This window comes from Crinia signifera, chromosome 9 (genome assembly GCF_055691185.1).
Source record: "Crinia signifera chromosome 9, ASM5569118v1, whole genome shotgun sequence".
NCBI classification, from domain to species: Eukaryota; Metazoa; Chordata; class Amphibia; order Anura; family Myobatrachidae; genus Crinia; species Crinia signifera.
The window spans coordinates 111,317,236-111,389,324 of NC_139225.1; the positions used below are offsets into that span (position 1 = coordinate 111,317,236).

General features: G+C 44.6%; 1 protein-coding gene and 1 non-coding gene across 2 annotated transcripts; both read left to right on the forward strand.

Annotated features, from left to right (window-relative positions):
- Positions 1–13,183: 13,183 nt before the first annotated feature.
- Positions 13,184–32,706, forward strand: LOC146035846 (P2R1A-PPP2R2A-interacting phosphatase regulator 1-like). The gene is made up of 10 exons (XM_083159522.1): positions 13,184–13,591; positions 15,781–15,859; positions 16,594–16,650; positions 19,592–19,635; positions 19,896–19,950; positions 21,539–21,640; positions 22,122–22,210; positions 25,368–25,432; positions 26,308–26,401; positions 31,411–32,706. The coding sequence occupies exons 1-10, from the start codon at positions 13,500–13,502 to the stop codon at positions 31,550–31,552; spliced, it is 819 nt and encodes a 272-aa protein (XP_083015648.1). The 5' UTR covers positions 13,184–13,499; the 3' UTR covers positions 31,553–32,706.
- On the forward strand, positions 25,474–25,614 carry LOC146040045 (small nucleolar RNA U109). The gene has a single exon (XR_014463216.1). It is a non-coding gene; the product is annotated as a small nucleolar RNA U109 (small nucleolar RNA).
- Positions 32,707–72,089: the final 39,383 nt, after the last annotated feature.

Here is a 72,089-nt window from a genome sequence, read left to right on the forward strand (position 1 = left end):
GCCAATGTGCACAAAACACACCCTGACACTGTAGCATGCCGGATATGCCTGTTATCACAGCTGCTGAATAAGTCCTGGGCTATGAGTCCACTGCGAGGACTGGTGGCAGTGGCGGAACTCCCGGAGGCAATGGAGTCATGTGCCGCCGGGCGCCAGCCTCAAAGGGGGCACTGGCTCCATTGCCTCCGAGTCCCAATGTTCCGCTGATCAGCCCTTGATTAGTGGTGCTGGTGGGGATGCCCCCCACCCCTTGCAGTCAGTGGCCGCGAAGCGCCCCCCTCCCCTGATCCACCCTGTCACCTGTGATGTCGCTGGCTGCTCACTGCTCCGTGGAAGGGCCTGACATCCGCCTGAGCTAGTGAGAGCCAGCGAAAGCGACGATGAGCCAGGAGGGAGGCAGGCCACAGCCAGCGCGGGTGAGCGAGCCACTGATGCAGGAGTAAGCCAGGACCTGGGAGACGGGTAAGAGACCCCCCCCCCCTCGCCGGGCGTCTTCATGTACTGCGCCCGGCTCTTGCCTGCTACCACCGACTTTCCCCTTCCCTTCTGCTGCACTGGATACTCTCGCAGGGCGTCCGCAGGCAAGATGAATGCTAGCGCCCCTCCAAGCCCCATACGTGTATGTATATGTATACAAATATGTTGGGAGTTTTGGGGGGGGGGGGGGGGGCACCGGCATTCATCTTGCCTCCGGGCCCCTGGGATGAACTTACGCCACTGACTGGTGGCCAGGGTAAAAATCATTTGATTGTGAATGGCTTCTGGATGTGCAGCCATACACTTCCATTCACACAATGAGCACATTCATTAGCAAGGTGGGATTTCATACTAGTGGGGTGGGGCCTAAACTGATCACTGGCCGTACAAATTCACACTGTTAGGTCTGAATCAGTACCTCCCCCAACACTTCGTAACTAAACACCAAAGTGGTTGAGCTGGTGCAATATTGATCTTCCCTAAAACGGGTTGTTCCCTGCAATCTGCTTCATTTGCCCATACAGTCAAACTTGTAATAGAGCATAAAGAGGCCAAAGGGTTTGCTGGTTTTGTTTTGTGAGAACAGTGTGCCCTGGGTATTGAAAAAATGAAGGTTAGCAGCACTTGGAATTCCATTCCACCAGTACTACTTATTCAATTAATATGTCAATAGAAGTGTTAAATGTGGTGGTAAGTGCAGCTAGAGGACTTGACCTCTTCAGGGACAAATTTATAATTTTAGAGATACATAATAAAAAAAAGTGTATATTTCATTAAACCGATAACAATAACTTCCATTTATTCCTCATATGCGTATCGAAAAGCCAGAAAATTGAACTAGCTACATACGTGTATGTTGGTCTTTGGCGGCCGTGGAGTATGTAATCATTTCATACATTCCATGCACACCGAACCTTTGCATTTTCCACAAATGTAGCAAGTGTGTCTGGTACAGTTTTTGTTGTGGCTTGGGGGGTGTTTTTAAGATCCTTTATTTATTTTAATTTTTTTTTGGGGGGGGGGCAGGGGAGATAATGTCCAACTTCATCCGATCTGGTACAACATTCCACCAACGTTTTGCTATTTTCAGTAGTGTTTCATATTAGAGTTAGGTGTTCCCTATTATGTAGGATTTTTGCCCATTTGAGTAAATGTTGCTGCAAGTCACCCTTTGAATCTTACTAAATTCATGTTCGCACCATGCACTCCTAGAGACACCATCTTGCAGTTCTATTCCTACATAGAGATCATACAGATGTGTCCTTTTATATCTTTGGCAACTGTGGCATGCTGCAGCATGTAAAAAAGGGTCCTACCAGTGGGTTGCGGGCACAGAAATGTGCATGCTGTGTGGCGCTGCCAGCAACAAAGTAAGTGGACACATCTGAATAAACAATATTATCTGATCATCGTAGAATAATCACATTGTCTGCTCATGTGGTCGCTGAAAATCTGTCTCGGTTCCTCCCCTGCTGCTAGGTTATACAAAAAAAAACAATCATTGCTAGGTTTGATTGACTTTGTCACTTTCTCATAGAGCCAATCAGAGCAAAGCCTTTAACTCTGCAGTAACAGCCAGTTATGGAACCATACACAGGGGCAGATGTATGCAGCAGTGATAAGGGGAGAGAAGTGGCCCATGGCAACCAATCAGCACTGAAGTAACATCTATTATTTGCATAGTGTAAAATTATACAGAGCAGCTAATTGTCTGCCATGGACCACTTCTCCTCCCTTATCACTGCTTTATACAGATGGAGCGCCTCCCAGCCAGCCTCTGGAATCACCAGATACCTTGAGCTGGTGGTCAGACGCTCTATCTGACAGGGCCATGCGAGCGTCCCATCAGCACGGCCGCTGGGAGCGGATGCTCTGCCTGTCTCTGCTTCAGGGAGACAGACAGGGCAAGTGGGACTATGGGGTAGCCGGCCCAGGCGGGCTCCGTCAGAACGGGGTGTGCGTGTGTCCTCTTCTGGCGGATGGCACACAGCGGCGATTCTATCACCAGGAGCAGCTCCGTTGAGAGCTGCTCCATCTGTACATCTGCCACACAGACCTCTTAAAAGTCTCACACAGTCAGCTGAGGGCATGGGCACTGGCACAAAAAATACAAATAGGATATGTATTCATCCAACTATCTGGAATACGTGTTTTTATTGCCCTCAATTTTAATTCCATTTTGTTAAAAAAAAAAAAATACACTACTGATGAAAAATGATGAATATTTGTGATGTGTCCCAGTCAAATATACAAAAATTATAAATGTAGCGGTTTGAGGGTTTTTTTGGAGGGACTCGGTCCTGCGCTCCTACTCCGGCTGCCTGCAGATTATCACTAAGGTCACCCTCAGACCTTAAGGTTCGACAGAAAAGTGTAAAGTTGGTGTGACAATCGAGATGGGTGCCAGAAGTTAAAAGTATAACCGGGTTTATTGGTACATAAACATATAAATATGTGTTCATAAAAACATATACAATAACATGTAAATGTGTGATCTTCTTACCCCTAAGGGTATTTGGAGCCAGCAAGGATGGGATATGGCAGGATGCAGTCCGGATAGTGCACCCTGCTTGAGGCTCCAAATACCTTAACACTGGGCTGGGTCCTAGTTCAGGTTGTGGATACCAGTCACTGCTGACGCGTTTCGAGCATCTGGGTGCTTTTCTTCCTGGGTGCAGGTCTTGGGATGCCATGAAGAAAAATTTTCCCTTTACTCTAGGGCGCCGTGATTCAGAACGTTTGGGAACCATTGGGCTAGGGATTGGTTTCTTCGGGCTGACTTGTTTTGGAACAACAAATCTTCATTGACTTTCACTCTGCGATATCTCTTTGCTGTTCCTCCATTTCTCGTCATGTTGAACCCTCAATAAAAATTTAATATTTAAAAGAGTTGACTTTACGCCTTTAGAATTGGAAGTGTCAGCGCTATAAGGAAACAACACAATTTGTAAAAACAAAAATTTCCCACTGACACTCACTAAATTGTCATAAAATCATAAATGCATAACAGGGTTGAGTAACCAGTCTTGTGTGACTACATTAATTCTCAAGGACAAAGACCTGCAATGATCTACATTATGCTAGTCATTGCCTAATCACTTTTTAGTAACAGCGGTTTTTGCAGTTTACCACGCTTTGCCAATGATATTTCTTACTAGCTTATTGAAGGAATTCAAAGTATTTTCACATCCTATTTTATAAAAGTTAATTTTGTTAAGTCAGCTTTTCATGAATCCCCTTAACGATGCAACTAGTTACTCTGTTACAACTCAATTACTCTTCTTGCTCGTCACTCTCGCAAATTAAATATCTATTAATTCAGTTAACATCAGTCATCAATAGCATTTACTCAATACATGACATTTTTGAATTCCATTTAACATGATCTGCAGAAGAAAAATTATAAATTTTTCCTTGATTTGAAAGAGTCAGCACAATTAACAAGAACACTGGTGCCAGGGTTTGTGAATATTTCTGTCATTTCCCATAATCCTTTCTAGGCAATTCTTTGGTTTTATACTAAGTTTATTTACAATATGAATACGGGCTGATAAATATATTAAGCTGGACATACACTTAAGCGATTTTTCCCGATTTCACTGAATTCTGACGCATTGGTCTGACAAATCGCGCAAACTCTGGCAAACTGCATGTGTTTTAGATCTGATCCGATGCGCGGTCCGGTGCAGGTGGAGCCAGGGAGCACCTCTGCCAGGGGCATCTCGGACACAGCAGCAGCCTCTGTGTGTGCTGTGCTGCCCGGGAGGGTGGGGGAGTAGGTGTGGCAGACCAGGGTCTCCACCTGGCCCCTCCAACAGTCCCAGGCCTGGGTAATTAGTACCTGCTTGATTGAATGGGCGCTATATTGATGTAACATCGGCCAGTGCGTGCGAGTGATATATCTGAACAGCATTGTTCACAGATATATAACCTTGGCTGTCCCCCACAGCTGATGCCCGATATATCTAAATATATATTAGCGCATCATGCTATGTGCACATGTGATCCAGCCATCTGCCCATACAGCCATGCCAGGAGCCGCCAGTGATTGATAGCTTAGTGGGTGGGCGCATGCAAATGCACCCGCCAATTTGTGATGGACGGGCACATTTCAGTCCCAAGGGATCCTTCTGTAGATATATCTACAGATCGATTGATCTGCATATATATCTATAAGTGTGTACCCAGCTTAAGCCATGGAGGCACTACGAACTAATTAATAGCGATCAATATAATTAAGGTATACAGTACTGAAAAAAGTGCTAAGACCTTGAGCGATAAAGTAACTACATGTTATACCAAATACCAATCTATGGACTTATGTTATAAATGTCTTTCATTTTTTTAATTAAATTATAATTTATTCTAATTGCAATTTTTAGCATTTACATTTTAGAGAATTTTTTTTATCTATTATTTTCTGGAGTTGCTTAAAGGAAAAAAAATCGATAAAAGTGCCTTATGTTTGGAGCTACGGGAAACTTTTGCAAATTAGGAAATTATGTGGAGTTTATGATCCTAAACCTACTGTCCATGGAAAGAGGTACAAATCAGGTAAGAACTATGTGCTCTTTAATACTATGTTTAAATACAAAAAGATGCATTATATATTTATTTATTTATTTACAGTTTGTTATATAGCGCAGCATATTCAGTTGTGCTTTACAATTGGAGACAACAGGGATTAAACAAACTGGGTAGAAACAAACCGACAGAGGTAGGAGGGCCCTGCTCGCAAGCTTACAATCTACAGTACATACATGTACTGCCCCTTTAAGTATTGCACTATATGCAAATGAACCAATCATGATCTATCAGCATGTTTGTGTTATGACCTAGGATACTGGATGCAAATTCAAACCATCGCAGTTGGATGTGTGGGATGGTCTAACTGTCCCCACAGCTTATCATAGCAGTGAATCTCAGCAAAAAGATAGAATTACTATCAGATATGGATTATTATAGAAACTTCAATGTTTTCAGGTATGTTATTTAACTTGGTTATAAGCTTTCAAGTTTGTTCATGTCCAATAATAATAATAGAACTGGTACCACTAAATTGTTTTAATAATCTGTTAAATATTTATTAATAGTACAAAATATTGGATAAAGGTGCTTAATGGACCCCTCTTTACAATGTTAGTGCAATTACATTGTATTGTATAAGTATTTTTGTTGCCTGCGGATACTGAGATTTAGTGATGGTTGTTAGTTGCTTCCTACCTACCAATAAATAACAGTTTTAAGAAAAATCTGTAACCTGTGCTCTCTGGGATTTTAGGAAACTCATATAGTATTACTGATTACCATTTTTCTATTTCTCTTCCGCTAGGATACCACAGGTCCCACGGCCTCGGTAAGTATAGATAAATGACTTATTTCTAAATGCTGGTAAATATTTTTTACCCTCTTGCAGGGCCGTCTTAACATTAGGAAGGGCCCCTGGGCAACCTAGTTCACTGGACCCCCCCCCCCCCCCCCCCCAAATTAGTTTGCCCAGGAGCCCACAGTCACCTCCCCAACCCTCACCTCTCTGGCTCCGTGCGGCAGCCAGTCAGCTTCCGGCGTAATGTCCCTTACACATAATTCCCCTCGTAGTGCCCCTTAAACATTGCCCATATTACTGCCCCTTACAGAATTCCCATACTGATTCCATATAAGAGGAGAGACCTCATTGCCATGTCCCTCTATCCCCACCACAAACACCCTTTCCCCCAACATACACCCCATAACCCTCTATCCCCACCACAAACACCCTGTTCCACCCACAGACCCCCTATAAAGCTTTACTCACATATACACCCTAGTCCCCCTGTTTGTGCCACATTCACTCCCTATTCCTCTACACCACTCCCAATTACACACCCTACTCTTTCACTGTCCCCAACATACCCATACCATCCAACACCAGGGTGGTGAGTCTGGACCTCTTTTAGGTTTGTTATACTGGAGCTCGAGCATGGTCCCCCTTCTGATGGCCACAACTTACCAGCACATTGGGAGCCGGGTGGGCGGGATGATGATGTTAGCTGCGGCGGCTGTGATGGCTGTCACGAGAGGGGAGCAGTGCCGCGGATCGCCCCTGCGCGCGACATCTGACAGTGGAGACCCCCCAGCTGTCCGCTGCCCAGGCGCTCCCAGTCCCCGCTGTAACAGTGCACTAGTGTGTGCTGCTGCGCCTGCTATTTAAGATTCACATATCCCGCTGGACCGCGCTAGCCAATAGGCGCTCGCGGTCCAGCAGACACCATTTGATTGGCTGCTGGACCGCAAGCGCCTATTGGCTGGCGGTCCAGAGGGAGACGTGAATTTTAAATAGCATCACGTCTCCCGCACACAGCGAGCCGCGGTGGGAGCTAGCGGGGGAGATGGAGCGGGCGAGCTGGCGGTGCTGGGACGGCTCCGGCGCCAGGATAGCTTCCATCGCCCGGAGCTGGTGCTCCACCGGCACCGCCCTCGCTACGCCTCTGCCGCCACCGCCCTGATCCCCCTGCCCGGATCCCCCAGCGAGGGTGAGCGGATTCCCGGACCCCGGCCACCATCTTTCCCATTGGGCTGGGCCGGGGGCCCCTAGGTCCTAGGGCCCCCGGGCAACTGCCCATCGTGCCCAATGGGAAAGACGGCACTGCCCTCTTGTAACCCTTTGCTTAAGTATTTAAGGGGAGATTAATGAAAGCCTGGTACGAGATTAAGTGGCAAGAGATAAAGGGGGAGATTCTCTAAGCTAAAAATGCGGTAAAAACCCCGTTATCTGGGTTTTTACCGCATTTTGGGATGCTGTAAGCATCCCTCGCCGGGTTACCGCGGCGGGGGGCATCGCCAGAAAAATCTGGCGATGCCCCATAGAAGCCAATGGGCTTCTACCGCAACCCTCCGCCGCCCCGCACGGACCTCCGCCGCCCCGCCCCCCTCACCTGTGTCTGGGCAGCACAGCGCAGTGCTGCCCGGACCTGTGACCTCCTCCCTGCACTGACACTCTTTCGGGTGCAGGGAGGAGGAGAGCCCGGCGCAGCAGCAGCAGCGCCGGGTGTGTGAGGGAGGGGGGAGCCGCCGGGACCTGCTGGGACCCGGCGACTCTCACCGCAAAGGACAGCTCTTAACGCAAGAGCTGTCCTTTGCTATAATTATCGCATATGTTACAACATATGCGAAAATTATAAATGCGATGGGCGGCGAAGGGGGCGGAGATTCTTAGAGAATCTCCCCCCAAGTACCAACCCACCAAATCCCAACTGCCATGTTACAGGCATGTTAGAAATGACAGGAGCGTCTTTATTAGTACTATCTCTCCACTTAATCACTCTCCAATGATAAATCTCCCCCTCAGTGTGCTTACCTCTGCATCCTCTACAGACAGTCGCATGGCTGAACCAACTGCCAACCCATGCAATGCTTCCGCATGACCCTTTGGCTTTGACCAATCCCAGACCGATCTCATGCCAAGGCTCAAGCCAACTTTCATATTCTGAGCATGCAGATATCAAACGCCACATGCTGGGGGCCATTCATGGTAACGGGTGCAATATTGAGTGTCTGTTGCTCAAATAAATCTTTCATTTGTACTAGTGAAGCTTGGGAAGTGAAAGCTCCTTCACGCATATTATAACCAAGTATAGAATAGAGAAAAGTGGGCACCTTGCTCCAATCTAAGCCAAATGTGGTAAAGTCAGGTCGCGGCACTTTAACCTTTGCCGGTACTTATGTAGTATCTGGGCTGCCGATTTTGTGATTGTATGCCTTACCTTAAGGCATACAATCAGATGCGATGCGATTCGATGCGATTTTGCATAGGATTCAATGTTAAGAAGGTCCTGTTCATTTCCCCACTATCCAAGTGGGCATAGAGTTGATTTTATATAGCGTGGCGAGCCACCGAGCCCGAAGCGTGGCGAGCGAACGCATATTTCTTAAAAAGTATTATGTGTCCCCTCGCGGGGCTCGCTACGCTCGCCACGCTTCGGGCTCGGTGGCTCGCTACGCTCGTCACAGGTTTATATCCAACTCCATGCCCACTTGGATAGTGGGGAAAGGAAAAGGACCCCTTTTTCCCATTGAATTCTATGTTAAAATGGACTCAGACCATTTTAACATTGAATCCTATGGAAAAATCTTGACCATCGCATCGCATACGATTTGGTCGCATGCGATGCGATGCGATCCGATTTCTAAATCGGACGCCCAGATACTACATAAGTACCCCTTTGCCATACCGTGTTTTGTTGCATAATATTACAAAGGCAAATCGGTACATTTATATGGAGGAGTAGCACGATAAGTAATGATTCAGGTGGTTGAAAGTCATTCTAATTACTAATGGCAGAGGAGCAATGGGGCAGTGTTCCTTACACAGGGCCTAATTGGGGACTTCCAAAATGTGTCTAGGTCCCCTGTTCTTGGGTTTTCAGTAAGCTTTGAGGTTTAACAAGGAAATCACTATTTTTTTTTTCACTGTACCCCAAGGTGGGTGCTGGTAGGATCATTCAATGTATTCTGAAACTAAAAACTAGGCCTCCACTGGATTGGTAAGTGGTATAACCAGAAATTACAATTGTTAAGTGCAACGGAATATGCTGTGCTATATATGAATCTGTAAACAAAATAAATAAAGATAAAACAGGAGATAGACACACTATACTCTAATGGTGTGCCTTCAGATACTATCCACGATCCGATCAGATAAGGTCGTGGATAGTATCTGAAGGCACATCCGATTTGCATACAAGTCTGACTATATAGTGCAGATCTGCACTATATAGTCAAGGCAGACAAGACTTTCTGCCTTGCGATACGTGAACGTGCATCGGAATCGGAATCTGAAGGGTTAAAACCCTTGCGATCTGCATCCGATTCCAATCCGATGTTGACTATATCGTCAACATCGGAAGGCAAAAAGTACCGTGTGTACACACCATAACAGACAATAAGTTTATCTATCCATCCATGTGCCATGAATAAAGGCATTTCCTGTGGTCATGGCTCAGCCACTAATAATAGTAAATGCAAACACCAACAAGCAGCAGCTTTCAAAACCCACCCTATATATATATTTTTTTATATAAAGCTGCCCATACATCTGCACTGGTAATCTTCCGGACCCCGCCCCGTCGCAGTTCTGCCGACCAGATGCGCTGATTGGCGGGCATTGATTATAGGCGATCCATCGGGGGATCCGACAAATTTAGCATGTTAAAGAGTCCTGATTCGGGGAATCTGGATTTTTAAGCATGTTTAATATCCCCGATCCCCACGGTGCGACAATCAGGGAATCGCCCCGATACACAGCAGGCACCCCGATACTCATAAGCTATTTGTCCTTTATCTTGCCTATGCCAGATACTCTTTCGGAGATAGAGAAAGTAGATGGAGATAAATGACCAGCCTGTAACATGGCAGTTAGGAGCTGATTGGCTGGTACTTTATCTCACACACGCATGCTGGGTAAACACTGGCCGATATATTGGCTGTTCAATTGAATGGTTGATATATTGCTGGTCCATCAACCAATGTGCACCAGCGGTGGCGTAACTTCGTCCAAGTTACCCAGAGGCGAGATAAATGTTGGTGCCATCACCCCATAGATCAGGGCTGGGCAATTGTGGCCCTCCAGATGTTGATGAACTACACATCCCAGCATGCCTTGCATCAGTTTCAGCATGGACACATAGCAAAACTAATGCAAAGCATCCTGGGATGTGTAGTTCATCAACATCTGGAGGGCCGCAATTGCCCAGCCCTGCCATAGATAGATAGATAGATAGATAGAGCAGTGGTGCAGCTCTTACAGCACTATTAATCATTTGGCTAGCTGGCTTTGGTGCAGAAGCTCCTTAGAGCCAGGCAGCTGAACTGATTTACCACGTCACCCCACATTTGTGAATTGGTGATGCCAGCGCCGCAAGTACTGCAAGGTTAGGCTGTAACGGTCTGTACATATGGATACAATAATTATGAGATTTTGACTATATAGTCAAAATCGCATGCAGATCGCACAGGTTTCTTGCAATCCCGATGCACGCTCCCGTGGCAGCACAAATCGAAATCCAGATAGCCAGGGCTGCAATGACTATATCGTCCAAATCGCTTGCATGTCGGGTGGCTTGCCGTGCGATTCGATCCCGATCGAGATTGAATACCAAGCCTAATCGACCGCGTGTAAACACCATAAGAGTGGAGGTCAGGGGACAGGTTAGAGTAAAGCTGCCGGAGGGAAGATTAGGGTAGAGGTTAGGGTAATGCTAGGTACACACCAGAACAATCATGATCGTGAGCAGATCGTGAGACGACCATACCATTGTCGCACGATCTGTTGGAGCACACGATTTGCTCCTGATCTGCATCTGATCCGATTCCGATCTGTACCCAGTTGAAGGGATCATTATTTAAATCCTGACTGCAGCAGGTAGGATCTGCAAAACGATCAAACAACCAGTGGGGACGTACATCAAATCGGAATCGGATCTAAAGCATGCCAAAACCTGCTCAATTTACATATAATCGGTCGAGATTGTACCGAAATTGGGGGAACTGGGAATTCTGGTGTGTACCCAGCATAAGGCTGCAGCAGAGAGGGTTATGGGGGATGTAAAGGTAAGGTAGCAGTAGGGAAATTTAGGGGAGAGGTTATGCTCAGGCAGTGGGAGAAGAGGATATGGGGATGTTAAGGTAAAACAGAGGGAGGGGAGGCTAGGGGGGAGTTAAGGCTGCAGGATGGGAGGTAAAGAATAGGGAAGGGGATAGGGTAAGGTTGCAGGATGGAAGGTTAGGGGAGAGAATAGGGTAAGGCTGTGGAAGAGTAGGCTAGGGATAGGGGAGAGGTTAAGGTAAGGCTGCAGTAGGGGAGAGATTAGGGGTAAGGCTGCAGGAGGGGAGACGTTAGGGGTAAGGCTGCAGGAGGTGAGAGGTTAGGGGTAAGGCTGCAGGAGGGGAGAGGTTAGGGGTAAGGCTGCAGGAGGGGAGAGGTTAGGGGTAAGGCTGCAGGAGGGGAGAGGTTAGGGGTAAGGCTGCAGGGGAGAGGTTAGGGGTAAGGCTGCAGGAGGTGAGAGGTTAGGGGTAAGGCTGCAGGAGGGGAGAGGTTAGGGGTAAGGCTGCAGCAGGGGAGAGGTTAGGGGTAAGGCTGCAGGAGGGGAGAGGTTAGGGGTAAGGCTGCAGGAGGTGAGAGGTTAGGGGTAAGGCTGCAGCAGGGGAGAGGTTAGGGGGTAAGGCTGCAGGAGGGGAGAGGTTAGGGGTAAGGCTGCAGCAGGGGAGAGGTTAGGGGTAAGGCTGCAGCAGGGGAGAGGTTAGAATACACGTGGGGAGGTGGAGGAACTCAGGGAGGCTGAGCTGACTGTGCACCCATGTGAACAGGGCCGCCAAGAGGTATCGCGGGCCCCGGTAAAATTGTGGGGGTGTGGCCTAATGGTGGGGGCGTGGCCATTAGGCCATGCCCCAAATGTTTAAGGGGCTGAAAAAGACTCTAAAGTTGAAGGGAGGGGGCGGGTTTGTTATTCCCCCCCCCCCCCTCAGAGGCAACAGCAGCAGCACACACCTACAGCATGTGCTGTGCTGACAGCAAGCTCAGTATGAACTATCATGCTGTCAGTGAGATGCTCATGCTAAGCCTGCTGTCAGCGCAGCACATGCTGTAGGTGTGTGCTGCTGCTGGGAGGGACGGAGGGGGAAGGGGCAGACCAGGGCCCCCGCCGGGTCCCCACAGCAAGCCCAGGTAATTAGTACCTGCTCCCCCAACTTCTCAGCAGCCCTGCATGTGAACAGCGGAGTCTGCAGTCCTGGTGGGGTGCGGCGGCACTCAGACATAATATACACGAAGTCAGCGTTGTCACCAACAGTTTCAAAGCTACCTGGCTCCTTTAGCAAGGTGTTTAAGAGAACAAGTTTCAAATACAAATGTGCTTACCTATACACCTCGCGATTCCGAGGCGTGAAGTTGATTTTATAACTTCACATGTATTCCGCTTCCGCTTGCCACGCTTCGGGCTCAGTGGCTCGCTGCGCTCGCCACACTATATAAAATCAACTCCACGCTGACGTGGATAGTGGGGGTATGAAAAGGTCGGAGGACGCGTACCGGCGCCCTTCGCGGGCTCGCTGCGCTCGCCACGATTCGGGTTGGCATTTATAGTGGCGGTGGCGTTAACAATGGGGGTGCATATAACATACTAATCACCCATCAGGGTGCATGTACAATTAAATCATCGTTTTGATCGCATCGATCGCATCACATTCCATTTTAATGGCATGCGATGCGATTTTAAAATTGTACAGTGTGGCTCCTAGGACCCGAAAATCGGGTCCCGTCGCATACCATCGCATACCACTAATTAAGGCATGCGATGGTATGCGATGAGCGCCGTGCTAGGAAACATGTACCCAATTGTTATCATATGAAATATTTATTAAAACAATCTAAAACAGTGCAGTGTCACAGCAATCCATAATGCAGTAAGTTCTTGATGAATATGAACTAGAAATAAATAAATACATTATTAGATTACAGAGCTGTTTTCTTAAAATAGTAGTAGTAATAATAATTAATTATTATAATAAAAATAATAATAATAATAATAATAATAATAATAAAGTGCAGGGTGTGTACTGTGTAATTTCCTCCTGTATGAGTCCCATGTTGTGTAGTTATATTGGGATGCTCATATGCCTGTGTGCTGTGCTGGGACTGGGAGGTGTCGCTGTGATCTGCAGGCATATCCCATACATTACCCTGAAGCTCACACAGACGGCACACACAGAGGCTCTACACCGCGCATGCGTACCGGCGGCTGGGTCTCTGCAGGGCTACTCTGTGTGTACTGGGCCTGAGCTGAGCCTGGGCCGCCGCGGCCTCACACAGAGCTGGGCTGCAGGGGGCGGGCACGGAGAGGACACATCTTCCCTCGTACAAGCCATGAAACCGATATGAGCGCAGAGCGGGGCGTCCGTCTGCTGTAGCCCGGCCTGGGGCAGGGATGAGCCATTGAGGGCTGCCGTGCCCGGCGCACATCTCCGGGGGCTCAGCGCTAGCAGCCACTATGGCTCAGGAGAAGATGGAGCTGGACGTGGAGGTCCCGGGGGATGGGAGCCTCAGGAGGTCCAACAGCGCCCCCCATATTAATGGGCTGAGGTGAGAGAGGGGGCCGCTGGAGATGCACTGTCGCTGGGGTGCAGAGTGGGAGTGGATCCCCGGGACAGAACATGGGGTGCTGCTGCGCTCATATGTGGGGACAGAGGTGTAACCTATACATCTGCTAATAGCTGCTGTAACTACTGCCAGGCTCTGGGTTTATTGTGGTAACTCTGCACCGTCCTGCTGTGTGCAATACTATCTCTGCTGCTAACAGGAGGGTGGATGGGGGATCTTGCTATTTGCCTTATAATCATTTATTTGCATGTGCATCTACTGTTTGCATTGTACAAAAGTGTACCATATGTATGGTTGTGTGTGTGTGTGTCTATATGTGTGATATATATATATATATATATATATATATATATATATTACACGCACACACTCTCGAAATAAAAAGGATCCAATCACAGTGGGTAAATGTGTTTGCCGATAGACGGCGTGGCATTTTACCCAGTTGTGCATGTGTAGTGAATGGCTTTGCCTCGGTTTCTTCATTTCAGGATAGTTGTTTTGCACGGTCGGGTGTATGATGGATTCCTCCAGATCAGTGCAAATTTCTTAGTTCAGAAGGTGAGCATGCTCCAGAAATTTATCACAGGATGAAGGTGGTGCACGTTGAGCAGTGTCTCGCATGGTGCACCACATTCCTGTGGTGTTGGCATTATGAGGCATGACACAGAAGTATCAAGGACTTGCCATGGCCCAGGCAGGTGCACATTCTCATCAACCCTGCCACGATGTCGGTTTTGGAGGATCTCATTTGTCAGAATTGTCGGATCGCCACATGTGAAATTGCTGCTGCTCTGTCAATAAGCAAGGGAACTGTGCATCACATAAGGGTGTCGTATAGGGTACCGACAGTCGGGATCCCGACAGTCATTAGCCCGACATCGAGATCCCGACTGCCCGGACTCAGACAGCTTGGTGAGAGCAACAAAGCTCTTTGCGGGCTCGCCACACTGCGGGCATGGTGGCACGCTACGCTCGCCACCTATTCTATTCTCTCTCTATGGGGGTCGTGGACCCCCACGAGGGAGAATAGCCAGTGGGCCTAGGGCAACCGTCTGACGGAGTTTTGACAGTCGGGATCCCGACGTCGGGTAAATGACTGTCGGGACCGCGTCCGGCACCCTCACATAATCCACTACAAGCTTGGTCATGGCAAAGTTTGTGCAGAGTGGGTGTCCAAGCATCTGTCAGAGAATCAGAAGTTGTCGAGAATGGGTGTTTACTTGACCCATCTGTATGCTCGCCTTTTGCGTGAAGAAATTGGACAACAGCTCTTTGCGCTGATCTGGAGGGATCCATCATTCATCTGACCGCGCAAAACATCTTTCCAAGAATGAAAAACTGTGGCAAAACTATTAGCTACACATGCGCAAATGGGGAAAAATGCCATGCCATCTATTGGCCAACACATGAACCCACTGGATTACATACAACGCTGCTTCAGCAAAAGTCTCCTTTTCATTTGGGCACACCTTTTGTATTAGTATCTAATCTAAATAGGTACATTCATTATGTGACAAAACCTCCGATATAAGAAGTAAAGATGCACCGTGTTGTATATGCTCTTACTAAATGGATAAATCTAGATCTGTTTTGAACAACTTGTAATTTTTGTAACTACAAGTTTCAGCATACCATGTTAACAGAGCATGCTGGGGTTTGTAGTCTCTAAATATCTGGAGAGCTACAGGTTGTCATTGACTAAATTCGATCCTACATACGGCTGCTAAAAGGGTGCTGTCTAAGGGTTTTTATTCCCTTTTATTTCATATATTGTTTTTTTTATGTCTTCTGCAATAGAATGGGGCCATTTTCCAGGCATATTGGTAATAGCACAAACTGTATGCTGCAAATGGTGTAAGTTTATAAAGCTATTATTCTACCTTATAAGACAAAGAGAACCACGATTTGTCCACGCAGCTTTGTTGTCGTGTAGTTCACACATTGAAATGGCTTCAGTTCTATTCCCAAGGACCTTTTATTACAACTTGTATGCAGGATTACAACTTGTATGCAGTATGTCTACCTATGAGCTGCGACCATGCGACTGTAGTGTAAATGGGCTTTCTGTAAAATCCTTAAACAAGAAAATGGTTGCTGCAGGGTACGAAGTAGTTTAATTAAGATATTAAAGTGTACTCTAATATAACCTGTTATAACGGTTTCTTTTCTAGTGATCATGCACAAGTGTTTCAATCATATGGAGGCCGAGCTCGCAGGAACAGTACTACTGTAGTTCAGCGCCAAAGTCTGGTAATATAACCTGAACAATGTACACAGTAGAAAAAGTTGGTATAACTCCTAGCAATCAGATGTTTGCATTCATAGCAAAATGTTTTTTTTTGTGAATTATCGCACCTTTGTTCAGTGCATCATCTCTCTATCATATTCCTTTGGTTTTAATTTTTTTTTGTTAATTTAGAAAGAAATTCATAATTTTTAAGACCCCCAAATAAACTCCCAATAACTACAGTTGCACACCATTACTAGTAAGACACCCATTATTTAGTGGGGATATTTATGCAGTTTGTATTTCATCCATTCACCGGTATATGAAAGTCTCTATATCCATGTTTCGCAAAAGCGGTCTTCATGGAACACTAACATGGCATGTTTTCAATATATCCTCAGAATTATTCGTATCACCTGTAGATCTATTTTTACTCAATTAAGACCTATGTGCTTGAGCTAGATTATCTGGGAAATATGCATTATTCAGTTTTAGACAAGCCCTAGAAACCTGATGATTTCAGCCATATATCAGCAGCTATTTTCACCACAACTGAGTGATCTGTATACTGTATGAGATCTTGATTTAGTTTTTCAGTATTGCACACTCGGTAATTTGTGGCAGTCTTAAATGCTACATGTATGGGTATTCTAAGCAATGGTTGTTCTCCCCAGATTGTTTTGTTAAGTGTGTGGGGTAAAGTAGTAGTGTTATTGTTGGATAATTACAAATGCTAATGACTATCTTCTGCCCACAGATACCTTCTTCTTCTCCTATAAGGATTCCAACCAGTAGACTGGTTCAACTGAAAAGGGTAGGAATTGGAATTTTAGAAATAATTAACATTTGTCTGAATCCTAAAAATGATTCTAGTACGGAAAACTAGTACTCATCGCGTGTGTGGTTCTGTAAATGTGTTTGAGTTTTTTTTTTTTTTTTTAAAGTCTTTGAAGAATACTTTATTAAGAGTTCCACAATGTGCAGTAGTTATATCTTTACTGTAACCAAATATGTAATTATAAAATGTTCTTCGATTACAGGGGGGGGGTGTCTTGGGGTGGACAGAATTGCAGGTGAAAGTGATAAGTTAACTGTGAAACCGTATTACTCATATCACTTGTTGATTTTACTTGTAAATCTGTAATCACTTATTGTACTATTCAATTATATGTGTTAAAGGCCCCCATCCACTGGTCCAATTTGAGCCAATTCTGATGGATGTGTTTGACATTCCATCGGGTCTGATGTGCTGTCCTTCTAGGCATTGGAGAACGGGGTCGCATGCGACACATCACATGTGAAAGGAATGTATGCGACCCTGAGCAGCTCAGGGGGGATCGGATAGCCATAAACTGCTGCGGGAAGTCACAGCAGTGTATGGCCACCTTAAGTGTTTAACCCAATAATTCTTGCTGGTTTTACCCCTTAAGTTAGGATGAAAGTGGAGGTCTGCCTGTACCCCAGGAAACAAAAATGTATTAGATAACAGCAGCGGCGGCTCCTACCTTATTGGGGGAGGGGGGCTGCCTCTGGCCACAGTGGGGGTGCCACGATTCAGGCACCCCCCTGTCGCCGCTGCTGCCTCCAGTCCCGGCGCCTGTGTGCTGGATGATTGACAGGCGCCGGGACTGGCGCATGCGCAGTACACACGTGTACCGCGCATGCGGCCAACTTCAGCAATCTTGGTCCCGGCGCCTGTACAATGTAAGTTACAGGGACCAGCGCATGCGCAGTACCTATATAGGTACTGCGCATGCGCATCTGCCGTTTTTGCATGGCAGCCCGCACAAAGGTGTCCTGGAGGGAGGGAACACCTCCCAATGGGACTGCCTTTGTGACTGGCAGGTCAGACTTCCAATTGGAAGTCACTGCCAGTCACAGTGAAGCCAGAGCAGTCTCACAGACTGCATCTGGCTTCACTACAGTGGCAGTTTTTCCCGGGGGGGGGGGGGCTGCTGCAGCCCATAGGTAAAAACCGCCACTGGATAACAGTATAGAAGTTTATTAGTGACCGTGATAAGTGTTTGGGGGTCTTTAAATGAGTGAAAGGGCTGTTATAATCCTTTTTCCAAGACCGTACAAAATTGCTAGAAAGCAAGTGGTTCCCTGCAAAATAAATGCTGTCCGTAAATTAGAGTACATAGAATTTCCCAGAGTGTAAATTTTGCTATTTAAAGCGGCTTTTAAATAATCTTCAAAAAAACAAAAACCTTAAGATTGCAGCGCCCACATATACCCTCCCACATACTGTAAATTAACCAATTTTCCTGCATTTTGCACGCTTTCACCCCAAAAATGATGCCAATTAAGATAATTAAAGAATTCTAAGTGGCTAGTTAAGCATTAGGCAGGGCTTTCCTGTAGTTCTAAACCAAGCCCCCACTTTTCACCTGCTCAGAAGGTGGTGAGAAAAAAAATTGTGTTAAATCCTATGGAGAACTATTGCCTGGTAACATCCGCTGCAATCTGAGTTATCACATGTTATTCAATCCCCCCCTTAATGCACAGAACTGCAAATATTCCATACACAAAGCGCACCTACTGTAAACGTGTCCATACACTATGGGCCTGATTCTGGTTGGCTCGGTAAGCTGCGAAGATGGCAGCTTACCGGGTCCCAGTGTGCCCGTCCCGGCATAAAAACACTATGAAAACACACCCCCTTGCATGTGCCCGCGGCAGGAAAAATTATTCGATGTTTGGCGACCATCGAATGATTTCTCCTGGGCTCGCAAATATAAGTCAGTGGAGACTTGTCACGCTTCGTCCCACCCGCATTTGCATGGGAAAGCCCAGCGTTTTCATGGGGACGCCCATAAAATGCTGGGCGTTCCCATGTCCCAGCCCCGCCACTGCCCCCATCCTCCCCCTTCCATGTAAATCGCCAAGGCTGCTCGCAGTCGGAGTTTGCACAAATGCGCATGCACAAAACCCAACCATCGGGGCAGGGGCCAATTTTGGTTCACTGTGAGTGAACCGGAATCGTCCCCTATGTACGATATGGCCCATTTTCTACATGATTTTGTGCATTGAGTCATTAAATCGTGTGAAAGTGTCAGTTCATATGTCATTTACATGATCAGATGCACAGTCCGGTACACATCGAAAAAGAGCCGCCGATTATCACTGCTGCATCAAGGATACATTGTATACCACGGCAGTGTATGTGGGGTTGCATGCGATACAGCATATGCTAGATGACCGCATACAATGTATCGTATGCGATCTATCCACCACCGAGCGTGTTGGCTCCCCAGCGGGGACTTGCCCAGGTATTGCAAGCATCATTTATGGGCATCTTAGTTCAATCTGTAATGTAACGTTAACCTATTATCATTGATTTGTGTTAAAACAAATTTCTAAAGTTTTTCCCAATGTTTTAGCCTCTCCGGCTGCATAGTCTTGTGGCATATTTATGCAATGAGGGAGTAATCCAACAAAAAACATTGCCCATGGCACTTTTAATTTTGGTTAACAATAGGAAAGGTAATTACAGGTGTTTTCTGTTTACTTTCCTGAGACTGCTCATTTCTTGGCATTTGATTTTATACAATGGGAGGAGAGAGAATATCTCATTGTGTGTGGTTGTATTTATCAGGGCAGTGTATGAGGGATGTTGTGTGCATATTAACATATCTAACCTGTATGTGATGTCAATATTTCTCTAAAGGGCTGAGTTTCAGCTGTGTTAGCCAGATACTGCTGCCTTACAGGACAATGCTTGAACGCCTTCATCCTTGTTTATATTTATACAGGAGGAAGGGGTTGACTTGATGGATCGTGAAACCGCTCGTGAGCGGTGAGTAAACAAAAATGTACTGTATTTATACATTTGAAACCTTTTGTGTTCTAAATATTATATTAAAAAAATTTAACTGAATTAAAGGTAGTTTTTAATCCTATGGGAGCTGTAGTAGGCTCAATGGGATGGAAAACTAATTCCGAGTTGCTAGTGCAAGTTATTGAAGGCTGGAATATAGTTTGTATATCTTGTTCAGTAAGGAGTCTATTAGTGTTTCTTTCTAATGATTTTTTACTTGCATTTTGTGATTTCTTTAGAGAGATCCAGGCTGCTATGCAGATGAGCCTCTCCTGGGAAGAGAACTTTAGCCTGGTACGATCCTAATCCTTTTGAATTAATAATAAAATAAATCGATACATTTATCAGATAGCTATTCGTAACTAGCTCTCTAAATAAGCCGCCTATATTAAACTATAGTTGCCCATACTTACTGGGTTTGGATGACCAGTTATAGTAACTTAACCCTTTGAGTGCTAACATATCTGTGAGAGAGATCAAAATACCTGCTAAAAATGCCAGCGCCGCTCACATTTATATAAAATCAAATGTTGGGGGGGGGGGGGGGGGAGATTGTATTTCCTATATAAATGTATTGACTGTAAATTGATATTCAGATGAGCACATATGCGTAGATATTTACTAATACCCCTTTCACACCAGCCAAAATTCCTGAATAATCGTTATGGTCAGAGAACATGCGGATCGTTGAATTCTGGGTACTTGTGTATTATCACGGCGCCCATCGCATACCACTAATTAAGGTATGCAATGGGACCCGATTTCAGGGTTTTAAGGGCTGACTGCACCATTTTAATGTCGCATCGCATGCCATTATAATGGCATGCGATTCGATCATAGCCGATTTTACATTGTACAGCCACCCTGATGGCTGATTCCTTTGTTAAATGCACCCCCCAGACCCAATTTTTAATTGTACAGCCACCCTGATGGGTGATTACTATGTTAAATGCCCCCCCATTTTTAACGCCACCCCACTATCAACGCCAACCCGAAGCGTGGCGAGGGGCGGCGGTACGCGTCCTCCAACCTTTTCATACCCCCACTATCCACGTCGGCGTGGAGTTGATATTATATAGTGTGGCGAGCGCAGCGAGACATCGAACCCGAAGTGTGGCTGCGCTCGCCACACTATATAAACTCCACTCCACACCAACGTGGATAGTGGGGGTATGAAAAGGTCGGAGGACGCGTACCGCCGCCCCTCGCCACGCTTCGGGTTGCGTTGATAGTGGGAGTGGCGTTAAAAATGGGGGTGCATTTAACATAGTAATCACCAATCAGGGTGGCTGTACAATTAAAAATTGGGTCTGGGGGTGCATTTAACATAGGAATCACCCATCAGGGTGCCTGTACAATTAAAAATCTGGTCGCATCGCATGCGATGCGACCCCATACAATTCCCTACGATAGAAATCGGGGGCGCCGTGATAATACACAAGTACCGAATTCTGTTCCGATTTACATGTAATAGTCGAAACTGCGACAGTTTTCCAGTGACCGTACCATAGTAGATTATGGTCTTCGTTATAAAATGTAACTTTTAAAAGTTCTCTCATGTTTCTCAGTTGGAGATTTGCAGAAACATTGTTCTTGTAGAGCAAAGTTTCTCTTTTAATGCCTTTTTTACAAGAAAATACACTATTTCGGGGATTGCTCAGGTCTGAGTGGTATGCAGTCGCAATGTGTGGCCACGTGTACGCTTCAGATTTCCGGTAGAACGACATCACTCACTTTCTGTGCTGCACATCACTAGCAATGCTGATTATTGGATCAGCCTGCATGCGTGATAGGAGTGGATTGTGTGATTGTTGTTCGACTAAAGCCGTGCTTTTTTCTTAATTTTATTTTCTGTTTTCCTTTTTTTTTTTTTTTTTTTTAGAGTGATAATGATTTTGACAAATCAGAGAAATCGTCTTCACCAAAACGTATTGATTTTGCCCCAGTGTCTCCAGCTCCTTCGCCTACCAGAGGAATAGGGAAGGTAAGCTATACAAGTTCTAGCCCTGTGATATAACTGATGTGGTATTTAGCATAATTAACCTTGACAGACCCCGTACCTTCCTAGGGCACCCCTCTTTTGTATATGGTAGATAATCACGAGATGGGTGTCATGGCTTCCAGACTTTAAAAGGGTCATTCAGATCCCAAATTATCTGCAATATCATGTGCAAAGTACCGATGCTCATTGCATGGGGATTTCTTGGCCACTGTGATGGGCAGCTTGCGTGTCACCATGTGTGTCACAAGCCTTCCGATAGTTAGTGATCCGATGTCTGCATCCTAGGACACCTTCTGTTGCAGTATTATACATCACTATCCCTGCTTCAGAACTACAAAGTACCAAGTCTGTTCCATAGGGCATCTGTAAGGAGATATTTGAGTAGATGGGAAATGTGACTGCCTTATATGGTAATGTGTATACAGCATAGATCTTCTCTCATGTCTCTCCTTGCCACCCACAGCAATGCTTTTCACCATCTCTACAGATGTTTGTCAGTAGTAATGGCTTGCCTCCGAGTCCTATCCCAAGCCCTACACGGCGCTTCACAACGTAAGTATAATATATGTGTTTGCCGGAACACTACAGGGTGATGTGACGTTCTCTTCCTTCTGAGGAGCAATAGCTTAGTGGGGGGGGGGGGGGGGGGGTGTTTAAAGGGCATCTCCGCAATCTCTTCCCTTTTCTGCAGAGGCACGTATTATAACCAAACACAGGCTGAGGTACTGGGCAGAAGGGCTTACAAGAGGTGTATTACATAATGTCAGCCTTCATTATGTTGACATAGTTGTAATGTCGACATTAACCATGTCAGCTTTGACGTGTCCAAAGTGTTTATTTTTTATTTTTTTTAATGATCTGACTAAAGCTGACTCTATTATGTCGCCCTCTCTGGTGTCGACATTCTGACTGCATACCTTCTCCGGCGGCTTGTGCCTTCAGACTTCTATTGCACATGCTGAATATTTCTGTATGAAAATCAGCAGTGCAGGTCCCCTGCCACAATCAGTGATGTCTGAGGGTCTGAATTCAGCCAGGGTTTGGGTTCCATGCCAGGTAAGGGTTTAGGGTTTTGTTTTTTAAAAATGTTTCTATTGCATAAATCTCTCTGTACAGAAGTTTATATATTAATTACTTTGTTATTTAACTAATTCTTTCCAATTCACACGACTACACTCTTTTTTTAACTGTAGCCTCCTGTTGTAGAGCCTTGTCTTTCTTTTTGTCTAGATATACCTTTTATGATTCGAGCCCCCTAAACGGCTTTTAGAAATCTTTATCACCCTCCATAAGACACTGTCATACCACTTTCAGACAGAATAGCCCCTAAATCCCGGCTTTTACTCGCCATTTGAGTGCCAGGTTGTTCTGCGGTTACCAGGTTAAACATTTCTACCCCTTAATTTACTGATTGACACAGGTTTTTCTTCTGTGGAAAAGCGTCACCCGGGTAGAAATTCCCAGTTCTTTGACCCTGGCAAATTTTTGGGTCGAAAACCTTTCGCACAAGAAAAGGACCCGTGTTGAACAGCAAACTACCGGGTAGAAATGTTTAACCCGGTAATTTTGCTTTTCTGTATAAAAGGGGTATAATCCATCCAACCTCTGGAGTTTACAAGCTAACTAGTTTTTAGTAGTGGTGTTAATTTCACTGAAATGTTTGTATTTCGTAGGATCCTGTAAGTTGTACAGCTTTCATATGACATAGAATTTGGGTGATTGGTTTATGTAGTTGGCACAGATTTGGCAGTAGTCATGGGAATGTAGTTTAGGTCCTCACATTATGCATATTTGTACTGATGCAAATCCTATGCTGTCGTCATTCCAAACTCTCTCAGTAATTGTAATAACTTGTCTTGAGAGTAACCTTTACTGACAGTGATTAGAATAAATTAATTTTATTGGTGGAAATAATGTTCTGGGGAATATAATTTCCACCAATAAAATTATACTAATCACTGCATCAGTAATTGATACTCTCAGGACAAGTTATTACAATTACTGTGTGAGTTTGGAATGATGACATCATATGATTTTCATTAGTACAAATATTTAAGTATCACTGGTATAGTGTTTATTCTAGCACCCCCCCACCTTTCAAAACACATGCAGTTCCTCCTCCCTGCCTGGGGTGTTGCTGTCTGTTTTTGGATTTTCTGGTACAGTCTGGTCTGTATTGAGATACAGGCAACAATGGGATAGACACTACAGCAGACAGCGACACCCCAGGCAGGGAAGAGGAACTGCATGGGTTTTAAAAGCTCTGGGGTGCTAGAATGAGTACTATGGTAAACCATCGATTATCATATCACTGTATTTTTTGCTCCGCTTTTTATGGTTGACAAAGGAACATTTTGTATCCTGTATTTTTCTCTTTGAAATATATGCCAAGGTGCTTGTATAACTTCTGCTGTCCTATGTTCTGAGCTGTAACCAGGACGTCAGCGTTAGTTCTGAATGAATCTGTGCGACGTATCCAATTTAATATCTTTGCTGTTGCTACTACACTATAGATTATTTACGCTACAATTCTACTATAAACATTTGGGTTCTTCTTTACTTTCAAGGCGCCAGCATGGCGCCGTGCTACTTCCGGCTTCTACGCTCGCCACAAACTATGTAAAATAAAGGAACTTAACGCCATGCCAACATGGGTAGTTCATACCTCCACTATCCATGTTGGCATGGAGTTGATTTTAAATAGCGTGGCGAGCGTAGCGAGCCACCGAGCCCGCAGCGTGGGCGAGCGAAGCGAGCCCCGCAAGGGGACTCAGACGCACGGCGTCATGCTGGCGCCGTGAAAGTAAAGAAGTACCAACATTTGTTGTAAGTAATTGCATAGGTTTCACCAGAGTACGTAATATGTTTAATGCGATTTAAATGAACATTGGTAATAAATAAACAAGTCAACAAAGAAATGTGCGCTTAAGCTGCCTAAGGGATACTTTGGTCAAATGACACACCACTTCATCAAAAGCATACAGTACCACAAATGAGGCCAGTGAGTCCCTAGGCGCTCTGTTACAGTAGATTTTGCTTCAGAGTTTTCATTCAAATGGAGATACTCGAAAAAGGAATGAAATACATACAATAGGGTGATACTGTTGTATACATATAGACTATACATACAGTATCTGTATGGGTTATATCATCCTCCTATTTTAAACGATAGAAATTTGTGTATACAACAGTATCGCACTATTGTATGTTTTTCTTTCCTTATCGAGTATCTCCATTTAAAGGAAAATCTACTGGAACAGAACGCCCAGGGACTCGTTGGTCTCATTGGGGAATGGTAACAAATAAGTTGGCACACATTCCTGTACAGACCTATAGAGTTACTCAATATGACACACAAGTAGGGCAGTTTCTTCTATTTGTGTCCGTATGTGTATAATTATCTGGAAATTGTTTTGTAGATTTTAATAGTCCTTTTTACCATTTAAGTTGTGCGTAAAGTCATAGGTGTCCGTGAATAAATGGATTTAATGACATATAGCATGGGTCCTCAAACTGCGGCCCTCCAGATGTTGTGAAACTACAAATCCCAGCATGCCTTGCCACAGTTTTAACACTCCCTTATAGCAAAACTGTGGCAAGGCATGCTGGGATTTGTAGTTTCACAACATCTGGAGGGCCGCAGTTTGAGGACCCATGACATATAGGAATAAAGTTTAATATAAATAAAAAGTGTATATCTCTCATTTAGCAGGAGGAGCCAAAGCCCTATCAACTGTATACGTCCAAGTGCATTTGGTCCCATAAAGCGAAAAGGTACAGTGCTAAATATTCCTCCATTGTAGATAGTTCTACTCGTGCATGGCAGATGTTACTGTTGTGCCCATCTCCATGGTGCATCAATGTGTCCAGGTCATGCTAGAGAAATCATATGAGGAGTTATCAGGGCTGCCAGTTATGAAGCACAGACTGAGCGGTAGTATATTACTCCTACACTATCCTGCCTCTGTGCCAGCACAGTTGTACAGGAGGGTTAGAACTTGCAGTTCATGTCTCACTTACCGAAGAATTAAAACAAAAATGAAATGATTATTTTTGCTAATACTAGAACGTTCAGCAGTACTGAAGCTGGGACTCGTAGAACTCTGAGAAGAAAGTGCTGACCTAGCACTATAGTGAATGCTGCAGCCCGTCCTTCTGTAATAATATGTATATGAGTCTATATGCTGCTTACTAAATGTTCTTCGTTGTATGACGTTTGGCGAGGTGAGGCTCTTCTGTTATACTCCAGTATAATCAGAGTTTAACTATACAAATTACCTGAAAAATACAAGAGAGATCCTAAATGTCTTCTTTGTACTATTCTAAGCATTTTTATAGTCTTAAGTCCTGGAGTGACAGGTGAGGCACTGCTTGTCCACACATATACTGCCACACTTTTGTGTAATGTCCACATGAGCCCTCTGGTACATATACAGCAGGGATGGGGAACCTTAGGCCCGCCAGCTGTTGTTGAACTACACATCCCAGCATGCCCTGCAACCGTTTTAATATGGATATATATATATATATATATGTGTGTGTGTGTGTGTGTGTTAATCTGGCTCTTATATGGTCTCCCAAGCCATTTATAACACTGCTTAGTTCTGAATATTTGTGTAAACCTATTTTTTTTTCCTTCATTTTTTCAGTTGAAATGGAAATAGAAAGTCCTCCAAAGAGATTGTTTCAAGGAACAACTAACATGCTTTCCCCGGACATCACGCACATGTCAGATTTCAGTTGGTGAGAAAACAAGATATAATTATTTTTTATTTATGTAATTGGACCGGTTTCGCTAAACCCAGCCCCCAGTTTGGTTTATGTGAAAACCAATATACACTACAGTAGCAGTTCCCAAACTGGGCGCCTCAGGGCTCTTGCATGGGTGCCTGGTGTTGGTGGTCCAGGACAAATTCTAATTATTTGTGGTCATTGTTATAGGCAAATTCCGCGCTTGCGGCTTCTAATCCTAGAATATGTGGACAAACAGAATTAACTCCTGTGATATTCATGTCTATCTGATAGACAATGTCTAGGTCGACCGTTTTAGATAGACATACATATTGTCTACATGATCAAAAGAATGACCCGAGCAAAATGTCTACATGGCTAAGGGTGATGCAATTTTTTTTTTTTTTTTTTTTATAGCCAAACAAGGCACCTGGCGTTACACTAATTTGGGGTCCACATGCTCAGGTGCAACATTGACACTAAAAAAACATAAACGCTTATTGACCCTTTTTCTAGGAATGTATTTCAATGTATTTTATTCCATATTTTCTTTTTTTGTGCTATCTCCATAAAAGATAAAAACTTGTGTCCTAAGTTTGCCGTGAAAACAAATCTGATACTTCTAAAGGCCCCCATACTAGTAAGATTTATCTGACCTGTAAATTGCATCTGATTTCCCTTGAACTTCCCCAGCAGCTTCCCAGGGGGCCTACATACAATTTGACACTTTATGTGCCATTTTATACATCCAATTTGCGTCAGATAAATCACATGTGATTTATCTGACGCAGTGTCATGTGATTTACAACACCACACGGCCTAGCAGCCCTGACCCCCTGAGCCATCTGTGGAGTCCCTGATCCTAGGCTGTCCCTATGAGCCCACGTCCCCTGTTTTTACCACAGGATTTTCTGGTAATCTGTCATAAATACATTGTGCTGGTAATCACATATACTACAATACACAGTAAATTTTATCCCATGTAAATCGCATTCAATTCTCAAAGTATAATAAATATTCCCATTAGTGCTGTCATCTTTAACAGATGTGTTTTCTTATATCTTTGCTTATAGCTTGTGATTCAAGACTCCCAGACATAGCATGGTATGCAGAATTTCATAGCATACTATATGCCATGAGAGGAACCATGGGTACTTGTGTATTATGACAGCGCCCGATTTTACTACGTACGCAAATGTGATAAAATCGCATCGCATGCCGTTTTGGTATGGCATGTGATGTGATGCGATTTTGACGCTTATAATGGCATTTAATGTACTATACCATTAAATGACATGGTGGGGGAAATTTACTAAAGGAAATTTGTAAAAAATAGGTGTATTTGTATCCAGAGATACACTTATTTTTGACATTTACTATCCCGAAAATACAGCAATTCGTATTGATAGCACATCAATACGAATTGCTGTATTTTCGGGATCGTAAATAAGTGTATTTCTGGGTACAAATACACCTATTTTTTTTTTACAAATTTCCTTTAGTAAATTTCCCCCATAATGTCATTTTTAAGGCCCCCCCCCCCCCAGTATCGACGTGATCCCGAAGCGTGGCAAGCGCAGCTGTACGCGTCCGTCTGACCTTTTCATACCCCCACTATCCACGTCGGTGTGGAGTTGATTGTATATAGTGTGGCGTGCGCACGCGTATTATGTTACATGTATTACGCATCACCTCGCGGGGCTCGGTGACTCGCTCGGTATGAAAAGGTCAGTCGAACGCGCTCGCCACACTTCGGGATGATGTGGATAGTGGTGGGGTGGGGGGCCAAAATAAATGACATGATATGTCATTTAATGCTATCGGCCATTAACTGGCATTATTCGGTTCCATCAGATCCTATATCGCATCGCATGCCATACTATAATGCCATGCAATGCGATTTTTTTATTGCACACCATCGCATCGCATGCCATAAAATAATGGCATGCAATTTTTTATCGCACCCTATCTTTTTAATGGATTCACTGACACAGAGCAGTGAATACATTATATAGGAAAATCGCTTTGCATCGCATGCCATACAATATGTCATGCGATGCGATTTGACTACCGTGAATAGCCCTCTACACAAACGGCGTAGTGGGTGCCTTGATAATACACAAGTACCGAACCATGCCATGCAGGCAGTGTAGACAGTCACTTGCCTGGGAACCTCTTCCCAATTTTCATTACTATGCTTTATGCTCCCAAGATGCCACACTGTTGCTCACCACCTCCTCCACTTCTCTGCAGTGCCACCCAGGGCCGGCGCCACCACTAGGCAGCTCTAGGCATTTGCCTGGAGGGCAGCAGTTTGCCCCTTATCCCCAGCATGTGCATATAGCTGGCGGCGGCGGCGTCCCTACAGTGCTGGAGCGGGCAGGGGTGTCCGTGCCGCGGGGGTACCTGTGGCGCTGTCACTGTGTATAAAGCTGCTGCTGGCGGGGTCCCTACAGTGAATAGAGAATAACTAGCGCTATGCAGCGGCGCGGGAAGCGCTTCTGATTTTGAAAACGCAGTTACAAAAGGAAAACAGACAGACAATGGAGCTGCGCTTTGCAAAATCATATACAATTTATTAAAATATAAAATAACTCAGAATAAATTTCATACAATTAATTTAGTGGCCACTGTGACAAACAAGACGAACACACATATAACAATGCTCTGTTTAGAACTCGAGTGAGTTTTATTCCACTAACATGTGCACATGAGTGGGGGACAGTTACTCCCAATAATTGGGAAGTTTTAAAGTGATACTAACCGGTTTATATTAACGTAAAGGACTAACAAGTTGAACACCGATTAAAACATCCTACTAACAATTCTAAACAGAGCATTGTTATATGTGTGTTCGTCTTGTTTGTCACAGTGGCCACTAAATTAATTGTTTGAAATTTATTCTGAGTTATTTTATATTTTAATAAATTGTATATGATTTTGCAAAGCGCAGCTCCATTGTCTTTTTTCCTTTTGTAACTGCATTTCCAAAAGGGGTTGGTAATCCCCCTTTATTGGGAGCTGCTGCAGTGCGAAATCAATCAGCGCTCAAACCATTTTCCTTTTTTTTTGTGATTTTGAAAACACTTGCTGCACGCTGATTGGCTGAATCTCAGCCAATCAGCGTGCAGCAAGTGTTTTCAAAATCAGAAGCGCTTCCCATGCCGCCGCATAGCGCTAGTTATTCTATATTCACTGCAGGGACTCCGCCGCCTCCAGCAGATTTATACACAGTGACAGAGCCGCAGGTACCTCCGCGGCACGGACACCCCTGCCCGCTCCAGCACTGCAGGGACGCCGACGACGCCAGTTTTATAATACAGGTACCACCCCACCCCCCGGGCACCGGGGCGCCCCCACCCCGACTCGCCTGGGGCGCTCCGGTGCCTTGCACCGGCCCTGGTGCCACCACATACTGTATGCTGAGCCAGATTACAGTATTATATACAATGATATAGTACATTTAAAGTGCTGGCTAGGAAAGACGTTTACCTTACCCACTCAACAATGCAAGCCATCCATAGCAGTGATAGCACCTGTTAAATATGTCAAGTGCGCATCTGTGCACCAAGTTCCATGCGCAATGCAAGAGGAAGGGAGGGAAAAGTGCAAAGCACATAACTGCATAGCAAACATCCTGGGGTATCTTACTGTATTTGAATAAAAAGAACTAAAGAAGTGCTCCGTCACCTCTGGGCTGAGTTCCAGCAGCGTGCGGTGTCTGCGCGGCTCTCTGTGGACTCCTGTGTGTTAAATTCTTATAACACTAGAGTCTACAGAGAGCCGCGCAGGCAATCAGGTGCCGTACACTGCCGGAGCTCAGCCCAGAGGCGACGGAGCACTTCTTCTTTTACCGCTTAGTGCTGTCACTACATTTGTGACAGCCTGACAGGAAACTGCGGCGGCTTCTCGCCGGCGGCCGTTTCCGGTAACGTACACCTGCTGCGGGGGGTGGGAAGAGGGTGCAAACATATAGATGTATCGGATCTGATACATCATGGGTGAAAAAGCACCCGCGATATGCCCATGATGGGTCAGATTCCGATATATCTTATGTTCTGCAGGTCCGACGCCCTGATCCGATCTGATGCGCACGGGACCGCGCATCAGATCAGATGTCAAACACATGCGATTTTTGGCCGATTTCACCCGATTTATCGGTCCAAAGGGCCGAAATCGGGTGAAATCGGCTGAAAATCTCATAGTGTATGGGGGCCTTAAGGCTTGTAAACTAAACTGTGTTTATGAACCGCTGGTCTAGAGTGAGCAATGTTACCAGAATCCTAGTTGGGCTATTCTCACCAGGTGGCAAGAGTTGTACCCTCTAATACCGCTTTCAAGCCACAAATGCCGGGTAGGACACGGGTCCATCCCGGGAGGTACCCGGCATTTGCGGTCTGAAAGCTCCACATCAAAACCGGCTTATTGCCGGGTTGGAGACGTCACACGGGGCGGGGCTGAGCTGCGTCATCGGGGGCTGCGGAGAAGGCAGAGCTTGGAGCTGACAGCGCTGCCTCCTCCATACTGTGAACGGGACCCGGGCTACCCATTCACATTGCCCCTGACACGGGTCAGAGCCGTGTTTAACCCTGGTCGTAACCAGAGTTCAACTCCCATTTTGCTCGACCTGAGGTGGCCCTTTCAGACCGCACCTCAACCCGTGTTGGGGCCGCAAGCACACTGCAATAATCCAGGTATATTGTGGTCTTAAAGTGGTATAAAGGTGTGTACACGCTGTGCGCTTGCCTTACGAATTAATTGGAATCATTTTATGCCCCGTAGTTTTGCCCTAAATTAACAAAAGGGACTGTTTTCAGGACACAACATGCTGTTTGGTAGGTGGGAATTTCTGGGAACCTGGTAGACCACTTGATGACATAGGTGTAGTTGTCAGGTCCAAGAGATGGGAACGCTAAGCCTCTGGGCCCCATAGCTTTGGCACATTCGAGTTCATTTGCTAGAACATATAGGAATGGCCAACAGTACTTCATTCTGATTTGTGACCTTTTTGATTTTTGCAGCATTTCGTCAGACCTTGACAACAGCAGCATCTGCTCCTCCTCTGACTCTGCATCCAAAGATGGCTGTGTCACCGATTCTCCTGTGACCTGTTCGAACTCCTGCTCTTCATTCATATCCCTGTGCGATCTGTCGCCCAAGTGACTGCAGTTATTCAGCCACAACTTTCCTTCCTCCCCTATTTAAAGACGGTGGAACAATCATTTACCTTTGGTTCCTGTTCCCTACTTATTTTATTTTTGTTCATTCTAAATAAACCTCCTTTTCACCCCCCATACCTGCCTGACGGACTGTTACAGGACTCTGGATGAAAGGAGTGGGTCTGTGTAATTTGTGTACAGAATAGTATGTACAGTAAAAGTGTTGCCTGCTTGTTCCAGGTATTTATGCAAAATATGAATTTGAAATATATCTTTTGCTTTGTTAATTTATTTTTGATGAGTATTTGTGTGTGGTCTGCAATCATAGACTAAGAATGTAATTTTATTTAGCTCGCCATCATAGTGGCTTTGTACGAGGGGCTTAGAAAAAACACCTGTACCATGAGTTTATTATAAGTGGGTGCAAATTCAAGTTTTACAGAGAAATCTGGAACCTGAATCTGTTGTTTGGTATGTGACTTAGTACAGGGCGCTCTAACATGCCACCTCCCCCCAATCCTAAATGCCTCCGCAATATTTCTTGCATGATTCCTGACTTGCCTTAGTAAATATGCCTTTCCTTTGTAACGTGCTCATGCTGCCTTTGTACCCGGTATATCTGCTTTCCCCCACAGTATATCTATGTGGGACGAGCAGATATTTTCAGGCATCTGGCCCTGCAGCATGCACAAGGGTTGTATCTGCTTTTTGTTTGTCTTTAACCTCTGTCAGCGCTTCTAAACTTGGAGTAATGTACAAGCACAAACTATGTTCAGTATGTATTTCCTCAGACTGATTTTAAAAGAACATTTATTTCTAAAACATGACTTATCCTTCAGAGAATTGTGTAAGTGTTCATCGGAATCGGTACATCTGTCAGAACAGACTTAGGTCTACAGTCATTAGGTCGACAGGGTTAAAGGTCGACATGGGTTTAGGTCGACAGTCATTAGGTCGACATGCGTTTTTCACTGTTATTTTTCCCCCGAATGTCGACACAGTCGACATGGACACAGTTGGAGTTGAACCACAGCCCCTCGCATCGCTTGCTTCGCTCGCAATGCTTCGGGCACGGTGCCTCGCTGCGCTTGGCACACTATTGTATTCTCCCACCGCGCCTAGTGGATGGTAGGGCATGAAATACCGCCTGTCGGCACATGTTGGCTCAAAAAAACAGTGAAAAACTCATGTCGACCTAATGACTGTCGACCTAAACCCATGTTGACCTTAAGGCATGTTGACATTGACCCCTGTCGACCTGTAACCCTGTCGACCCTGGGGCCAGTCGACCTTCCGGGGTCGACCTAATGACTGTCGACCTAAGTGTGATCTGACAGATGACCGTTTCCCTGTTCATCCTATGGCACAACTTCAGTAACACCCTCCATTTTAGTTTAGTTATTGGGTACTGTCTTGTTTTAGTTATTGGGGACTCATCGTGGCTGGATTGCCACCGCTCATGCCCGTTTGACATGCCAAATTCGCACCCATGGCGTGGAATTGCCATGTAGCAATATCACTGCTCAATGTATATATATTAGCGGCAAGAGATAATTAAGTGCCCCAGTATGGTGACAGGATGGCACCAATTGCCCCGGCAGTCGCACGTGGTGCTAGGAGTGGCAATGATGAGCGTGGCTGAATCTGTATTTCTTCTACAATCAATTATCTACTGTGTAAATTACATGTAGCTGACTTTCCCAATACAGCAAAAAAATTTCAAGCCTGTTATAGCGACACCTACTGGATAGAATAGGTTACTGTCCAACATCACATAGACGATAGTCCATAGTTTAATAACTTATATATAAATTATATAATTGTTATTGGGGCAATTTGTATAATGAATCACATACATTATATGTCAATAAGTAATTGAATTCACTAGGGCGGATTGATGCCAATGATGAGTGACCGTAAGCCATAGAGTGGGCTCTACACCTCCATGAGGTCACTTTCCTCATTATGTGATTGCCTGCATTCGCTTGTTACGGTCACTAAGCCTGTGGCAGGATCTGGCTACATGTCTTTATTGATCTGTTCCTTTCTGTTCTTCAGTTAGCTTCTGCAAAATGAACTTGTGTTCACGCGTTATGGCGTGTTTGATGTTTTCCATGTTCCTGCGATACACGTTGGTGAAGAGTGCTGTTTATATTGTACTAGAACTCTGCACAGCTTTCAGTGACTATGACAACATCTATCATTTGTATCTATGCAGGTTACTAATTATCAAACTGTTCTTTTGCGTTTGTATCGGACTAGAGCTGGGGTGGCTCACGTCTTTGTGTCCAACCTTAAACAGTGGCTGAATCTGGTACTCTAGCCAGGATGGTCTTCCAAGAAGCGCGTGATCCATAATAACATTATGTAACTTATTTACCACATACATACATTCTGCTGGGTGTAACTGCATATTCTATATGTGTTCTTGTACAAAACAGCACTCTATAGAGCTGGGCATCCGGTCACTATTGCGGGCACATTGCCCCCCCCCCCCCCCAGATTGTACCAGCAATTGTAGTTGAACAAATCCTTGCTAAACTACCACCGAGTCTGAATTAGGCCCATAGGTTGTTCCCCATGAGAAAAAAAAAAAATTTAGGGATTTTTTTTTCTTTTCCTTTCTACCATTGTATTGTATTGGAGTGCATGTTCTGCTTTACATTTACGTAAATCCAAAATGCATGTAGCTTCATATATAGTGATCCCGCCATCTTTATGGCATGCGGAAAATTAAAATTTTGTTTCCTGCATCCTCTATCTCAGGGCTGGGCAACACCGGCCCTCCAGATGTTGATGAACTACACATCCCAGCATGCCTTGCATCAGTTTCAGCATGGCCACATAGCAAAACTAATGCAAAGCATCCTGGGATGTGTAGTTCATTAACATCTGGAGGGCCGGTGTTGCCCAGCCCTGCTCTATCTGCTAACCCTAGAATTATGAGATAGTATCACATGCTAACCCAAAAATGTTCCCTTTGCTTTGTAAGGGGAATTATCTGTTTATAATACTCCTGTGAGGTCATTGATTTTTGAGAAAACTTTGTTACCCTCGCGTGGATGGCACCCGTAGACTTCTAATCCACTGACGTCTATTCCGCAAAGATTTTTACAGAATGATGGTAATGTACTTTTTATATGGGTAACCTGGCTGTAACCAACCTTTCAATAGCATGTCTCCAATCAACTCCTGCGGTGCCTTATTGAATTCCTTGTTTTATCTGGTGGGCAGGATTGTCTTCCAGGTACATGAACCTTTCTGTGCCATGGTTGCGTTTTGTGCTGCTTTATAAATGCAATTGCCATTTAATCACATTAGCTTTTCTGCTAGTAGTGCCAAAATGTAACGTGTGTTTTTTATATAATCACTGTAACCTGTTTCCCAGCGGCAGTCCTTTACAATTAACTGTGCAAATATTTTTGTATATATGTCTTTTTATTTTTGTGTGTGTGTTTTTATTTGTGTTTTCCTATGTAAATTAATGGAAATTGCTAGACTAGTTTTGGCGATTTCTTCATTTTGACTATTGTACAGTTTTTCTGGGTGGCTGTCACTCCTGATGTTAATAGCCTCTTTACTGTAAGGTATTTGGAGGGATTGTGTATGATTTGTATTGTACAGTTCTGTTAAGGCAGTGTTGCCGCTTAAACAATAAAAATGTCTGCATATTAAAGTCTTCTGTATATATTTTTAGGGGCAAGGGGGGGTTTTAAAATTGTTCAACAGGGTTACATTGGGTTTTCTATCATTTAAAATTAAAGGGTTGGCTCCCATGGAGTTATATGCTGAGGCTGATGTAGATTTGACCTTTTTTCAGCACAATGTACTTGAATTGGTTCTGCACATGCTGTGAAAATGAGCGCTCACGGGTATGGGTGGTGATGTCACACATTCTGGTTGCATCTACACTAAACAACTGTATCCAGTCATTAAGGTGCCCATACACGCACCGATCCCGGCGTGCATTCTGGGCTAAAAAAGCATCGCATTGCATGCAATGCGATGAAAAGCAAGTACAAACAGTATGTGCAGCACATACTTTTTGTACTGTGCGCTGAGGTGCCACGGGAGCGCGCACATCAAAGCACAGATCGCACCGCCGGGATCGGTGCGTGTATGGGCACCTTTTAGATCTAAAGTGTCTAGGTTGGCAGTCAATGGGTGGACAACTTTTGGTTGACATGGATAAAAGGTCAACATTAATTTTTCGGTACTTGTTTCCTAGCACGGCCACAATCGTGAGTAATTGTGTCCCTTACTTAAGGGACACGATTACCCACGATGGACCCGATTTCTTTTGAAATCAGGTCCATTTTGCCGGCTAGGATAAAATATCGGGGGCATCGCGTCGGTCGGGACCATTAACATTGGTCCCGACGCGACCGACGCGATGCCCCCGATATTTCCATAGACTTCAATGTTAAAAAATATTTTAACATTGAAATCTTGTCGGGAAAGGTAAAATATCGGGGGCATCGCGTCGGTCGGGGCCATTAACATTGGTCCCGACGCGATGCGACGCGATGCCCCCGATTTTTGCATAGGATTCAATGTTAAAAAAATTTTTAACATTGAAATGGTGTAAAAATGTCAAAAAATGTGAAATGGGTCCATATGACCCATTTCACATTATAGATGTCCCCGTCGTCGCCCCACGATAAACGCCAACCCGAAGCGTGGCGAGCGCAGCGAGCCCGCGAGGGGAGGCGGTAGGCGTCCTCCGACCTTTTCATGCCCTACTATCCACTAGGGCGTGGAGTGAGAATAGAATAGTGTGGCGAGCGCACGCGGATACCTTCACAGTTATACGCGTCCCCTTGCGGGCTTCACAGGTGTCCGTGGCGACGCGGACACCTGTGAAGCCCGCGAAGGGACGCGTTTACCTGTGAAGGTAGCCGCGTCCCCTCGCGGGGCTCGCTGCGCTCGCCACGCTTCGGGCTCGGTGGCTCGCTGCGCTCGCCACACTATTCTATTCTCACTCCACGCCCTAGTGGATAGTAGGGCATGAAAAGGTCGGAGGACGCGTACCGCCGCCCCTCGCGGGCTCGCTGCGCTCGCCACGCTTCGGGTATGCGTCTATCGTGGGCTGCTGTTTACGCGCTTCAATTTGGGGGGGTTGGGAATTTTTTTCATTGAATACAATGTAAAATTGGGTCCCAGGGACCCAATTTACATTGGATTCAATGAAAAAAATCGGGTCAAAAATCGGTCGGTCGCGTCGATCGCATCGCATGCGACCAAATCGCATGCGATGCGATCGACCCGATTTTTTTCAGCACGACCACCCCGATCTTAATCGGTGTGGCCGTGCTAGGAAACAAGTACCAATTTTTCTTGATTTAAAATAAATAAAAGGATTCGTACATACTTTACCATCCATGTGGGCATAGTTAGATTATAATAGTGTGACGAGTCTGAAGCATGGCGAATAATTCCACTTACATGATGTCCATGTCAACTTATAGACAACAAAAAATGAAAAAATTAGGTCGACCCCTTTTCCACGTTGATATTTTGACCGTCGATCTGGACACTGTGGATCTAATGTACCATTACCGGCCTAAACCATAAACCGGTGCATGGCACTGTTCTATGACCAAATATTCACGCAAATACTGCGCTGCAAATCTGGTTAGAATAGAGAATCCTCTGGTTGGGAATTGTATCACAGGGCAGGTTTTTTCTGGAGCAATGCGTGTCTGGTGCATTGGATCTTTCATTTGCTCACTGCTCTGGTCATTGATCAGAGTGGAGGTTTGATGAATAACCAGTGGGTGCCTGGGGATGACCCTATAAGCACGTTTGTGCCCACTGTAGAGATTTTAGAAATTGATGCAAAGTGACTTCTACAAATGCATTATAATGTTTACGGTGACGTATATAAAGATATTCATAGTCTGCTTTGGCACAAAATAAGCTTATCTTAGAAAAATGTTGGCAGCGTTTAAAGCCTAACCAGTGTGACCTGCCTGGAATGTAACAGTTGTATCTGTAGTGGAGATTGTGTTTGAGTGTTGCCCAATCCCAATGTACTGTAGTATCTGATCCTTCCACTGCATTGAGTAAGCGCCTGCGCGTATTCGGGCTTCTACTACGTTAAATAAACAGTATTTTTTTTTATCTGGTCATTTACAAGACCATTTACCATAAGAGATCAGCCTGCAGATGTCTTTGTGGAGCTAGACTAGAACCTTTCTGATCTATCCCTCTGGCTGGAGCATAACCCGGAAAATTCTCAGGAGTGCCACTGAAGGGGTTAACACCCCTCAAAAAAAACCTGGTAGATGTTATACCAAGGACCAATAAGAATCACTAATCAAGACATTGTGGTTTACGATTAGTCTTTCTACACACCTAGTTCCTTTTTCTTTGAAGCTTCAAACTTTGAGACTGTTCTCTCAGCTCTGCTTTTGTGCTACTGCCTCTTAAGGTGCCCGCACGCGGTGAGATGTGCACTCGATGCGTTTTGTACTACATTGCGTCGCATCTTGTACAAAAACTACTGCCCGCACATACCTTTTGTACTACGCGATGCGCGGGAGCACACCATACAAACACAGTGCCATTTCAACTACCTGCAATGCATTTTCAACTAAAGAGTTCAAAATGCATGCAACCTTTGCATCGTAAGCGGGCACCATTTCTGCACCAAGGGCCTGTTTCCCAGTCACCTGACACATTTGCATCCCAAACATACTGTTCCCATTTTCAGACCTTGCAGTTTCATATTATACATAAAGTACAATCTATTCAGTAATGCCCAAATTTAGAAACCATGGCACATACATGCTATTTGCAAAAGTTGCTCGCTCACATTCCTGAAGGATTGCTTATGGAGAACTGCTCTCCATCCACAACATATATTGCTCCATATGTCCTCAGAATCGCAAGTCACCTCTCGCCAACAAAGCCTTCAACACCACCACCACCCCTTCGTACATTTCAAGCCTACCATACCTGATAAGCCTACCATACCTGATAAGCCTTCAAATCTGTAAGTATTTCTGATTATCCAACTCTCTTTTTTATTTTTATTTTTTTTAGGGCTTATGGCAGTCCTGGCCAACCTGTGTCCCTCCAGCTGTTGTGAAACTACACATCCCAGCATGCATTGGTACAGGTTTAGCTTTCTCAAAAGGTAAAACTGTGGCAAGGCATGCTACTTTCAAAACAACTGGGGAGTCACAGGTTGGCCTGGCCTATAGTATGGTCACTTAAACCAGTGGTTTTCAAGTATCCACAACAGTGCATGTTTTCCATGTCTCCACACAGAGGCCATTATTCTGGTTCACTCGCAAAGGCAAATTCCTTCTAAAATGGACAAAACCATGTGCACTGCAGGTGGGGCAGATGTAACATGCAGAGAGAATTAGAGTTGGGTAGGGTTTTATTTCAAAGTGAGATCTATATTGCAGTGTAAAAATAAAGCAGTCAGTATTTTCCCTGCACAGAAACAAAATAACTCGCCCAAATCTAAATCTCTCTGCACGTGTTACATCTGCCCCCCTGCAGTGCACATGGTTTTGTCCATTTGAGAAGGAATTTACCTTTGCGAGTGAACCAGAATAATGGCTAGAAAGTTAAATACTTCGCTCCACCTGTAGCTCTTTTAAAATGTGTTGGTGAATAATGAGTGCACCTGTCGGGTGACCTAGAAAACGTGAACTGTTTGGGGTACTTGACCGAGGAAGGGAACCACTGACTTACACTAGCACAAAGCTTGTAGCGCACTAAAAACCTCACAACTATCCCATCTCCACACTGAGCCACACTATGGCCCTTCTTCAGATCTGATTGCAGTACAAATTTGTTTGGAAAATGGGCAAAACCATGTGCACTGCTTGTGCAGAGAGCGTTAAATTTGGGTGGGGTCTGTTGAAACTGAAATCTAAATTGCAGTGTAAAAATAATGCAGCCAGTATTTACCCTGCACAGAAACAAAATCACTCACACAAATCTAACTCTCTATATACATGTTACATCTGCCCCACCTGCAGTGCACATGGCTTTGCCCAATTTTCAAACAAATTTGGGTACTTGTGTATTAACACGGCGCCCATCGCATCGTATACCATAAGACATACGATATCGCGCGATGTCATACAATTTTAAAATTATATGGCATACAATGCTATACAATGCGATTAAAAATTGTATAAGCACCCTAATGGAATGCTTACAATGTTAAATGCACCCCCACGCCAACCCCCACTATAAACGTGAACCCGTGGCGAGCGGCGGCGGTACGCGTCCTACGACCTTTTCGTACCCCCACTATCCACGACGGCGTGGAGTTGATTCTATAAAGTGTGGCGAGTGCAGCGAGGCGAGCGCACGCGCATAACTTCTCAGGTATACGCGTCCCCTCGCGGGGCTCGCTGCGCTCGTCACACTTTATAAAATCGACTCCACGCCAACGTGGATAGTGGGGGTATAAAAAAAGGTCGTAGGACGCGTACCGCCGCCCCACGCGGGCTCGCTGCACTCGCCACGCTTCGGGTTCACGTTTATAGTGGGGGGTGGCGTGGGGGTGCATTTAACATTGTAAGCACCCATTAGGGTGCTTATACAATTTTGAATCTAATAGGGGGCTAAAATCGGGTGTATGGCATACGATGCGCGATCAATATCGGGGGCGCCGTGATAATACACAATTACCCAAATTTGTACTGCGATCAGATCTGAACAAAAGCCTAAGGGTGGAATTTAATAGGATGAGAGATTCAGAAAGTGAGAGATCTGGCAAGAAATTTCTAGTTTTTTTAAGCGGCAATCATTTACACGGCAAAACCAGTGTGATTTCACAGTGTAAATGATTGCTGCTTTAAAAAAAACTGGAGATTTCTTACCAGATCTCTCACTTTCTGCATCTCTCATCCTATTACATTTCACCCTATAGTACAAACAGAGGAGATATATTGCTCAGCAATATATTGCTAGCAATACATTGCTGAGCAATATATTGCCCAGTGTCTCCTTTTCATCAGCGACCAGAGATGGTCGCCCCCGTATGTACACAGCTTATGTCTCGGATGTGCTATATTGCCACTAGATTGCTAGTCAGTGTGGAAAAGCACACCATAAATAAAACGGGTACATTCAAGTAGCTCATGCTCTGCAAAGTGACACCTTAAATTAACAATAATCTTGTACAATTCCCAGTTGTAGTCCTCCTTCAATTATGTTTGCTGATTTTTCTTTGCAACACCAAGCACCTTCATACAAAAAGAACATCACAAATCCGAGGATTGGACAGCTGGGGGCAGGATGAGGTGGAGTTGCTGCCATGTCCATGTTGTTGCCATGGCTATTTGTAGAAAGACCCTATGCAAAATACTGAACCCTTGTGTGTAAAAAGTACATTTTACACACAAAATGAGTAGTTGGTAAAAATGTTCATATACAAAGTTCCCTTACAAAAAAGGAATCTTTCCGAATACTTTGGAGAATAGGTTAATTAGGATTTAGCTACACTAGTGATTTGTCAGTAGCAACAACTGATTGTCTTCACAACATCACAACTTTTGTCAAACCACAATTGTTTTTTTTCTATGAAATCTCATCTATTGACTTCCAGCCTATATATTAATAGGCAAACACTGCTCCTCACCTCTGTGGAAGGAATGTGTTTTGAAATGTTGGGAGAAATGTGTGTCAGCAACATGCTTTCACAATGCCACAATATGTTATATTATGTACTTCCTGTTGAAACATCTAATACACTAACCTATTGATGGTCACCCATCATAAGTGTTTGTTACTATTGATGGCTGGTTGCATTATCGCCATCAATGATAACCATCGACTGCCATTGCACCGATGGCCATCCCTATCTCCAATCTCTGTCTTCATAGCTCCCTCTGTCCATATCCAGGAAGTTTTAAACATATCATTTTGGTTTCACTTTCTGTTAAGGAGTAATTTGGTTCATAAAGTGGCCTCTAGTGGTCACTAGCAGTACTTCACCTCAAAAAGGTGAGGATAATTTGTATGTATATATATATATATATACACAATGGAAGACGATGTGGCACTCCAAAGAATTTGCAAAAAAGCACACTTTAATAGCACAATACACCAACGTTTCAATGCCTACTTGGGCATTTTTATCAAGGCTAAAATAACAAACACATCGTGTCCTACCTTATACCCACACCAAACAGCGCTATGCCGCGACCGGGACCACGCACCCGTGCGGCGGCGCGGAAACAGTGACGTCATTCCGCTGACGCCTCTCCAAATGTCAGCGGCGCATGTCGCCATAACAACCTGGATAAACAAAGAAAAAGACATACGTTTAAAATATTAACAGGTATTACAGACAAGGCAAATAACGCAATTAAGCAGATTACACAATTATAGCTGTCACAATGTATGTTATGCCGGATCACTTAACGGAATATGGCACGGAGGGCTAAATAGGGAACAGCAATCTGGATAGATGCGAAGCATAATAGAAAAAACTGGGGGGCGGAGTAAAGAATATAACTCGCTCCGAGGTTAGGCATAAAGCAAAAAACAAAACACAAAACACAAACAAACGACCAAGATAGGACAATAAATACATAAGTCATGAGCAAAACACCCTAAATGTTTACATAGATGGTGTAAGCAAGGCGCCAGAAGGGGTTAAATGCAGTAGAGAGCGAGCAATTACAGTGACAGTACACTAATACCCGAGTGGTCATTAAGACCATTGGGGGTTACTGTCCCAAGTCTGAGAATCCACCTAGCTTCACTCTTGAGCAGACTAAGACCCCTGTTCCCACCCCGCAGTGAATCTGGCACATGGTCAATCATTCTATATTTGAGTTGGGACATGGTATGAGATAAAGTGAACCAATGACGGGCCACTGGTTGTTCACTTTTACCTGTTAGAAGGGCATTTTTAATAGCTGACCTGTGGGCTGCCATCCGCTCCTTAAAGGAACGTTCCGTTTTGCCAACGTATGACAACCCACAGGGACAGACAATTTGATATACCACGTACTTGGTGTTGCAGGTGAGCGTATGATTGATATACATACATTTCCCAGTTTGGGGATGGGGAAAGGTGTTTCCAATCATAAGGAAACCACGTGCCGTTTCCTTATGATTGGAAACACCTTTCCCCATCCCCAAACTGGGAAATGTATGTATATCAATCATACGCTCACCTGCAACACCAAGTACGTGGTATATCAAATTGTCTGTCCCTGTGGGTTGTCATACGTTGGCAAAACGGAACGTTCCTTTAAGGAGCGGATGGCAGCCCACAGGTCAGCTATTAAAAATGCCCTTCTAACAGGTAAAAGTGAACAACCAGTGGCCCGTCATTGGTTCACTTTATCTCATACCATGTCCCAACTCAAATATAGAATGATTGACCATGTGCCAGATTCACTGCGGGGTGGGAACAGGGGTCTTAGTCTGCTCAAGAGTGAAGCTAGGTGGATTCTCAGACTTGGGACAGTAACCCCCAATGGTCTTAATGACCACTCGGGTATTAGTGTACTGTCACTGTAATTGCTCGCTCTCTACTGCATTTAACCCCTTCTGGCGCCTTGCTTACACCATCTATGTAAACATTTAGGGTGTTTTGCTCATGACTTATGTATTTATTGTCCTATCTTGGTCGTTTGTTTGTGTTTTGTGTTTTGTTTTTTGCTTTATGCCTAACCTCGGAGCGAGTTATATTCTTTACTCCGCCCCCCAGTTTTTTCTATTATGCTTCGCATCTATCCAGATTGCTGTTCCCTATTTAGCCCTCCGTGCCATATTCCGTTAAGTGATCCGGCATAACATACATTGTGACAGCTATAATTGTGTAATCTGCTTAATTGCGTTATTTGCCTTGTCTGTAATACCTGTTAATATTTTAAACGTATGTCTTTTTCTTTGTTTATCCAGGTTGTTATGGCGACATGCGCCGCTGACGTTTGGAGAGGCGTCAGCGGAATGACGTCACTGTTTCCGCGCCGCCGCACGGGTGCGTGGTCCCGGTCGCGGCATAGCGCTGTTTGGTGTGGGTATAAGGTAGGACACGATGTGTTTGTTATTTTAGCCTTGATAAAAATGCCCAAGTAGGCATTGAAACGTTGGTGTATTGTGCTATTAAAGTGTGCTTTTTTGCAAATTCTCTGGAGTGCCACATCGTCTTCCCTTGTATCTGTTCCCTTGTTGGAGGCACCCGAGTGATTCTCTCTACATAGGAGGCTGTGCCGGACCCTGCTTCTCTCTCTCTCTCTCTCTCTCTCTCTCTCTCTCTCTCTCTCTCTCTCTCTCTCTCTCTCTCTCTCTCTCTCTCTCTCTCTCTCTCTCTCTCTCTCTCTCTCTCTCTCTCTCTCTCTCTCTCTCTCTCTCTCTCTCTCTCTATATATATATATATATATATATATATATATATATATATATATATATATAGTTAGTAGAGACACCCACTGGTACTCAGAAGAGGACGATGAGATTAATAAGCGGCACTCCACAGGCTTTTGTAGATGAAATTGTATTTAGTGCATAATAAAAGTATACATTTCCACCAGACAAAGTTTCAAGACGGATGCAGTCTTTTCATCAGGTCCAATATACAAACATTTACATGAGTGCAAGATCAACAAACAGTTTCTTACCTCCTCGTGAGACTTTTATGTGTAAAGTGACTAGCGTGCAGTTTTTATATTGGACCTGATTAAAAGGCCGCATCCTTCTTGAAACGTTGTCTGATGGAAATGTATACTTTTATTATGCACTAAATACAATTGTGTGCAGCTTTTGCACTACAGCCTATGCCTGATCAATATTCACCATCTACTACTTTGCAATCAGTAATCTGTAAGCATAGAGCAGTCCCCTGTATTAGCAGAAATATCTGTGAATACTAAATTGGCAGTCCTCCGCAGTAAGGGAACACTTGTGGAAAGTTGGCCAAGCATTCCGTTTGGCAAGTAGCACATAAATAGGAGCCACGCTGTTTAGGATGTCTGCCAGAGCAATATTACTGTGGACTTGACTAAACAATGAACTCTGCCTGCACAGATATTTAATGAAACAGACACATGCGTTCCGCTTTAATTTATACGTCTTAAATGGGGGACAGCTAGAGTGACTTGTGCTCAGCTCTGGAGTTATTATGTGACGGTGGCAGGAGTGAATTGTGGCCTGCAACTCCGTCACTAAGCTAACATCTGGCACAAGCTCTTCGCACACCCTCCTCTGTTACCCGATCGTTGTGAGTTATTGTTACTTGCAGAGAAGTGTGCAATTTGTTTGGACAAGAGAGTAGCCTTTGGTGCAGGCTTTTCAGCTGCTCCTGGTGTGCAGTCCAGACCTCAGCAACTCATGAACAGCTGCAGTTACAGGATGCCCAGCTTGGCAGCAGTAGTTATGTATACAACGTGGAGAAATATTGTTTTTCTCTCTATCTTTATAGATAAATGATCAAATATGACTTATAGGATTCCATTGTTATTTTATTACAAACTGGGGGCACCCCTGCTGCATACTCTCTAAGCTCTCGTTCGCTGCTTCTAGAGTGTGCCAAACGCAGTAAGACAGCTGGTGGAAGATATTCCTGCCACTTCTGTTAATCTAGGTGTGACAATGGCCCTTATTCTGATCGGTGCGGATATTCCCGCATGCGGACGGACCGCCGATGTTGTTCGTCTGCGCATGTGCAGAGGTCACTCTGCGCATGTGCAGGCGATTTCGCCGCACGGATTCTTTATACGCTGCACAGGGGGCGTAGAGGGGCGTGAGGGGCTACTTAGCCTCATTACCCTATGCATACGCCCCGCGTTTCATGGGCGTTCCCATGCAAACGCGGGGCGTATGCATGGTAATGAGGCCGTGACGCGTGGGTACGGGGCGGGCATCTGACATCGCCGGATGTCAGATGCCCGCCCCCATACATGATTTCACACGGACAAGTGTCCGTGTGGTCTTGTGTGGCGGGACCTGGTGGAGCGTGCGGCCCTGCATTCGATGTTCGGCGACCATCGAATGCAGGGGCTGCTCCCACGACGGAGGAGGCGTATCCCCGTCCAATTTCATGCGGATCGCCACATATCCGCGTATGGACGGCAGGTGGCGATCCGTATGGAAGGCGGGGATTCGCCTGCACGGTCGTGGCCGCATATTCTGATCTCGGGCCGCACCGATCAGAATAAGGCCCAATGTGAGGTTTAGTTCTAGAAAACATACAAATTTAAGGAAAAAGGAAGTCAGCAGAGGTCCTTTGTACCATGCACAGAGTGACCCCTGACATAACAGGATAGTGATGGGCCCTTAATAATCACAGCATTCTCCGATCAACAATAAATGTCGTTAGATAACCAGAGCACGTCACAGTCATACATATGGGAGAAGTTAATTCTAGACTGTATTCATCTGCACAACTGCATTTAATAATATGCTGACAACTTGCTAGCTCAGCTAAAGTAAAGGGGCCCAGCTATATATATATAGCAGCCTTGAAATGAAGAATTGTGCAACAGCTACTTGTCTTGTAGACCTGGAAAGATCCCTGATCATACTGTACTACAACAGAAGAACCTGATTCAGCAACTCTAGTAGGGATAGGGAGCAGAGCGTTGCCTTCACCAATGCACAAGGGAGGTTGGGCAGTTATACGCATGAGAGGGAAATCTTACTAGAATGTTTTTCCCTTTAAAAAAAAAATGTTTCTTTGATTCAGAAACATTTTGCATAAAGAATTAAACTGTGTATATTCAGTGCCATATGGATAGGAACATAGAGACAAAGTACATGTCAGCATATTCTATAGATAGGATGGAATCGGAATGCCGATGTTCAGGAGACTAATAGCAGCATTCCGATTGTCAGGAACCTGACACCTTTGGGTATGTTTGCTAACCCTAAACCTCCCTATCTGCAGCCTATCCCTCCCTCTAGTGCCTAAATCTAACCCTTCCATCAAAGCCTAAGAGCCGTGCCGCACTCAGCAGATTACAATGGTGGGGATGGCTACAGCCCGGCAGCCGTCCCTTCCAGTGATGGGATCCGGCTGCAGCCGTGCGGCCGGGCCGTGGCCGTCCCGTGTGAATGGACACAATAGTGTCCATTCACAACTAATGTGTGCGGAACGGCTCCCTGGCCGTGCGAGATTTCACCGTCCGGCAGGAGCCGGAGTGTGTGAAACCAGCCTAACACTTTCCGGCATACTTGCAATCAGTCCGGATTCCGGTATCCCAACTGCCTGTATGCTAACCGGTTGCTTCTATGGATATAACATATATGTAACATGTGTCAAGGTAACTAAATAAATGTGCAAAACATGTCCAGAAATAAAATTCCAGAAGTTAAATAAGTGAAAAACTAATTCTAAATTAGCATGTTTCAAAGTACTGACTAGGAAACGCCTAATAATGATCTAGAAGCAGTGGCGGTTTTTACCTATGGGCTCCAGGGCTGCAGCCCCTTCAGGTAAAATCCGCCACTGTAGTGAAGCCAGATGCAGTCTGTGAGACTGCACTGGCTTCACTGTGACTGTCAGTGACTTCCTATTGGAAATCCGACCTGCCAGTCACCAAGCAGTCCCATTGGGAGGTGTTCCCTCCATCCGGGACGCCTTGCTGCTGGCTGCCGTGCAAAATCGGCAATTGCGCATGCGCAGTACCTATATCGGTACTGCGCACTTGCTGGTCCCGGTGCCTGTCATTTATATTGAACAGGCGCCGGGACCAAGATTCCTTCTATGGGCTGTTGCCGAAGCAGCCCATAGAAGCTGGCCGCATGCACAGTACATATGTTTGTACTGCGCCAGGACAGACGCCGAGGACTGAGAAGAGAGTGGCAGTGGTTGCGACAGGGGGTGGGGGGGGGGGGGGGCCTGAATCACGGTACCCCCATGGTGGCTGTGGCCAGAGGCAGCCCCCCTCCCCCAAGGAGGTAGGAGCCACCACTGACTACCACAATGTAGATGGAAAGCACTGGGTGACCAACCTTTTTGTTTGCAACAGCAGCGGTATGCAGTATATCTATGTAACTTTCCCAGACATTAAAAAATTTGGCGACACTAGTGACCAGAAGTATCAAGCTTCAAAGAGTGATAAAGTGGAGAGTTATAAACAGCCAGCAAATCAGCTCCTACCTGTCATTTTTCAAACCCAGCCTGTAACATGGCAGTTAGAATTTGATTGGCTAGCTGAATATCACTCTCCATTTTATCACTTTTTGATGCTTGATACATCTGGCCCCAGAGTATTTAGCCAAAGAAGCATCCACGTAATGGCTTCTAAACCAATAAAATATTTTCTGTAAATAAAAAGAAAGCAGGCATTCCCGGCTGAATCCATACCTGCTGTATGGTTTAAAAACAAACAAAAACATGTTTTTTTATTGAAGCATCATGTGTAATGTGATAAAAATGCACGGATATCGAGATTAATGATCAGTAATGGTCATTATTGCAGTATCCAAGTAGCGACAGTTTTTATCAACCAAAATGTCTCCACAATCTTGGGGATCAGGACTAAGGCCCTTATTCAGATCTGATCGCTGTACAAATTTGATCTCAAAATGGGCAAAATCATCTGCACTGCTGGGGGGGCAGATGTAACATGTATATAGAGAGTTCGATTTGTGTGAGTCATGCCGTGTTCTCACTGCGAGTGAGAAATACACAGCTTTTACCCGGCATGCCGTGCTGGACCCCCGTTCTCACTGCAGTAGCGCATGCAGGGGGGGGGGGGGTTCTGGGTACCCAGAAACCCCCCCAGGAGTCTAAGGGCCCTAGGCTGAAAGCTGAGGGTCCCCTCTTTCCATGGGTATAAGAATTTAAAAAATCGGCCTTTGGGAACCGGAGTTATCTGACTTCAAAGCAGTGGTCCCCATCCAAGCCTGTTAATTCGCCCTTTCCAGTCAGATATTTCAGGTTTTGTCTGACTTAGAGTTTTTCTAAGGCTATATTCCAAAAGCTGGGACTCTCCCCCTTTGATGGAAACTAGTAACTTGTCTCTACTGTTCCCAGAACCAGAGATATCAGCCCAGAGATATCAGCCTTCCAGCAGCTGGTTACTGCTCCAGCTCCACCCACCTGGTATGTAGTTTTATATACTCGTTGGCAGATTGCTCTGCCTCCTGAACTCTGATCCCTAGTCCCCAATGCCATTTGGTAGGTGGGATTCTCTAGTTTTTAATTCCATTAAAATCTAAGAAATCTATTTCTGGGAACTGGAGATATCTGCATTCAAGCAAGCTGTCCTCCCACCAGAAAATATGAATAATAAGCCCACTCCACTATACACCCCTCCTCTGCATATTAAACATCCTCTACCACCCTGGAAGTTATGTATCAGGGCCCCTTCATTCAGCCCAATGCCCGCTTCTCCCACCATCTGTGCAGTAAAGGGGCAATTAGTGGAAACGACTGATCCAGGCCCTACATGCTGAGTGGTTGATATAATACCTCCTACCACCCGCGGGACATCAAAGCTTCCCCCACCCCTACCACTGGGGGATCGGTAGGTGCCCCAATACATTGCTATGCCCAGAGGTCTACACTGCTGTTGACACCCCTGTATGTATACGTATGTATATATATATATATATATATTTTATATTATTATTATTTATATACATTTGGTCTATCTATAATACTTTAACTGACCCGGCATATGCTGGGTCACCTAAGTGTCCATCTCTGTGATTTGCCCCGCCCCTCTGGAAACCCCCTTCTGAAAATCCTGCATTTGCCCCTGCACTGCAAGGCAAATTCCCGGGTGAAGAAGTTCTACCCAGGAATTTGCCTTTTAACACAGGTTTTTATGCAGTGAGAACGGGTCATCCCGTGTCTGCATACCCGGATCTCAAACGCGGGTAAAAAGAAGGGTTTTACCCATGTATGAGAGCCGGGTATGCGACTCGTTCACACTGCCAAAAATCCTGTGTTAAAAAGCAAATTCCCAGGTCGACATGCTAGGCCCGGGAATTTGCCTGCAGTGAGAACGGGGTATTATTTTGTTTCTGTGCAGGGTAACTACTGGCTGCATTATTTTTACACTGCAATTTAGATTTCAGTTTCAACACACCTCACCCAAATTTAACTCTCTCTACACATTTTACATCTGCCCCACCTGCAGTGCACATGGTTTTGCCCATTTTGAGAACAAATTTGTACTGCGATCAGATCTGAAAAAGGGCCCAAGTCCCCTATCCCACATGTTATTGCTGTCCTGTTGGCTGCTTATCGGGATTATGCTTTGTGTGCCTCAGACATCCATTGCTAATAGAATATTGCCCAAAGTATACATTAAAATAGTGCAAAAACAAGGACAATGGAAAAAAAACAATACAAGAGTATAGTAACAATATACAATATCTCCATCATATAATAAAGAAAATAAAATTGCAATTTTTAACTATAACAGAATCCTTGCAGAAGAAATGTAACCGCATTGAAAAATATTCTGGCAGGTGCAGGGCCGGTGCAAGGCACCGGAGCGCCCCAGGCGAGTCGGGGTGGGGGCGCCCTGGTGCCGGGGTGGGGGTACCTGTCCTGCGGCGCTGTGTATTTAAAGCTGGCGGCGGTGGCAGAGAGGGGTCCCTGCAGTCAACGAGCGCTATCCGCCGGGCTATGCGGAAGCGCTTCTGTTGTGAAAACACTGGCAGCACGGCGCACGCTGATTGGCTGAATCTCAGCCAATCAGCGTACGGACAGTGTTTTCACAACAGAAGCGCTTCCGCATAGCCCGGCGGATAGCGCTTGTTATTTCTTATTGACTGCAGGGACCCCTCGCTGCCTCCGCCGCCAGCTTTAAATACACAGCGCCGCAGGACAGTTACCCCCGAGGCACGGGGGGCAAAATGCCGCCCTCCAGTGGCCGGCGCCCTAGGCAAATGCCTACATTTGCCTAGTGGTGGCGCCGGCCCTGGGCAGGTGGAGAAAGATTTCTCCAAGAATAAAGCACCATCAGGTGTCAGGTTCAAAGAAAGATCATCAAACATGGAAAATAAATCAACACACAGCACAAACAGAAAGGGTCCCTTCTCTCATCCCCTCTCCATACACAGAGAAAGAGTCGAATTATACTCACCGATAATTCCTTTTTCTTCCTAGAGATCCCATGGCAGCCATAACACTGGGATGTTCCCTTCCCCCATAGAATTAGACAGGATAATTTTTCTCTAGGACCGCCCACCTTGGGGTATAATAGCCTCCTCCTCCCCCTCCTCCATGTCTTTTCTTGTCTCCGAATATGTCCTGGAGAAAAATACATAACATAGGGAGGGCAAACCAGTGGCTGCCATGGGATCTCTAGGAAGAAAAAGGAATTATCGGTGAGTATAATTCGACTCTTTCTTCTACGATCCCCATGGCAGCCATAACACTGGGACATACCCAAGTAAACACACGGGAGGGCTAGATACTGCATGAAATATTTTATATATATATAGTCATTCACCCGTAAGGGCTTCTTGCAACACATGCGTCCCAAAGTGGGCAGTAGAAACGTTGAGTGAATAATGGTTTGAGAAAGTATGAATTGAGGACCATGTCGCTGCCTTACAGATCTCAGCTGTTGACGCCTTCGCCTTATTCGCCCATGAGGTAGACACTGCCCGGGTAGAGTGTGCCTGTACTATGGAAGGTGGTGCTTTGCCTTCTTTCTTATAAGCGAATAAGATGGTCTCTCTAATCCACCGAGATATGGTCTGCTTCACAGGTGCTTTGCCCTTTTTTATTCCTTCCGGAATCACAAACAGGTGCTTAGTTAACCTGAAAGGCTTTGTTCTCTCCAGATACAACGTTATCCCTCTCACCAGGTCTAACGTGTGCCACGCCTCTTCTTCTCTACCTTTAGGCTGAGGATAGAAATCAGGTAAGGTTATTTCCTGGTTCAGATGAAAAGCTGACACTACTTTGGGAACGAAGTCTGGATGTGTCCGTAATACTACCCTATTAGGGAAGATTATCAAATATGGCTCCTCCATCCACAGTGCCTGAAGCTCACTGACCCGTCGTGCTGAAGTCACAGCTACTAGGAATACCACTTTCCAAGTTAGATATTTTAGCGGGCAATCTTCAAGCGGTTCAAAAGGATCCTTTGTTAAGACCGTCAGAAGCAGGTTTAGATCCCAGGGGGCGACAATTGATTTTATCGGTGGCCTGATCCTCTTCATCGCCCTGCCGAACCTTTTAACAATTCTTTCTTCTGCTAGAGGCCTGTCCAGTAACACACTTAATGCCGATATCTGCGCCTTAATCGTCGCTGTGGCCAAACCCATCTGGAAACCTTCAAACAAGAACTGTAATACTTGGTCAGTAGGAATGTCCATACAGTTATCTTTGAACCGTCCCCAACTGATAAACTTATACCAGGTTTTATAGTAGGCCTCTGACGAAACTTTCTTCCTGGCTCTCAGCATCATTTCAATTACTTGGGGTGACAAATTGTGTCTCTTCAGAATCTGCCGCTCAATTTCCACGCCTCTAGTTGTAAACTCGCCGGCTCTGGGTGCAGCATAGGTCCCTGATGAAGAAGGTCCCGCCTGCTGGGCAGCTGCCACGGTCCCTGTATTGCCATCCTCAAGACATTGGAAAACCAGGCTCTTCTTGGCCAATGTGGAAGAATTATCAGGACTATTACTTGGTCTTCCCTGATCTTTTTCAATACCTTGGATATCATTGGGAATGGCGGGAACAGGTATCCCAGTTTGAATACCCACTTGATTGAGAAAGTGTCTAACGTCTTCGCCTGTGGATGATAATACTTCGCGTAGAATTCGCTCACCTTTCTGTTCAAATAGGTGGCCATCAGGTCCACTTCTGGTGTTCCAAAGATTCTTGTTATCTGCAGAAAGACCTCGCTGTTCAACCCCCATTCTCCTGGCAATACAGTCTTGCGACTCAGGTAGTCTGCTATGACATTTTTCTTGCCTGGAATATAAGTTGCCGAGATTGACCTTAGGTTGTTCTCTGACCACTCCATAATTTCTTCCGACATCCTCATCAGTTTCAGGCTTCTGGTCCCGCCTTGATGGTTTATGTGAGCGACTACAGTCACGTTGTCGGACATAATCTTCAGATGTGTGCCCCGAATCTTGGGTTTTAGTTGACACATAGCTTCCCAGACTGCCTGTAGTTCTCTGAGATTGGAAGAGTTCCTTGCTTCTTCTTTGGACCAAGTTCCCTGGACCGACATATTTTTGAGGTGACCACCCCACCCCACTAAGCTGGCGTCCGTGGTCAGGACCAGGAACTGTGGGTTCTCCAAACTTGAAGTCTTGTTTTCCAAGTCTTGGATCCACCAACCAAGGGATTGCTTCACCTGGCTCGATAACTTTATCATATGCTGGTCCCTTAGTCCTCTTTTTAGTAAGGGCAGAAGAAACCACTGAAGCTGGCTCGAATTCCACTGTGCCCACGGAATGATTTTTATACAAGAGACCATCATTCCTAATAACTGTACTGCTTTTATTAGGGGAATTTCCTTTCCTTGCAGGATTTCCAGAATTAGCTCCCTTATTTTCATGCACCTCTCGAGAGATAGGGCTACAGAATAATTTCTGGTATCTATCCTTACCCCCAAAAAAAGAATATTTCTGGTTGGTATCAATTGGCTTTTGTCTCTGTTTAAGACCCATCCGTGGTTTTGCAGTGTCTCTGTGACCAGGTTCAGGCTTTGCTTCAGCTCGTCCACTGAGCTCCCAGCTATCAATAAGTCGTCCAAGTATGGCCAGATCTGGACCTTCTGCTTTCTCATCTCCGCTACCAGCGTAATCAAGACTTTGGTGAAGACTCTTGGGGATGTTCTCAACCCAAACGGGAGGCACGTGAATTGGAGATGCCGACCAGCCACATAAAATCTTAGGAACCTTCTGTGTTCCGTACAAATCGGGATATGGTAATAAGCGTCTTTGAGATCGATTGACGCTAAGTACTCGCCCTGTCTTATGCCCGTCACTATGGGCGACAGACACTCCATGCGAAACTTTATTTTCTTGATAAAACAGTTCAGGTCCCTGAGATCCAGGATCGTCCTGAAACCTCCACTGCTCTTTTCTACTAAGAATAGGTTGGAGTAGAATCCCTTCTTGTGGTAAATCTTGGGTACCAACTCGATCGCTCCCTGCTTCAGTAGTTGACTTATCTTGGAGCATAAAGCTGACCTTTTTTCTTTCTCTATAGGTACTCTGGACGTCAGGAATCTGTTCTGTTGTGGAATCTCCATAAACTCGATATGATAACCCTGTTGGATTATCCCCAGTACCCATCTGTCGGATATGGTACTCTCCCATTGGCTTCTGAATTGGAGGAGTCTGGCCCCTATCACTGCCTCTTGGGCATAGTCATGATCTTCCTCTGTCAGGTTGGAAGCGTCCTCGAAAGGGCTGGCGGAAGGCTTGTCGTGAAGTGCTTGCTCCACCTCTCCTATAGTAGGGCCTACCAGGCCTATAACTCTTAGAATCCCTATAGGATTGCTTGGTCGTGCTAGGGTACGGGAAGCGACTCTTCCTGTCCTGCGGGAGACGTACAGATTTTCCTCCTGACAGTCTCTGTATCATTGCGTCCAGGTTTGAGCCGAAAAGAAATTTCCCTTCAAACTGCAGAGTGGTCAGCTTGTTCTTGGAATTCGCGTCAGCGCTCCAGGGTTTTAGCCACAGGGCCCTCCTAGCGGTTACCCCTGCTGCCATAGTCTTCGCCGCAAAGGCCACTGAATCCAGGGAGGCCTCGCACAGGTAATCTATGGATTTTTGCATCACCTCCAAACTTTTCAATAGATAATGTTTAGATATTCTTTCTTCTATATCTGTCTGTAGGTTAGTCGCCCACAGTCTCAGGGCCCTGGACACCGACGCGACTGCTACCGTAGCTTTAAGAGACCCAGCTGAGGCCGTATGAACTTTCCTCAGTCCGTTCTCAATTTTTCTATCCATTGAGTCCTTGAATGCTGCTGCGTCCTCCACCGGGATAGTAGACTTGGAGGTCAGCTCTGCTACAGCAGCGTCCACCTTCGGGATAGAACACCATCCCAGGAACTCATCATCCTTATACGGATACATTTTCTCAATACGATTTCCCAGAGTCAGTTTCTTATCCATATTCGTCCATTCCTTGGAAATGGTTTCCCTAACCATCTTGTGAACCGGGAACGTTCTCCCTTTCTTCTCCCTATCTTCGAATAGGGGGTTCTTCTCTGACGTGCCTGGTTCTTCCTTATAATTCATTGCTTTATAGATGTTTTTTAATACATTTTCCACCAACTCCAAATTAAAAGATCTTACATCTTCAACTTCACCTTCATCTGTAGAATCCTTTCTATCACCTTCTATCTCTTCAGCTGTATCCTCCTCCTGGCTAAACTCTGCCTGGGTTCTGGATCTTTTCTGGGTCTGCGACTGAGCAAACTCCTGCTTTGACACAAAGGATTCTTTCATCCAGTCCAGGAGTTCTCTAAGAACATCTGACTTCTTTTCTTTCTTCTCTAAACTGTCCTGTCTGGTCTCACATTCTCCACATAGAGACTTCTTCTGGGCAGATGCAAATGACTTGTCACATGACATGCAATTAGTCTGAATAAATTTCTTTTTGGCTGTTCTCTTCTTAGGAATAGCAGGTACATCCTCATCCTGTTCTATAGGCACACTACAAAAAAGAGATTACTAAGTACTATCCTGTAGTAAAACGCTACAAATAAAACAACTAATGCCCACAAAACCAAGGGCTTACCTCTGAGGGGCATTATCCGGCTTATGGGGAGAAGGCTCATCCATGATGTACACAGCAGTCAGACAGCCAGGCACTGAGATCAGTGTAAGGCACGCTGTCCATCTGCGCCTTTAAATATGGCGCCTTAACCCTCAGTTCCCTGGTTCACCTTCATTCAGGATGGCCAAGCGGAACCAATATGCTTCCCCTTGTTTCCGTGGGGAAGCATTTGCCGCCCGTCCCCCGGCGTTTCAGGCGGAAGTGACGCACGCGCACACTTCCGCCCCTTCTGCCTGATGTATCCGGAGCGTGCAGACGCGGCTTCCAGCCGGTCTGCCCCACTCCACGTGGAGCGCGCGCCAGCTTCACCATGCCGCAAGGATCCTGCTGGCGTCCTGTGTACACGTCACTACAGGTACCTCCGCTCAGACGTGGGACTGTCACCATTATTCAAATCGCGTATACAGGCAGGAACCATTGCACTAACATAGCTAAGCTAGTTAGGCACTTCTTCTCCCCGGGGAGCCACCCCTTCAGCTCCATGCTGCCTGAGGTAACCCTGCTTAAACAAAACATAACAGCCTACTCTGTCCTAACTCTAACGGAGACAGGAAAAAAGACATGGAGGAGGGGGAGGAGGAGGCTATTATACCCCAAGGTGGGCGGTCCTAGAGAAAAATTATCCTGTCTAATTCTATGGGGGAAGGGAACATCCCAGTGTTATGGCTGCCATGGGGATCGTAGAAGAAAATCATCTGTACCCTAGAATAGAATATGGATATCACCAGTGGCCTCTTGAGTAAGATAGGTAGGTTTCTTTAAATGTGGTCCTTAATTTCAGGAGATATGGGGTGAAATTGAATAGGATGAGAGATTCAGAAAGTAAGAGATTTGGTAAGAAATCTCCAGTTTGTTTAAAGTAGCAATCATTTACACTGCAAAACCAGTTTAATTTTGCAGTGTAAATGATTGCCGCTTTAAAAAAACTGGAGATTTCTTACCAAATCTCTTACTTTCTGAATCTCTCATCCTAATAAATTTCACCCAGGGTGTTTAAAATGCTCTCTCGTATATCAAAAATGTTTCTGTGTTAGAGTCCCTGTCCAGAACAACCCATGTCATTCTGAAAAAAAAAACACAAAAAAACATAGCATTAACCCTTTGTTGTTCAAAGTTTTGTTTGCAATTTGAAATAGCCTGGTTTAAATGTTTAAATTAATTGTCATTTCTTATTTATTCAAAAATGAATTGAATGTTGAATGTATTGAATGTTGCCATTAGCAATTGCCTACCCCCAGGGGTAATTTGGAGATGAGTAGGTATAATCCTAAAGACAGGCCAGTCAGATGTAAAGCCAGAAAATTGATCAGGAAGCCTTGGCATATGTTTTAACCTGTAGTCCAAATTTTCTAATCAAGGTGCAATGCCACAAAAAAATGGCATACAGTAGGTCCACATGCATAGATGACTGACCAATGGCAAAACTTTGTCTTTTTAGTGGCTGCACTCAGGGGGTTATTCTGATTGACATACAGCACTGCGAGTATTTTTTCTGCCCGTCCGTGGATCGCATATGCCGCCGAATTCCCCTGCATGGCTGCGAATGGATATTTAGCATAAACATCCATTCGCAGCCTATGGGGAAACAACCACGTCATTGGATGGTCACTGACCATCCAATGATGTGTAAGGCACAAGAAAAACTAAGACACTCTGAGGTGTCTTAGTTTTGCATGTGTTCTTGAGGAGAACATGACGGGCAGCTGACATCCGTTGACGTCAACTTCCTGCTCTCGGCACCTGCATCACTGGGTAATTTCCCTGATAGGAGCTTTCTCATTGGTTTATCAATTACGCACAATTGTTATAAATGCTCAAAATTATTGACAGACTGGAGATGTTTTCCAGCCCTGGAAGTGCGTCCTTAGCTAATCAGGACATGCCACTAGTCAGGGAGGCCTAGGGGGGCGATAGAGTCTGTGCGGTGGTCCGTCTGTGGAATGACTAATGATAATTCAGGGCATATACTGGTAGAGAACTGGAAGGCTTTTACAGTCAAATGCATTACTATGCACCAGTATGATAAGCTCCACAATTTTAGTTTTTTCTAATCTTACTAGATACATTACCCGCACCTCAAAATGACGGAATAACGTAACGGTAACGTCAGCAACAGCAGCTATGCAAGGGCCAAATGGAGCAACACTTGTACAGTATTTCTCCGTTGGATGCCATGAAGTGGCTGATAGCAAGCAAAACAATTAGAATTTGTTTTTCTACTTTCAGTGGCACCTAGCCCTAGGTCTCTGATACTCTAATAGTTATTTCAGTGTGCAGTCCCCGATGCCTTATTTACCATGTATTTTCCTAAATTGCCTTGAACTGTAATTCGCTGTTTTATTGGATTTGCTCATTTGTGTATTCTGTTAGTTGCTTCTGAACCCTGGTTACACCCTATACATAGTAATAATAATAGTCGTCCCCCCCCCATTGGGGTGAACAGTCACTCCCCCGGCCGGTCCCCACTCCCATCCTGCCGCATGCCCCCCCCCCCCCCCCCCCCCCGCCTGCAGCTCCCCGGATTTTTCATGTGATAAATCGCAACCGATTTATCACATGTAAAATATGGCACATCAAGTGCCAAATGTTATCAAGCTCCCCCGGGGAGCTGCCGGGAAAGCTCAGGGTAAATCGGGGCTGACTTGTAAATCGGGGCTGACAAGTCGCCCTAGTGTATGGGGGCCTTTAGTCTTATATAATATAAGATTTATTGTGCATGTGCATTTCCTGCTATTGCAATCTGTTCGCTTTGTGACCGTCACTGTCATTGTCCATCCTAACATGTTTTGACATGATAATTTCTTATTGTTTAGTTATATTATTTGCTTTATGGCAAAAATGAAGCTTCAATAAAAATATGAAGGTAAAAGAAAAATTATCCGGCAGAAAATATGTAAAGACATAAACACAAACAATCTAGTACAACATGTTCTTAAAAATTGACATATATAATTAACAAGAAAGATGTTTAACTGGTTTTAACTCCAATACTGTCAACAAAAGCGATAGCATAATGTTGCTTTAAAATGGGTTTAAAAGCAAATGTTTGTGAGAAAAACCCCAAACATCCGTTGACATAACACTCCAAGCTTTGGTGCATATGGCTAACAACCCAAATTTAGACAAAAAAACTGAAGACATGTTCAAGATCCTAAAAAATCCTCAGCTTCACATACAGGGGTAGATGCATGATACAGTGATAAGGGAGGAGAAGTGAGCCAGAGGAGAAGTGGCCCATGGCAACCAATCAGCTGCTCTGTATAATTTTATATTATGCAAATGATAGATGTTACTTCAGAGCTGATTGGTTGCCATGGGCCACTTCTCTTTTATCACTGCTTCATAAATCTACCCCACAGTCCTCCTTTTTCTGGTCAGGGTGCAAAACAAATTCCCTCTTGTAGCCAACCCGTTTTGACCTAATTTGGTCTTCTTCAAGGCAAGGGGACTTCCCAGTTACTCCACACAGTGTTTACTTTTATGGATGAGGATAACATCCCTGGCTTGACCATACCATAGCTGCTTTAGCACAATTCATGGTTCAATTCCATTGCACAGAAGACAATGATACAGATCTGCATTATCCTCCCTATAAGGACGTCTGTTGGAAGAGGAAGAATCCGTAATAATCCTTAATGCGGGCTAACATATGTCCTATAATAAATATTTTAAAATAGCTCCCTATAAGAGCTTGCAGATAGTAGACAACAGGAGTCAAGAAGGGCTCAGGGAACATTGAATCCACTTAGGCAGGCCTGATATTAGTATAATGTAATAATACTAATAATAATAATTTTATTAATATAGCGCTCTTTCTCATATAGGACTCAAGGCGCTTAACATATAGAATGAATGTTATACAGTACAGGAACAATGTACAAAATAGCTTTTCATAAACTATACACAAAGGAAATGCTTGAGTAAACAGGAAAGTCTTGGGTCTGTTCTTTGAAGGATTCTAGAGTGGGGGTCTCTTCTGTGTGTGGAAGTGAGTTCCATAGAGTCGGCGCTACCTGGCTAAAAGCTCGACCCCCAGATGAATTATGGGATATTCTAGGTACTGCTGAAAGTCCTTCATCTACAGATTGCAGTATTCGGCTGAGACAGTATGGAATCAGATTATCTATGTATGTTATAAATGTAGAAAGAGGAAAGTATAATGAGGGGATATAGCTTTATAACTGGGTATGGGATGGGACTAAAGAGTGGCCAGGGGATAATCCCAAACCAACTTGGTTAAATAACAAACAACATGCCCAAAGTAATGTTGATCCTGAAGTTACGCAAAGGGATGGGGATCTAAAAACGTATACTTGTCTACAGCCTGATGTTATGTGAGTGACCATCTATTAGGTTGATTAGTCAGACATCCATTTGAGATAATATCCCTCCTTATCCACAATATAGGGATTAGAGGCCCTGCTAGAAGTCTGGAGTTCATAAGAGAGGGGAGAAACTGTATAAGAATTATTCCAGCGGAGGCAGAGGAAGGGATTCCCCTTTAACTGGGAGGGGACACAAATTCCATTCATCCAATAAATTAGCCTCTAGTGCTGTGTCAGTGTAAACACAAGAACCCTGCAGCCAATTGCGAAGGTGACTCACATGATTATAGTGAGTGATATTAGGAAAATTGATTCCCGTGTGGGTGTTTGGCTAGTTACAAATCAAAACAATTTTAGGCCTTTGGTACTTGTTTCCTAGAACGGCCACACCGATTTTGATCGGGTCGGAAAAATCGCGTCGATCGCATTGCATGCGACCAAATCGCATGCGATGCGACCGACGCGATGGACCCGATTTTTACATTGAATCCAATGTGAATAGGGGTAGAACCACCAGACCCATGAGGGTGCGATTCCTTGAGCATCGTAGAAATATCATAAACAAGAACTTATTACATAGCGTGTCCCGCCATTTTGCTGATTGCCATAGGAGTGATCCTAAGGATCTAAACATTGTAGGTATAGAACAAATTGAAATTTCAAAACGTGGTGGGAATAGATTTAAGTTACTATGCAACCAAGAGATATATTGGATATTCAAATTCAATTCCCTCTATCCGAAAGGATTGAATGATTCACTGGAATTAAATGTTGTTTTATGAAAAATATGAAAAATATCACTCAACATTCTGGAAATATTAGCCCGTTATCTTCATCTGCATGATTCCCTCTCCCTTCCATTGTACCCTCTCCCCCCTTTTTCCCTATCCCCATCATATGGATTTTTATTATTATCTTTCATTATTATTATTATAATTGATTTTTAATTATTTATATGTTTATGTTTATGTTTATTTTTATATTTATTTTTATTTTTATTTTTGTTTTTCATTTTTGTTTTTATAATATTATACAATTAAACATTGTTGAAAACAATAAAAAAGTTAATATAAATATACCAAGGTTAGTGGTCAAATAATTAATATGTAAATTATTTAATTATATATTTCATATGTATCTGTAGTTTACTATGCTCCTTTTGATAATATCCCAACTAAATAAGAACAAATAATGAAATCCCTTCCTCTATGTAGAAAATATGTATAATATATGGTGTATATATAGTACTGTTTATGTTCGGTTGCTTTCATAAAGCTATATGTCAGCCAGAACTATAGATCGTTTTGTAAAGATATTTGCGTTTCAAACACAAGGATGTTAATGTTCCCCCTGCGTGTCAAACGCAGGAATTAACACAGATAATAAAGTTCCATTTGCGGTTCAAATACCAGGATATGATCCCCCCTGCGTGTCAAACACAGGAACGAACACAGATAATAAAGTTCCATTTGCGGTCCAAATACCAGGATATGATTACCTAACTTGCGTGTCACCTGTAGGAAATGATGTAACTAAAGTTTCCCAGATAGCGGTGTAACACTTCCGGTACTCGTTGCCGGAGCATCTCTACTACTACACAGTTTGTGCCGGATGTGACGTACGCGCCGTTGAGCTACGAGCGCGACGTCACCTCCGGATCAACCCCTTGTATCCATGACTACAAGGATGCCTAACCGCACTACCACTTCCGGTAAGATATAAACATCATCCCCGTAACTCACACTTTGTGTACGATCGGGAGAAATCCTTATAAGCGGGGCCACTACCCCCAATCACCCTCTCTAAATGAGTGTTTTATAAATGTGTAAATACACTGGATATATATAATTACTGATGGTATAGAAAACCCGACCCGGAAGTGATGTAATTTTGCCTAGAGAAAGGAAATGACCCGGAAGTAATATTACTGTCATTATATTTTATTCTTGGTTTTTTTATTGTTATAAACATCAAATTGCATTATGAGTTATATATTTTATATAAGTAAATACCCTTACTGTCTCCGAGTAGGTTTATTTTATGTTTTTTATACTTTGTATAACACTGAACCAATTTGGTATGCAAATGAACCTTAGGGAAGCCAGGTATAAAAATGGCACCCACAGACCATAATGGACACCTTGACAAAGCAGTCAGTTGGTACTGCGAAACGCGTTGGTGACCACCTTATTCTTGGACCCCAATCACCTGAGGACTTTTACCCTTTATTTCCAAAGGACTGCCCCACCTGCTTATTTACCTGATCGGACCTCCACCATCTTGAAAGTCTCAAGCCACACAAAGTACAGTTGGACACCTGACCACTCGCAGTAGTGGGACTCCTGATAGGCTAATTCCATCGTTGCCATCAGTTGTAGTCCATGCTAACACCTTCAGGATACCACCAAGTGGCAAATAAGGACTTTCCAATTCTCTCCAAGGATCAGAGCAGGTCAAATTCTACCTCCAAATTGGTGATTATAATTATTGGGTCCACCAATACATCATTACTTGAAATTTGCACATGCCAATGGTTCATTTTAATATATAATTTATGTTTTTATTATTGTGTACAATAAATTTTTCATTGTAATTTACAGCGCTGCTTTATCTTTTATTGTTGTTTTTTCTTGTATAATTGGGAGCTGACTACTCCCGTAAGCAGCTGCTGTGTTGATTAAACCACTCTTGGTAGGCGCTCCATACCAACCCAGGTTGGCTTTGTTGTTCAGTTTCCCTGGGACCCTATTTTACATTGGATTCAATGTAAAATTGTCCCCAGACCCCAATTTTAACCCCCCTGATGGCTCAAATGGCCCCATTGTGAACGGCACCCCACGATTGCCGCCAACCCGAAGCGTGGCGAGCGTAGCGAGCCCGCGTGGGGCGGGGGTACGCGTCCTCCGACCTTTTCATACCCCTACTATCCACGTCGGCGTGGAGTTGAGAATATAAAGTGTGGCGAGCGCAGCGAGCCACCGAGCCCGAAGCATGGCGATGGGATGCGCATTACTTCACAGGTATACGCGTCCCCTCACGGGGCGCGCTGCGCTCGCCACGCTTCGGGCTCGCTGCACTCGCCACACTTTATATTCTCAACTCCACGCCGATGTGGATAGTAGGGGTATGAAAAGGTCGGAGGACACGTACAACCAGCGGCGTAACTATAGCACCGCAGCCCCCGTGGGGTGGGCGCTGTGCATGTGGGGGCGCCGGGGGCTGCGGTGCTATAGTTAAACCCCCCCCCCAATCCCCCGCAGACTTACCTATCTCGCTGGTCCCGGCGGCTCCGTTCTTCTGCTGAGGACCACCACAAAATGGACGCCCCCATATAGCACACTGTTCTCTGAAACTGTCTGCTGTATGGGGGCGGCCATTTTCTGGTGGTCCTCAGCAGAAGAACGGAGCCGCCAGGACCAGCGCGATAGGTAAGGCTGTGGGGGATTGAGGGGGGGTTTTCATGGGCGGCGGGGCGGGGGGTAGGGGTGCTTGGCGGGGCGGCAGGGGGGCGCCCAAAACATAGCTACGCCACTGCGTACCGCCGCCCCTCGTGGGCTCGCTACGCTCGCCGCGCTTCGGGTTGGCGTCAATTGTGGGGTGCCGCTCACAATGGGGGGGCATTAATTTATAGGCATGATGGGGGCATATACAATGAGAAATGGGCCATATTGGCCCATTTCCCATTGTTAGCTAAGTAAAATGTGCTTAATCGCGTCCATCGCATCTTGTGCCATTATAATGGCACAAGACCGATGCGATGAACGCGATTACAATGTTAAAAATATTTTAACATTGAACCCTATGGCAAAATCGGGTCCATCGCGTCTGTCGCGTCACGTGCCATGTTAATGCACGCGACCGAAGCGATCAACGCGATTTTGCCTTTGCCGGCAAAAATGGACCTGATTTCAAAGGAAATCGTGTCCATCGCGTTAATCGTGTATCTTAAGTTAAGGTACACGATTACTCCCGATTGTGGCCGTTCTAGGAAACAAGTACCATGCCTTTTATTATTCCTAATAAAATTACTGAATGTTGTAATGAGTTTTTTTTTAAATCTGCCAAAGTAACAGAGGAGGAGATTGTAGTAAGTACATAGATTTAAAAAAAAGAGACCATTCTAAGCAAGCTGGCCTTCCAAAATATGAGAGCTGAAAACATTGCCATCTGATCCCAGGAGCAAGGCTGTCAATGTTGAGGACGTAGAGATATTTAAAGAATATAGGGCCTTATTCTAGTTCACTCTTTCTGACAAAATCCTTCTTAGATGGACAAAACCATGTGCACTGCAGGTGGGGTAGATGTTACTTGTGCAGAGAGAATTAGAGTTGGGTGGGGTTTTACTTCAAAGGGAGATTTATATTGCAGTGTAAAAATTAGAGATGTGCAGACTCGGATTCCAGAGTTCCGAGCCCCCACGGACGTCATCATTCCGAGCCCGGTTCCGGAGATTCCCGCCTTACTCGGGTCCGTCCGCGTGGTCAGAACGTCATCTCCCGGTGCCGGATTTCGCGAGGCTTTGAATAGCGGCTGCTGCGCCCGCCCTCTTCACTCCAGTCTAGTAGTGCGTTGGGAGAGGGTGTGTTGGTGCTGCTGCTGGGGCTTAAACTTGAGCTTGACCTTGAACGCAATATTTTTTATTTGCTGGGGCTGTCTCTCAGTGCTGCTGTGTAGTCTAACTGTGTACTTGTAGTACTACTGTCTCCTCTGTGCGGTCTACCTCTGGTGTGCTGTGCTGTAATTATTTTATTTGCTGGGGCTGTCTCTCAGTGCTGCTGCGTAGTCTAACTGTGTACTTGTAGTACTACTGTCTACTCTGTGCGGTCTACCTCTGGTGTGCTGTGCTGTAATTATTTTATTCGCTGGGGCTGTCTCCCTCAGTGCTGCTGTGTACTCTGTTCTCCTCTCTGCTTAGGGTGGGCTCTCCCTAACAAGGAGGACAGTCTAACTGTGTACTTGTAGTACTACTGTCTCCTCTGTGCTGGGGCCTACCTCTGGTGCTGTGCTAAAATATTATATATTATATTAATAATTAATTATATTATATATATAGTCCACTGGTGCTGCCTGCACTGAATCTACCAGTATTATTTAGTTACTCAGTCCACTGTTGCCACTGGCAGTGCTACTGCCTAAGTGTACCTACCTAGTACATACTAGGCTGCTATATATAATTTAATAAAAAAATAATACTTGTGCTGCGTGGGACTGTAAAAAATAATTCCATGCTGCTGGTGCACTGACGTGTGCTGCTGCAGTGCCACTCTTACATGACCCACGTGTTTGTGCCGCACACTTGTGTGGCTTAGCATAGATATCCAGCTACCTCGGTGCAACCTTTTGCCCTAAAAACAATATTGTGAGGTGTGAGGTGTTCAGAATAGACTGGAAATGAGTGGAAATTAATGTTATTGAGGTTAATATAGCGTAAGAGCAAAAAAAATCAGAACCCAAAACCCAAAAAATCCAAACACAAAACACTTAGGAGGTGTTTTGCCAAAACCCATTAGAACCCAAAACCCGAAAAGTGACCGGTGCACATCACTAGTAAAAATAAAGCAGTCAGTATTTACCCATGCACAGAAACAAAATAACTCACCCAAATCTAATTCTCTCTGCGCAAGTTACATCTGCCCCCCTGCAGTGCACATGGTTTTGTCCATGAACTAGAATAAGGCCCATAGAGTAGAGTTTTTTTTTTTAGTAATTCGCACTCCCAAATAATGAAAACTCCTCTTTCCTAACTCAAAAGAAGTTGTAGCATGCCAACAAGAGCAAATATATCCCAGTTGATAATACAAAGCTACCGAGTTTTCAAGGTTCATCTGCAGGCCGGATATCACTGCACGGGATGTTTTAAAGGTAAATTGCGTTAAAATCCCTGTTTTCTGGGTTTTACTGCATTTCCATATGTACTAAGCCTGGCAATGTTGGACTTCAGTGCTGAGGAAAAGCTTGCATTACCCTATAGAGAAAAATATAGAGAATGGAGACAACACTAGAAATAATAGCACATTTAATAGAAATAAACACTTAAAACAACTATACACATAAAAGTATAGACAGAAAAATATAAAACAATTATCCTAAAATACACAAAAAAACCACAATGAATTTAAATAACTGGCGAATTAGAGGATGAAAAGTGTAGATATAATACCATCCCAGGGAGAGTCCAGAGATAAAAAAATAGCAGAAATAATCCAAAAAGGACATTACTTTTAATGTATATAGGAGCAGATGAAGCTTGAAATAATGGATGAAATTTTCAGTTTAATTTGATGAATATGGATATAAATGTAGATGGACACAGTTCCATTAATAATTAGCAAGCAGATGAGTTAGTGGATCCTTTTTGTTAATAATAGTCTATGGTTCTATAATAAAGCATATGCACAGTACTGGCAATATTAACAAATCAGCATAGGTATAGTTACCACTCCAAAGACTGTTATTAGTAGTGAATTTGCCACTTCCTGCAATTCTGCCGAATGGAAAATGGGGGGGGGGGGGGGGGGTCATCACCCGAGTAGTTGATCCTTTTAGTGGCAGTTCCCGGCCTTTAGCAATGTGCCGAATTTAAAAGATGGAGTCTGTGTGTGGAATGGCCACTGATAATTCAGGGCATATACAGGTACCAAGGGCTGACACGTTTCTCTGCCTCTAATGGTCGGCGGCTTCCTCAAAGAGCAGTTTGGGCCCTGCAGGTCCCATGGTGCCCCATAACAATATCCTGGCCATCCAAAATGTTCCCAGAGGAGCATTGGGTGTCTACAGTCATGACATCACATGGACCTATCCACACTCCCAAAGTCTCTTTCTCTGGTTTTATCCACTGTATGTAGGCAGTTTATTTTAAATGTGACACCAGTAATAAGCCTACTTTTAAAAGACCTAGGGCCAGATTCTCTAAGCTTCAAAAGTGATAAAATGGAAAGTGATAAACAGCCAGCCAATCAGCTCCTACCTGTCACCGACTATGGGCCAGATTCTCTAAGCTTCAGAAGTGATAAAATGGAGAGTGATAAACAGCCAGCCAATCAGCTCATACCTGCCATGTCACAGACTGTGTTTGAAAATGTCAGGCAGGAGCTGATTGGCTGGCTGTTTATCACTCTCTGTTTTATCACTTTTGAAGCTTAGAGAATCTGGCCCCTAGTGCCTGAGGGGGGCCCAAACCAGTACCTTGCCTAGGGTTCCATGAGGTCTAATTCCTCCTCTGGCCTCAGGTGGGTGCTTACTGATCAATGGTAGAAAAGAAGTCCCGGCATCATAAAGGGCAAAAAAACAACAACCCACAAACAAAAACAACATAACTTTTTCTAGGCTTCTATTCGAAGAATTGGGGGCAATAGTGATGGCAATTTAACATTTTTGGGGGATCCACCTCTTTGTACCCCTCATTGGAGGCCAAAGTCACTGTAATCACAACATGATTTTCTTTACCGTGAGTTGCCGAAAAGTTGCACTCAGTCCCTCTCAAAGGGGGAAGATGATATTTCTATTTCAGATAGGATGTTGCTATGGGCAACCAAACCACCAATCTATCATCTTCTAGATGGTGCTAAATAAATAAATGATTGTTGTCGTGCTGATTTGGCCAGGAAAATCAGCTCAGCAGCAATTGAATTCCCCACACTATATCTGAAGTTAACACAGTTGAAACTCCAACTCCTCCATTGGCCAAAGTAGGTTATTTTTATCCCATCTGTGTGCGGTGCTTATTATTCAGTACATGTCAACAACAGGAAGTGTATGTAACGTGTTCATGATTAAGCCATTGTTATGCTGCAGAGCAATCCCATAGCCAGCCTGCAGTACAGGGGTACTACAGGCCTTGGCAAAGGTGCTAATGAGTATTGTTTTGAGATGTTTATGATTTATAATCATAATTATTTTGTATATCTAGTTAAGTTTGTTAATATTACTGTTTAAAAGAAAGCACTGTATTGACTTTTGAATTAGTAGTAAAACAAGACATTCCTTGTACAGTGAAACTGAGGTTTATTCTAGTTCATTCTTTCTGACAAAATCCTTCTTAGATGGACAAAACCATGTGCACTGCAGGGGGGCAGATGTAACATGTGCAGAGAGAATTAGATTTGGGTGAGTTATTTTGTTTCTGTGCAGGGAAAATACTGACTGCATGATTTTACACTTCAATATAGATCTCACTTTGAAGAAAAACCCCACCCAAATCTAATTCTCTCTGCACAAGTTACATCTGCCCCACCTGCAGTGCACATGGTTTTATCCATCTAATGCTGTGTACACACGGGGGAGATAGGTGCTATAATCGCTGGGAATATGGTCGCAGGCGACCATATTGCCAGTGATTGGGAGTTTGCCCCGGAGATAAATCTCCGGGTGCGCGCTCCCGTTTTCTGCCCCATTGTAATCGCTGGTCGCAGGAGCTTGCTCCTGCGACCAGCTAATTACCTCTGCGGCTCCCCCAGCAGAGGTTCGTTTTCAACAGCGACCATCTCTGGTCGCTTGTTGAAAAAGAGACACTGAGCAATATATTGCTCAGCAATATATTGCAAGCAATATATTGCTAGCAATATATCTCCCCCCGTGTGTACGCACCTTATGAAGGATTTTGTCAGAAAGAATGGACTAGAATAACCCCCATAGTTTTTTGGGGGAGGGGCATTTATGTAAACTTAAATTTTTTAACTGATGTTTTTCTAATGCTGATTACAGAAGGAAGGCCGCTCTCTGATTGGGTGTTATTGTGTATTTTTAGACGGTTCCCAAGTATTATGTTTATTATTATTATTATTATTATTAAAGACAGCATGTGATTAAAAGTGCCAAGTGCCCTAGTCTAATACACATGTAGCCCCCTTGTAATGCTGCTAAACATATGTGTATGGGCGCTCGGGGACTCACCAGTCATACTGCCCATGTGCATGTAATGAAGGGTATATAACTGGTATGTAGGATCTAATATATGTGGTGTGTGAAGGAGACGTTGGCATTAGGCTGCTGAGCTGGTGCTGGAGCACAATGTACATAAAGTAATGGTTCCATCAGTAAGTTACATTGGCACTGCCATCACTGTAAGAGCTTCACCCTTCACAGTACATTGGGACGGTTTATAGCTAATAAGCATGGAATAAATTGTCACCTGCAAGGCTTTCCGGGTCTGAGCTGCCTTTAATTCACATGAATTAAAAAATGAATGGGAAAAAATATACAGCGGTCTATTAACGAAGCATTATATGGCTGTGATTAATAGTGCCATACCTCCCAACTTCTGAAAGACGACATGCGGAATCCTGCACGAGCCGAAAAATTTGTGGCACGACATAGCTGTAATGGGCTCCCATGAGGCCACGCCCCCAATGTTTTGCCACTGTGGGGCCATGGCCAGCAGCTCTCAGAGCCACCGGCTATGCCACCAGCCCCTCTGTCCTGAAAATTGGGACAGTTAGGAGGTATGATAGTGCTGATAGGTGGCAGGACTCTTCTATCAGGGAAGGGGCAGGTCTCCCATGCAGTGGGGTCCATCCACCCTTCTGTCTGAACTGGGCCCAGAGAATAACTCATTGCTGGTCTGGGCATAAGTTGGCCCCTTAGTCCTCAGGGGCCCCAGTGCAATGTACCTGCTGCACCAATGCTGCACATTTGAATTAACTAGGTCAACACATGTTGCAGCAGTCATAATTTAAGAGGGAAGTCCAGGAGCAGTGCAATTTGTACATGATGGATGATGGATGACAGTGGTGTAAGGTCGCCCCAGTTGCTAGGAGGCAAGATAAATATTGGTGCCCCCCCCCCACACACACACACACACACAACCTTATATAAATATATGTATGTATGTGTGTGTGTGTGTGTGTGTGTGTGTGTGTGTTTGTATGTTATGGATGTTATGTTTAAAATAGAGAGTATGATGTCTATGGTCCTGGTCGGAGGGGTAGCTATGTCCATGGTTTTCAATTAACTTATTCAAACTTGCAGGGGAGTAGAGGTGCCCCCTTGGGGGCAGGAGCCCGGCGGCAGATTACTCCATTGCCTCCCAGTGTTACGCCTCTGATGTATGATATAGAGGATAGATGGGCAAGTGGAATTCCAGATAATAGGATGTTGCTGTATTCAAGTCAGGCAATGATGAAAGTGTTAATAAGCATAGTATCATAGCATAGCTCCCAACATTGGCAGAAGCTTCACTCGACTCGCGTGCAAGGGGTGTGACTTTGTATCTGCTAGACCGCACTCCCTATTTTGTGATATTTTAGGGTCAAGCTCATGTGTCACATCCCTGTTTCATATCACACTGGGGACAACCCAGCAACATGGGTTTCCGCTTGCACACACAAATCCCTGCATTAGTTGCATAGATAAGCATAAGGTAGTAAATCAGAATTCTGCTAGCAAATACAGCCACTATGTGTGCCTGCATGTTATTTATTACTATTTAATTATTCACAGCAGTCATTGCCCAAATGGAACGTACGCCTTTGGGCTGTTGGAGAAACATACTTACTGACTTTGTATAGCTTCCTTCCTAGAGAAGCCCTGGGAGGAGATAATGCAGGCAAATTTGGAGGGTGGGACAAGGAAAACATTTCATTAGGCCCACCCCATAGCAGAAACATTTCACAATTCGCAGGTCAAAGAGGAAGGGGCAGGGCTATGTATACTTTAGCCCCTCCCCATCAAATCCGAGCCCCGTGGTTTATCCACATCCTCCCTGATTCCCTATGAAAGTGTATGTGATGTGGGAGTTCTAGCCACTCTCTTGGGAGTGCAGGGTAATACCCAAAAAATCATGAGCCTCCCGCAACTTCCAGCAGGGTAGGTAAGTATGGGGATAAGCATGTGTTAGCTGCAGGAAATCCTGGTAAATCAAAAGAGAAAATTCAGGTTCTACATAGATAAGACACTAGTTTGAATCAATGTCAAACCCATAACCCTATGAGACTGCAATGACAACCAGTGTGCCATTGTGCAGACACAATGGCAATAGCCACACTCCCTCTAATTGGATGAGGTGGCCCCATATTGGATATGCAGGGTTGTTGGTAGGTGTAATAATTAATTTGCAATAATTTGGCAATTTATTGCATGTAAAAAAACCTCCTGGGGAGCTGGCAGTGGCTGGAAGAGGGGTCCGGCTAGTGGGTTCGAGTGGCGGCTGGGAGGTGGTAGTGGATGGCGGGGTGCGAATTGCTGCTGAATTGAAAAAATATTTTAAAGAGACTGGCCGGCCGGTTATTGGCTGAGAGAATTCTCTCAGCCAATTATATGGGAGGCCGCTGATTGGCTGAGAAAATTCTCTCAGCCAATAACCGGCCGACCAGTCTTTTCAAAATATTTTTTTTTAAATTTAAAACTATTTGCGCCTCGCCATCCACTACCACCTCACAGCTGCCACTCGGACCTGCTGGCCCGACCCCTCTTCCTGCCACTGCCAGTTCCCCAGTAGTTTTTTACATGCAATAAATTGGAGAACTGCCGTGGAATCTCAAGGGCAAACTGGTCCTAAGGACAAGTCGGACTAGCGTATGGGGGCCTTTACAATAACTCCCAATACCTTGGTAGCAAATATGGGCCATTAAAATCCCTGATGTATATGCACAGCATTTGTTTTCACAAATAAGTAGCAAAACCATAACAATTATACCCTGTAGTATTCGTAGGTCATTGTTCTCTTAAATGTACATAGTCATCTGTTAATTTCCTGATTTCTGTCCCAGGGGAACCTTTCTTGCAGAAAACAAGACCATTGCCATATTATTGTGAGTAGACTAGAGACCACACTATACTATAATTGAGAACATGTTGCAAATAACATGAATTTTCTGTAACCCGCAGGAACCAATCAGAAATTTGCTTTCATTCATTCAGCTGTCAGTAATGAATTACAGGTAGTATCTGATTGATTTATCTGGATCAGAGTACACAAGATCTTTGAACTGTTGAAAAAAAAAAAAAAAAAAATATATATATATATATATATATATATATATACTGTACAATACTGCAATACATTGTTTAATGCTGATAAATCACATTGCAATGTTAACAAGTAGCCTGATATTTCTACTTAGAACAATACTTGGGGGGGCTAAGCTATGATGACGTCCAGCTCAGGGAGACTTGCCTGCTCTTGTTGTTGGCCAGGAATGCCACTGGTTGTTCGAAAGCGTCCTTGCCATTCCAGAAGAGTAGGCGAGTTCTAATTTGCTACCTTATGATAATGTAACAATCCATTCAACTAATGCAGGGATTGTGCTCCTGTGAGCAGAAAGCAGTGCCTCCTATTGATTTCATGCTGATCTAGAAATGGGTAAACGAATCATTAAACTGAGCCGGGATCCACCTGATCTCTCAGTGGAAAGATACGGATCCTCGGCTCACTTTTGGGAAAAAAAGAGGGATATACATGACCAAGTAAAAACACTGATCGATGGCTGGGTGCAGAATCGCCATCAATGGCAACCATCGATGGCTTCTGCACCGATGGCCATCCCTGGCAGCAGCAGCTAATCTTTCTA

What these genes read in the sequence shown, in the direction of transcription:
- LOC146035846 (XM_083159522.1), top strand. Translation starts at nt 13,500, where the DNA reads ATGGCTCAGGAGAAGATGGAGCTGGACGTGGAGGTCCCGGGGGATGGG. An exon ending in TAGTTCAGCGCCAAAGTCTG is followed by an intron (nt 15,860 to 16,593) that starts GTAATATAACCT and finishes TTCTGCCCACAG; the next exon opens with ATACCTTCTTCTTCTCCTAT. An exon ending in CCTACACGGCGCTTCACAAC is followed by an intron (nt 22,211 to 25,367) that starts GTAAGTATAATA and finishes TCTCTCATTTAG; the next exon opens with CAGGAGGAGCCAAAGCCCTA.